Source organism: Pleurodeles waltl, chromosome 6, assembly GCF_031143425.1.
Source record: "Pleurodeles waltl isolate 20211129_DDA chromosome 6, aPleWal1.hap1.20221129, whole genome shotgun sequence".
Taxonomy (NCBI): Eukaryota; Metazoa; Chordata; class Amphibia; order Caudata; family Salamandridae; genus Pleurodeles; species Pleurodeles waltl.
The window spans coordinates 1,673,379,659-1,673,451,747 of record NC_090445.1 but is presented as its reverse complement, the minus strand read 5'-3'; positions in this window follow the sequence as shown (position 1 = coordinate 1,673,451,747).

Genomic DNA, 72,089 nt, shown 5'->3' with positions numbered 1-72,089 from the left:
CGGCCCATATTTGCGAATATTTTACATGTCCCAAATTGCGACTCCTAACTGGAATTCGCAATTTTGGGAAATGCAGAGTCCAGGGTGCTGGGGACCTAAGGCCCCCTCTGCCTCACCCCAATTTTTTTTTTACAACATGTAAGGTGCACACATGCCAAAAGGGCTTGTGTGCTTTACATGTAAATTATAAACATGCATTTTAAATGCATTTTTAAAATTTGCACATGGTTACCACCAAGTCCAACTTGGTGGTAATAGCGATTCCTTAATGCCCAATTCGCATTAAGGAATTGCTTCTTACATGTGCTTTAGAAATCGCAAATAAGGAATCCTTATTTGCGATTTCTTATTTAGAGAGTCGCAATTTGCGACTCTCTAAACAGGGTCGTACTTTTAAGGAATCGCTATTTTAGCGATTCCTTAAAATTGTATTCAGAATGCCTTTGATACATTCTGAAATGGCTTTTTGCATTTGCAAACGGGCATTCGCACCGTTTGCGAATGCAATAAGCTTGGATACATCTGGCCCTAAATGGACTCTCTAAACAGGGTCGTAATTTTAAGGAATCTCTATTTTAGCGATTCCTTAAAATTGCATTCAGGATGCCTTTGATACATTCTGAAATGGCTTTTTGCATTTGCAAACGGGCATTCGCACCGTTTGCGAATGCAAAAAGCTTGGATACATCTGGCCCTAAATGGACTCTCTAAACAGGGTCGTAATTTTAAGGAATCTCTATTTTAGAGATTCCTAAAAATTGCATTCAGAATGCCTTTGATACATTCTGAAATGGCTTTTTGCATTTGCAAATGGGCATTCGCACCGTTTGCGAATGCAAAAAGCTTGGATACATCTGGCCCTAAATGGACTCTCTAAACAGGGTCGTAATTTTAAGGAATCTCTATTTTAGCGATTCCTTAAAATTGCATTCAGAATGCCTTTGATACATTCTGAAATGGCTTTTTGCATTTGCAAACGGGCATTCGCACCGTTTGCGAATGCAAAAAGCTTGGATACATCTGGCCCTAAATGTCTTAGAAAATATGGTGCCCATTTGGCAGGATCCTTGAGCTGGAGATTGACAAGCAATCCAAAGTCATGTTTATTGGGCGTGTTGCCCGTAAAATGAAAGCTTCTCATCAACCCATATTCCTTGCACGGGCCCCCAGATAATTAATCTGGGTTTAGTCATGAGCCGGAAAGGGATGCAACCGTCTTTAAAAAACTTTACCTGTCATATAGGCAAAACTGGGTTAAGATTGAAATGAAAGAAGGTGTCCCGTTGGGTCATCCGACCTAATGTCAGAGAGTTTTAGGATTCTTGGAAGGGAGGGATAAAATATTATTGAAGCGAATGAAATAATACACTTTTCGGCTGTCATGTGTATTTGGAGTAAAAGCAGAATGTGGGACATGTATGGAATCAGCAAAGACATTGTGGTAAGCTCTTGAAACACACTAAAGTGCTTGTTTTGATCATTCACAAACATTTATACATGTTTTCCAAAAACGTTTGAAGTGTGTGTATCCAGGGGTGTTTCTGAAGAACATCTGATAGTGTAATATAGCATTCTACTTTTACAAAGGTTATCCAGTTGAATCTTACTTAAAAACAATGCCATCAACTACGACAATCCCATTTACTACAGCTATAGCACTATTGTATAGACAGGAACAGGTCTTTGAGACCACATGTGCAGGAATATCATTTTTAGGTCTAGCTTACCAGTGCAGCTGACAAAAGACCCAATGTTATTAATGTTTCCAATGTATATAGCGGGTGCTTTGACTCTTGCCAGAGTAGTATTTATAGCCAACCTCATGCTACTGTCAATGTGGTGTATATTTCCACCACTTACAGAATGCGTGCATGCAATACATGAGGGACTATTTTACATCTCAACACTACACTGAATCATCACATTAAATTCATGTCCCTGGGGCTGTACTGCGTGCATAAAGCAATTGTTTATATTTTTCACAGCAGTATGCTAGTAAGGAATTAAAAAGCATGCTAACCCTGTGGCTTTGCCAGTTCTTGTTAGATTTGATTTTAGGTGTGCGATTTAAGCCAATCATATTCCCCCATTCTTCTGGAGATATCAGAGTAACTTACTTCTGAAGTTCACTTTTTTGCTATGCCAATATTGTATGCAATATTTTAATTAGGGCACTGTTAGAAAGAAAATCAGTCTCCGAAGAAATCATGAGAGTCAGCATTGCCTGATTGTTACAAGATTCATCAACGCTCTGACCCTCCCCACTTTCCACTACAACAATTTACTGCAGTGGACGCACTGAAGGCACAGCTGAATCCCGAACAGGCACCATGGGGGTCATTCCGACCCTGGCGGTCAAAGACCGGCAGGGCCGCGAATGACGGAAGCACCGCCAACAGGCTGGCGGTGCTTCCCTGCCCATTCTGACCGCGGCGGTAAAGCCGCGGTCAGAAAACCGGGTCCGGTGGTTTCCCGCCGGATTTCCCCCGGCTGGGCGAATCCGCCATGGGGATTCTGACCCCCTTACCGCCAGCCTGTTTCTGGCGGTTTACACCGCCAGGAAGAGGCTGGCGGTAACGGGTGTCTAGGGGCCCCTGGGGGCCCCTGCACTGCCCATGCCCTGGCATGGGCAGTGCAGGGGCCCCCTAACAGGGCCCCAGCCTGCTTTTCACTGTCTGCGTAGCAGACAGTGAAAAGCGCGACGGGTGCAACTGCACCCGTCGCACACCTGCAACACCGCCGGCTCCGTTCGGAGCTGGCTTCAGTGTTGCAGGCCCCCTTCCCGCTGGGCCGGCGGGCGCTAACAATGTTAGCGCCCGCCGGCCCAGCGGGAAGTTTGGAATGGCTGCAGCGGTCTTTTGACCGCGGAGCGGCCAAATGGCGGTTCCCGCCAGGCGGGCGGCAACCGCCGCCCGCCGGCGTCAGAATGACCCCCCATGTTTTATTCCATTTGCTTGCTATTTTATTTTGCTTTTCAGAATCAAACTCGGTAAGTATGGCGTGTCCCCCCCTGTGGGTTGGGCATCTGTTTGTTTTCCCTGCCTGGGTCCCCTAAGCCTAGTTGGGCAGAGCAAATCAGTGACAGTCAAACCTGTCACCCTCAATCCTGTAGGGGTTGCACCACCAGTTTAAGGGTGTGTAACACTCCTTGCCAAAAACCCAGTAAATTCTGTTCTATAAAATATGTACCATATTTATGACCCGGTTTGAGTCGCTCTTGCAGCATGGTGCAAGAGTGACGCAAACCGTAAGTGAGATTTATGAAGCCACACAAGGCCAACTTGCATTGCCGTGCGTGACTTCATAAATCTCGAGTAATGTAATGTAGCACAAATGACTGTGTTACATTACTTTGTGCCAGGGAGGTGTGTCCATTGTGTAGTGTGCGTGTTCCCATGCAACATACATGGATTTTTGATGTATTCCCAGATTTACAAGAACTTGTAAATCTATTTTTAGGTGGATGTGAACAAAGTACACAGGCTTTGTGTAGGCACTCAAAGTGAAGGAAGATAATGGGTAAAGTGGGCTGACCCATTGCCTCAACTTGTATGCTGTGGTGGGTGGAAGCAAAATGTAAATGATAGTCAAATAAACCAGTGGATGAGCCCTACTGACCGAGAGACCTTGTATGTATGCATAATGTGTGTTAATATTTTGGAAAAACAGTCTGGTGAAACATCTAAAGCTGTGTCAAAGGCCAGACAGCGATAAACAATTTCATAATCTTTGTTTCAGACTAAGGGCCTTATTTAGAGGTGGACATTAAATAGTTATCCGGGTAAATGGATACATGGGGCCCCTTTGGAGAACGTGATAAGAGGCCTCTGAGTCTCCCATATCTCCCATATCTCATAGATATACATTAGCCCTGGTCTAAATGGGGGCCTCCTAAACTTTTTGGGGCCCCTTGAAAGGTGGGACTTCATGGAGCCTGGTCTCCTGTGTGCACTCTTTGAATTGCTGCCTTATTTATAGACATTTCACGGTTGTGTTTTGAGCGGTGACAAACTGAACTTCAGTTGCACACAGCTGCACCAGGCAGGTAGATAGACAGATAGATGGATGGACGGACTGATAGATAGAAAGATAGATAGATAGATAGATAGATAGATAGATAGATAGATAGATAGATAGATAGATAGATAGATAAATAAAACATACTGAGGAAAATCAACACGTTTTCAGTAAATACGACATTGACAAGGAAACATATGGAAAAAGCACTGTATTATAAGCCTGTCTGCACCATGTATCACCCTTACTGATTTCCTGTTAATAACTGTAAATTGGATTGCTGGCAGCTTGGTGACAGAAGCCTGCCTGGTCATCATTTGCCATGCTATATGATTCCCACCGTATTAGTCCCATGGGAAATTATGCACTGCTTAGAGATTAGTGCACTCACTGGCCAATCACACGGCTGTCTCCAAGATGAGCACAACGCAGAGCTCGTCTCTTGCGGGCATCCCTGAATATGCGCAGCAACAAAAAAGAGCATGGGTTGGAGGAATAGCCAGCAGCAGAGGCCGGACTGGCCGTATAAAGCGTTGGGTGTTTCCCCGGGAGGCTGGAAGGGTGGGGGTCCCTTTTGTTACTGGGGTGGGAGGGGGTAGTTTGTAGCAGTGCAGCAGTTTTAAAGGCACTCCAGAGTACCTTGCATGTCCAACAGTACTCAGGCAACAATAGAAGTACCAAGATAGCTCTGGTGATTAATGTACCTACTGGAGAGAGATTGTCTAGTGGCCATTTTGACTCATCTAAGGTAGCGCAGAAGGTTACTATGCCTGCTGCAAAGAATGTGTGCCCTGCAAATCACAGAACAGTATTTTGTGTGCAATGCTCAGTGTGTTACTGCTTTTGTCACAGAGATTCCTTTGTTACTGTGCAATTCAAAAGTTACAATCATAATTTAGCACAGCCAGCTATGACCTACCATCAAAGAGCTGCATGAAAACTGCATGTTTTGTCCCAGTCTTTGCTTATCCTGATTTTTCTGAAAAGGGTTTGTTTGGGTAGAAATAAATTGTTATTAGTAAAGTCAACCATAACCAATGTGTTACTTTCAGAATCCCGAGTGAATGCTACCCCAGACCAAGCACTCTTAAAAAATGTCTACCAGTATGCCAGTATGGATGACATGTGAATCCTACACCTTGTAATCCCCTGCGTCTTATGTAACATTTTCTAAACACTGATTTACATATGTATGAGTCATTCTCTCTGTATGTGTGTGTGATGTAAAGTGCTCCAACACCCTATACTAGTAAGAGAGGCGCTATAACACAAATAAAATGAGGAGGGGCTATGGAGAGATGAGAGGCACTGTTGGAGGGTGATGGTGAGGGAATAATTGAAGAGCCCCAATAAATATCTCAGTACCCTGGTGCACTGTAAGGTAATCATTTACTATGCTGTAAAAACTAATACCATTGAATATATGATTTTTTGCCATTTATTCCCAAAATCTTCTTGGAGGGAAGAACCCCGCCAAGCCCCCATTGTAGTGTTCAGGCACGCTCGCTACGCATCCTATGATTGCTGGTCTGACCAAATTTGCCATGGCTGCTTTGGGTTCCCTATCCGGCCCTAGGAGGGGAATGGTTGGAGGAGTTGCCAGCAGCATTGGGAGGGGGATCACTTTCTGCGTTATCGCTACAGACAGCTTTTGTTCTGGTTCCAGGCAGCAGTGTGTTCTATACTTCGACAGAAACGTTCTCTTTTTCAATTGGCTGGCATCGTGGACACATTGAAATCCTCTGCTTCTGATTTGTTGCTTCTTGGTCTCTTGAGTGCTTGCCTGTCACTCAGAATATTGCCTGTCACCATGTTTGTTTTTGGTTGCAGTGCTGTGTTCCTGCTCAGTTGATATGGGACGAGTGTTAGAGAAGGGAGCGTTGTGTTGTGAATTTGCATATTTAAGATCTTTATGTGTTGCTTTGGGCTATTTTCGTTTGTGTAGATGGTGCTGCTTAGAACGTTTTTCCCTTCTGTTGCTTTGTTTCCTTTGCAGCCAAGCTAAAGTACTAAAAAACATGATGCACCTTACATTTTCATGTAAACAAGTTGTGGATCACAGAAAGCACTTATGTTGTTTTTTAGTTGCTGTTTGTTCGATTTGAAGCAGCACAAGAAGACAAAACGTGTTCTGCATGGGAAAAAACAAACACATAAAGCTAGCCACATAAACTGACACGTTTGAATGTTGGTAAAATGTCAGTTACAATCTATGGCCCATATTTATTCTTTTTTAGTGACACATTTGCGTCATCTTTTGACGCAAAAGCGGCACAAACTTACAAAATGTAGGCCCATATATATACCTTTTTAGTGCCGCATTTGCGTCATTTTTTTATGCAAAAGAGGCGCAAATTTACAAAATACCATTGTATTTTGTAAGTTTGTGCCGCTTTTGCATCAAAAAGCGGTGCAAATGCGGCGTTAAGAAAGTACAGATATAGGCCATAATTGTATTTTGTAAGTTTCCGCTGCTTTTGCGTAACAAAAATGACGCAACAGCGGAGCTAAAAAAGTATAAATATGGGCCTATGTGTATTATTTGATTAGTCCTAAACAGAATGACTTCCTGTTAAGGTATGCTTGACGGTTAAAGACACAAAAGGTGATGGGAGGAATGCCTGCAAATAAACTGACCATTGACAATCGCTTGGGATTGCATTTTAAACCACTGCATTTCTATCCACCACGACAGCTCGGATTAGACCCAGCTATCAGTCTTGTCTTGCTCCCATAGGAAGAGTCCATCCTGAATCTCTAAGCCAGGTCCCCTCTGAACCGGTACACAGCCAACCCAAGACTGTTTTCGGTCTATTTGGACCTCTATCTAGAGCAGTGGTCTCCAAACCTTTTAATGCCGCGCCCCCCATTTGAAAAATAAAAATCATTGGGCCCCCCTCAGAATTTTTCACAAATATTTTATAAAGATGGCAATCTTTAAATATGTCTAGATGTATTTAAACATTGCAGTTAAGTACTGTTACCCCCCCCCCCCCACCCTCCCACGGGATCACTTGAGGCACCTCTCGGGGAGCCCGCTCTCCAGTTTGAAGGCCCCTGGTCTAAAGTGACACAGTAGCCAAAAAACTGTGACTTGGAATGCTTCTCCGACTGATTGCTAGTAGTTTGGATATTTGTAAGCATTCCTCCCATCACATGTTATGTGATTGATTTAACACTCAGGAGCATATTTAGGAGCCCCTTGCAGCACCCGAGCATCACTTTTAGCAACACTCCGGTGGCCTAACGCCTCCTTGTAAATATTGGCCATCCCGATGCAGTTTTCGGCTGTGGTAAATGGGCGTGCATTGGGTGATGCTGTGGGCATAGCCATGCAACACCCATTGCTTTTGGACACAGCCCCAGATGTACAAAGAAACATAAATCTGAGGCAGGGCCAAAAACTAATGCCACCCTACGGGTTCCATTAGAGCTGCATTCTGCAGCACACATAGAAGGAGCAAAACGCCATTAGTGATTGTTTTTGTGCAGGAAAGTGTTCCTTCCTGCACAAAAACAATCACCCCGGCAACGCAGGCACCCTTTCACCATGTCGCAAGGGTGCCTGCATTGGCGCTAGGCAGCTGATTTAGCGCCAGAGTAAGAGAGAACACAGGGATGCGTCATATTCTTGTAAATATGGCACATCCCTGTGTTCTGGAAATTACGCAGCTCGGAGCAGCAAGATTGCTTGCGGCACCGGGCTGCGCCATTTCCTTGTAAATAGGGCCCTTAGTGTCCCAGGGAATGCCGAGACATAGGACCCTATCTCACTGTGCCCTAGGGTCCAAGCTATACCTCACTGACAAGGCCTAACAAGGCCAAATCAGGTTTGTAGTTGCTGGTGTTCCCTTGCCTGGCAGTTTGGGATGGACTGTACCCATGAGGAGCAGGGTCAGTACTGATTTGCATAAGGGGGGCTTCTGCCTAGTTTGACATGGAGGGAAAAACTATGGTTTGGAATGCTATGCCAAGTTGGATTGCTAGTAATTAGACTATTTTCTGATTTCCTGCCATGACCTTTATGTGTGATTAATGTCTGACTGTTAGTCACACATAAACTTATTGGTATCTTTACTTGATTGATGCTGTTACAAGTAAAGCAGTGTCTTGCATCATTGAAGTATCTAAATAATGAACCCACTCACACACAAACATGTTCTTACCTTGGGGGCATGGCCAAGCCGGCGACCAAGATGCCCGCATGCCATTTAAGCTCTGGTGCAACTGGCACTGATCAGCATCAGAATGGGCCCAAAATTGCACCCTCAATAATTCGGGGTGCCCCTCTGCACCTTTCCAGTCATCCTTGACCGGATGAATGCAGATGGGAGGTAGCCATGTGTCGCACAGCTGATCATCTCTGCTATGAGCTGAGTGCCCGGCCTTACTTCCGGTGCCCCCGGGTGACCGAAGGCATGGGTGGGCCTGGGGGCCAAGGCCACCAAGCCTTGCTGGACAGCCTGGTCTGCTCTGACATCTCCAGGCCACCTAGCGCTCCTGGCCATGCAGTGACGGGCCGTGGCTGCCCACTGGGAGTGCCTCGCATCCATGCGGTGCGGGCCGAGTGGCACAGCAGCACTCCCTATGGCTTCCTGGGTGGCCTGGGTCAGGGCCTGTCGCCCATCCGTGCACCCCTCCTGATGACCTGGGGCCCCTCACTGATATGCTATCACCAGGGAAACTGGAGCCATCCCTGTCTGCGCCGTGCTTTACCGGCATTGCCGCTTCCTGCAGCCTGGCCCCTGCTTTGCGGGATCTGCCTGGATTTCTTGGGTCAGCAACTACACCGCATCGGGACCCATGGGGCCTCCCATGCTGCACTGCTCTCAACTGCTGCTACCCCGCACCCCGCACCAACTCTGCCCCACGCACATTAATCTCCTCACTTGCCTTGTGCCCACCCATGGCAAGCTGCGTGGTAGAACTGCTGCACACGCAATGCCTCAGGCTGCTGTGACTCCGCGAGCCCCGCTAATACCCCCCAGAGTCATTGTCATCCTCACCGCGCCTCACCAGTGCTGCCGCAACGCCGATTGACCCAAAGGGGCAGCAAAAAATGGCCGAAACATGTTGACTTAGATACAGAGACTGGGGTGAACAGGTAATGACATCCTGAGATCACCACCAGGTGTCTATTTTTAATACTGTCCAGGCGGTCCTGGAAGTGACCGTGTCCTGAGACAGTTTTACTGTTCTGTTGTTCGTTTTGGTCCCCGTTTTTGTGTTTTATTATTGTTGCGTGACAATTTATGTTTCCCCACCTTTTCTGCTCCACTCCAATTTGGGATTACGTAGGAGAAAGTTAGCAGCGGCCCGATGATAAGGCATGCCACAATTTGTGGGTGAGGGCAGTTTTTTCCACACTGGTGGTCACCCATTTCCTTCAGTGAAAGTGAAGGTACTGAATACTATACCTGACTCAACTCAGAGTGGACGTCCAAGGCAAAGCCCGGTTCTTCAACACCCCCGCAGAAGCCCTGTTTTTCGCATTCAATATACTACAGGCCGCTCCTCCCCTCAGCACACCACTCCCAAGTGCTCCCCACCAGACATACATTCAATTGCGTGCGTGGAACTGTTTCTTTCGGACTGACCCTGTGGCGTGATCTTGGCTGTCCAGTGTAGTCCTTTGAAGTGGCCATTACACCACCATATTCGCCCCTTCACTACTGATCACACTGGTACCCCCATACCGCACTTTATCGACAAAGAACAATATCCCATCCCCCTTCACTCCTACAGTTCCGTTTAGCAGAAAGGGCCAGTCTGCCAAAGCGTTGCCACTCCACAATAGTGCACACACTATGGTGACTTTATACCTTTCTTTATTTTTTGGGTTCTCTTCTTGGGATTCACTGGGCTTGTTGTAGCCTGGGGTGGGAGGGGAGGGGAAGGGAGATTGTTGTTGTTTTTTTCCTATTACTGTTTGTTGATTACCTACATCCTTTCATGGTAGTGCTTAGCGTGCGTACACATTATCGCCATCTATTGCCCATACTACCTAATGGTGCCACAGCAAGGCCATAGGGGGCCGGCAGTAGAATTCACATTTCTATCTTGGAACATCAAGGGCCTCAACAATGCCTGCAAGGGTTAGCTAGTACTGCAGTACCTATCTCGACATGGAACGCAAGTGGCATTCTTGCAGGAAACACACCTTCCCCCTGGGAAATCCCATACATTTGCCTCCACATAGGGCTCATACTGCTACTTCTCATGCTACAGCACATATTCACACTGGGTTTGTATGCTAGTCTACAAAAATCTCCCCTTTCAACCATCTGCCACTTTGTTAGATGAGGGCGGTAGATACGTGTTGGTGACAGGTACCCTAGCGGGACACTGAATACTATTGGCTAATATTTACGCCCCCAATGTTGATACCCCAGAATTATTTTAGACATTTATAATATACATAGGGCACTTGGACTATGACCTCATCATACTAGGGGGTGACCTTAATCTTCTTATTGATCCCCTACTTGATACCACTGCTACCATGCAGAGGGTAAACCACAATCACTTTGAATCCTACGAGACCTCTGTGAGACATACCTGCTCCGAGACCCGTCGCACCTGTGACACACATCTGCACCGGCTTCCATGCATTATTCCACACAACATACTGGACCCTCATTGACTACTGGCTGGTGTCTGCTACTTTGGTCCCATGGTTGGGCACCATCTCACATTTGTCCCGCATACTCTCTGACCACTCCCCAGTTCATATGTCATTGTATATGCCATTTGGCGGTGGTCTAGAGAGACAATGGTGTTTTCACACTATGGCACTACACATCAATCAGTTCCTCTCTGAACTACATTCAGTGGTGGTAGAATATCTTTTGCTTAATGCAAGCTCTGGCACCTCCCAGGTCACTATTTGAGAGGTTATTAAGGCCTATATTCAGGGCATGTGTATCTCTAAACACGCCAGGGTGTTACACGACATAGGCAGAAACCTAGCTCATAACAAAACTGAACTGACAGATCTGGACAGCACAGAGGCCCAAGGCACCACAAGCCACAGTCACACAAACACACCGCCCTACTAGCCGAGTATGAGGACTTAGCTGAGGGCAAGGTGCAATTCTTGAGGAAATATGCCAGAGCCTGTAGATATGGGGAGGGAGAGCGACCTTGCCGCACACTTGCTAGTTTGCTTAGGCCCCCCAGAGGATCCTATTACAGCAATGAACTGCAATTAACTGAAGGGGCATGGGCGACTGATAATGAGGAAGTCTTAGCCGCTCTGTTTCTCTATTACACGCAACTATATACACCCGAATGACAGGTGGCAGTGTTGATCTTGCATTGAACCTAGCAGAGGTGGCCATGGTCTTTCTCACCATCACCCAACAACAATTCCTCAGTGAACCAATTTTGTGCAAGGAAATAGTGCAAGTCATTGACTTTCTAGATGGTTCTAAAGCCCCCAGCCTAGACGTCTTCAATGGGACTTTATATAAGCACTTTAAACAGATCCTCGCTCCTCATCTACTTGCCATGTATGCCGAATCCCTCAAAACCAGAGCATTCTCCCTAACTCTGCACAAAGCAGTGATTCCCCTATTGGTAAAACCCAGAAAGGACCCATGCCAATGCGACTCTTACCAGCCCCTGTCACTATTCAACTTCGACAATAACCTACTCAGCAACTAGCTAAGGTCCTCCTAAACTGCCTATCTCTTCTGATGCATCTAATCATTTCCCATATCCAGTCAGGATTTGTCCCCCATTGATCTATGTCCCTGAACCTATGCACCGCCCTCTCTGTCTTCAGTAGGATTCCGCTCGATGTTACGGCTGCTGCTGTCCTATTGGACACAGAAAAAGCCTTTGATCCTCTAGAACGGCCCTTTTTACAAGCCACACACCTTAAGTTGGATATACTACGTGGCTTCATTGCCTTAACCATGCTTCTATACAAACAACCCATGGCCCAGATCCGGGCCAGCGGCTCATTAACAGCTCCCTTTGCTGTGACGAGGGGGAGTCGACAGAGACGCCCTGTATCGGCATTGCTCTTTATCATAGCCATGGAACTATTGGTGCGGCATCTCCAAGAAAAGCACATGCACCGCGGATTCCAATTTAAACCCCCCCCCTGCTTCCCTCCTTACATGCAGATGATATAATGTTATTTGTGCAACATCCTGAAGATAATTTGCCATGATTCTTCGTGACATATTCTGATTTGGAGGGTTCTCTGGCTTCCACATCAACTGGGCCAGATCCGAGCTGTTTCCCTTTACGGACGCCACTGCGCCATCCAATGCGAATTCCCCCTGGTCTGGTGCGATGGCCCAGTTAAATATCTGGGTATCTTGCTCAACTGAGACAGGGTGCATGTAATCAGACTAAACTATGGTCTAGCCATTGAGAAACTGAGTACTCAGGTGGAATGGTGGATCCATCTTCCTCCTTCAATGGCCAGCCGCATTGTGATAGTAAAAAAGGTAGTCTTCCCCCACTTCTCATATCTTTTTCTAAATATATCCATCCGGCCTACTGTGAAGCCTGCTCCTGAAACTAATCTGGACTGGTCAGCACCCGTGCATCAGTTGGGATACCCTGGTAATCCCAAATGAGCGGAGAGGACTTGGTGTCCCCACTTTCAATTATATTACCTAGCGGCATAATGCCACTTTGCCCACCATTGGTTCCACACCGACACACAACTCCCCTATACCGAACCCAAATTTGATCTAGCTGCTCCGACCCCTCTGGCTTCACGCCCTCCACCAGACCCCAAAGACATTCAAACTTTGTCCCCCACCTGTAACGCATGGAGAAAACTACTTCGACTAGTGGGGGATGAGTTACTATACACCCCGTCATTATTGTTGGCGGACAATACCTGGCTCCCTATTACCCGGGAAAACCTGGTTCAGCGCATGCTCGCACATCATGCATTACACACTTTCGGAGACCTCTTCCCTGCAGGCCATGTTATTACCCTATCTGACAACGTCCATTTCGCTGTCGCCTCCCATTTGGACCGCTTTGTTATGCAACTTATCCACAGTCGCTGCAAACCACTATTACGACAAACCCACTGGCTCCCGATGAATTCCTTCCATCCCTAGTAATCACCAATGATGATGGGAGACGACTGGTCTCCAAACTGTACCATGCAAGTATTGTCATGTTGGTCTCCTGGGATGAGAAGCTTCAAAAGCACCTGGTAGACCAATCTGAGGTGGCCACTAACTGATAACATATGGTCTGCCTGCTGCGTTCAGACACACCTTAATTCACCCAATCACCGCCACAGGCTCATACATAAAAAATTTCTGCATAGATCGTATGTTTTATCTAGCGTCCTGGCACAGCTGAATCCCTCGAAATCCTCTAATTGCCCCAGATGCCATCTTGCTGCGGCCAATTTTGTGCACCTGTCATGTGGAGATACTAAATCCTCCTGGTGCACTGTATTCTGCGTTCTGGCCCAGATGATAGACATTGATCTTACTCCTGACCCATTGTTAGTGTTAGTGGACTATGTGCAAGATATAGGGGCACATTATGAACACAGCGGGATTCCCCGCCGTGTTCAGGCTGGTGGTCTAAACAAAGACCGCCAGCCCGTAGAAGATCCCACCGACCCTATAATATACATTCCACTGGGTTGGCGGGCGGAAACAGTGTTTCTGCCAGCCGGCCAAGCGGAATGCTGGGCCACGACATTGCCGACGGCTCCACATGGAGCCGTTGTCAATGCCGCAGTGCGGCGGGTGCAGCAGCACCTGCGCAACGGGGCTGTGCACAGGGGCCCCTGCACTGCCCATGCCAACTGCATGGGCAGTGCAGGAGCCCCCCTTCTGCCAGCCTTTCCCTGGTGGGGAAAACAGCCAGGGAAAGGCTGGAGGAACAAGGGTTCTCTATCCGGAGGGCAGCGCTGCTTGCAACGGTGCCCTGTCGGATAGAGAAATCCGTCATCGTCAGGCTGCCTGTCGGCGGAAGCCTGGCGGTGGCGGAGGGCCGCCTGTGGCGGTCTTCACTTGTTTATTATATGGGGGTCCAGACCGCCATGCCGGTGGCTGTAATTTCTGCCACTGCCAGCATGGCGGTCTGGACCACCATGTTCACAATGAGGCCCATAATGCCATTTTATTGCCATTACAGTATTAGTCACGTGCGAAATTATACTCAATTGGGGCAGTAGATGTTCAGCAATGACAAAGGCCTGGCTCAACAGCTTAGTATAATGTGACACTACCAGTGAACTGTATGCTTCTTTGCAGCCTCCCACATGCAGGCCAGAAGACATCTGGCAACCCCTGCGAAACTACCTAACGACAACGGTGGGTGCAGGCCTAGACTCTTAACCTTTAGTGCTGTATTAGCATGGATTGTACACATTCTGTAAATCTCTGTCTCTGACTTTTCCTTGATGCAACCTGCTTCCAGGCACCCTACACTGCTTGCCCTAGTTTCATCATCTATAAATGGCATGATTTACCTTTCCTTCTGCACTACCTATTGATTTGTAAAAAATGTTTACGGTGCACTGCTCCTTTGTAAGCGCTGACTTGCTTCCACATATGGTGCAGCAATGCAGCTGTCTTAATTTCTATATCTTGTTAAACTGATGAAAGATTTTCTTTTAAAAAAGCAGGCTCTTGCCTTGCAAGGGGAAGTATTATCCTGTAAGCCTGCCTTTTTAGGGTTTCCACAACTTTATTTAGGTGTTTGTACACGCATGCATCTACACACAAACTTACACGCCCCTTCCGGAGGCAGACCCGCCTATAGGCCCAGCAGGCAGCATTTGATGGACCTTTCTGAGAGGTCAGTGCGTGGGCCTGGATTTTGGCTGTTTGTGAGCCTGTTTTATGGTCTGGTAGGCTGTTTAGGTCGAGCGTGCAAGCGCTCTGGCCTGTTGTAATCTATCTGTGGGCCTTTAACCATGCCCACCGCACGCCCATCACTATCACTCGTTCATGGGCTTGCCTTTCAAAAATCCTTTGTTATCATTGGTAAATGCTTTATGTTTGATTTTCCTTGGGGCAGGTTTGTTACTGCCTTGGCCATCGACCCTGTTACATGGATAATTGCACATTTGTGGATACATTTGACTGAGAGCGAACTTTTTTTCTTTTTGTGTCTCTCCTTCGCGCTCATGCTTATGGTGGCCGTGACGCTTTGAATCAGCTCGCTTATGTCAACTGTTTTAATTTTCATTTTCAATTTATGTGGCAAGAAAAGTCCACTAGCTGTAACTTGAGAAAACATGAGACCCATTGTATTGCAAATGCTTGTTTTACTGTTGATGTCCCTGATGCTGCTGCAAACATTGCCTGCAGCAAACACATGCAGTCTTTGCTGCCTTGCAAAACACCTATACAGTGTGCCTTTACAAGTTCAAAACTACCCCGATTTGCAAATATCGGCCTCTTTTTTAACAATTTGATTCACTAATCTGGGTCACTTTAATGATAGTACTTGGGTCTATTCTCTGCCCTGGTTCGACCCAGGCCCCTTCCCGTGTTCCTTTCCCTCACTGTGGATGCAAATAGGTTGTGCCACCCTCTCCTCACTGGCCTCAACAGTGGAGGGCCCAAGACATGCAAATGACCTATGAAGTGCACGCAGAAGCTCCTCGAGATGCCATGCAGCCAGGACCACTACAAAGGCAGGGTTTCCTTAAAGCCTCTCCTCCCTGACTAATTTTAGGAGCCCTGGAGCACATTTTGTTTGGCTTAATGTTTTACACCCTGCACCGCATCCAGCATCCCTCTTCTTCGTGCGGGGTTAGGGTAGAGGAGGGAAGCAGGAACGATCAGAAAGTACTTCACACACGTGTTTTTGTTTCAGCAGGTGGCCAATAGCATTCAAGCTGCAGAGATCAGACGTAAGGATGGGGGGCCATATTTATACTCCGTTTGCGCCGAAATTGCGTCGTTTTTTTTGACGCAATTTCGACGCAAAACTAACGCCAACTAACGCCATATTTATACTATGGCGTTAGAGGCGAATAGCGCCAAAGTTCCCGGAATGTGCGTCATTTTTTAGCGTGAACCCCTTCCTTGCGTTAATGATATGCAAGGGAGGCGTTCCCGTCTAAAAAATGACTCCCAGGCCTTTACGTGGTATTTATACTCCCGGGCAAAAGAGACGCCCGGGAGTTGGCGTGGCTAAAAACGGCGCATTTGCGCCACTTTTTAACGCCTGCTCAGGGCAGGCGTTAAGGGGCCTGTGGGCTCAAAATGAGCCCACAGGTGCCCTCCCATGCCCCCAGGGACCCCCCCTGCCACCCTTGCCCACCCCAGGAGGACCCCCAAGGATGGAGGGACCCACCCCAGGGACATTCAGGTAAGTTCAGGTAAGTATAATTTTTTATTTTTTATATTTTTTTTTGGTGGCATAGGGGGGCCTTATTTGTGCCCCCCTACATGCCACTATGCCCAATGACCATGCCCAGGGGACAGAAGTCCCCTGGGCATGGCCATTGGGCAAGGGGGCATGACTCCTATCTTTACAATGATAGGAGTCATGTTGATGGGGGATGGGCGTCGTTAAAAAATGGCGCAAGTCGGGTTAAGACGATTTTTTCGACGTAACCTGACTTGCCCCATTTTAAGACGCCCATGCGCCATTTTCCCCCTACGCCGGCGCTGTCTGGTCTACGTGGTTTTTTCCCACGCAAACCAGGCAGCGCCGGTCTGATTGCGCCGTCTAACGCCATTCCATAAATACGGCGCCCGCTTGGCGCTTCAGAATGGCGTTAGACGGCGCAAAACTTTTTGACGCTAAACTGCGTTAGCGCAGTTTAGCGTCAAAAAGTATAAATATGGGCCGGGATGTCCCCACTGAAACTATTAAATGGCCCATGCCTCTGCAGCAGTGGGCTCTCTTGATAGGTGGTGACTGCAAAGGAGCTTCCGAGACCCTGTTTTTTTCCCCTGAAGTTCGCTTGTGGACTTAGCAGGGTTCCACCATTTCATGGTGTGAGGAGATCAGCCCACGTGCTGTGCGTGAGTTTGGGTGCCATGGACGTCATTTAGGGGTAACAGGGGTTGCAGCTGCAACCCCTGGCACTGCCTCTGCGACCCCGGGCCTCAGAGGTGGCAGCAATCATTGCCAGGAGCAAAGGGGCAGCTCCTCCTTGTGGATGTTGCTTGAGAATAAACTTCCTTGTTTTCAATCAGTTTTTTAATTACACTAAAAGTGAATAATGTATTATTATGATTATTATAATAAAACATGCCCAGTTAGCTGGAACATGACCCTCCATGGTAGCTGCGGAAAGTAAAATACACTTTTAAATGTAAGTTGTTTGCATGCTTCAGGTCAGACTGTGCTTATGTAAAAAAGACTGTGTATATGAGTGAATGTGTGTTTGTGTAAGCATCTGTGTGAGTGAAAGATTAAATGGCCTTGATGTCACTTCCGCCACCCTTGGAATTTTGATGAATGGAGGTCCATGAGCACAGTTAGCTGGAATATGACTCTTTTTGGTAGCTTGGGTAAGTAAAAAACACTTAAATGGATGGTGTGTGCATGCTTGCGAGTGAGACTGTGCTTATGTAAAAGAGAGTATTCGCATGAGTGAATGTGTGTCTGTGAAAGCATGAGTGTGAGTAAAGATGAAAGGACGTATGATGTCACTTCCGCTACCCGTGACATTTTGATGAATTGGTCCACGTTGGGTGCTTTGCTAACAAGCACAGAACGTTCAAGAATGTGCGTCCTTCCGGTGGCCCTAACCCCTCCTCCGCCCACCAGGGCGCTGTCCTAGGATGATGGGCAGCGAGGGGGAGTCTCCTAGCGGCACGGAAGTGGGGGCGGGCGAAATGCATGAACTGATTTCAACAGGTCCTTCCAACGTTTGAAAGTTTTCAACGACCGTCTACAAATTCTACTTTCAGCTAAAGCAGGCCTGTTTCTTGTTTCTTCTAGCTCCATGATTTCCGAATACATAGTCGCAAAAATGCATTTTTAAAGCTTAGATGTATAGGCCTTGTCTCCCAAACTCAGAGTTTCTTCAAATTCAATGAATGTTTAGCAAATATTGCCATCAGAAACACGTTTCAATTGCTATGTTCTTGATTCCTTGTACTGCATAGTCTAATTCAATGTTTATACAGTAACATACATTCTCCAACAGCGTTAATAAAAACTTAAAATAAACAACTTAAAAAATTGTCAGCTAGCCTGTCAAACCATTCTTTGCCTTTATAGCCAAGAGAGGGCTGCCACATCACAGCCCACCTGAGAGACCCACATTGGCTCCCCGTCAACAAGAGAATCACCTTCAAACTCCTCACCCATGCTCACAAGGCACTGCACAACACCGGACCAGAATACCTCAACAGACAGCTCTCCTTCTACACCCCAACCCAACAGCTTCATTCCTCCGACCTTGCCCTCGCCACGTCCCACACATCCGCAGAACAACCACCGGTGGCAGATCATTCTCGCACCTCGCCGCCAAGAACGTGGAACACTCTTCCCACCCACCTGCGTCAGACAAAGGACCTCCTTACCTTCAGGAGACTTCTCAAGACTTGGCTGCTCGAGCAGTAACAGCCCCCCCCTCATCGCCTTGAGACCCTCACGGGTGAGTAGTGCGCTTTACAAATTCCCTGATTGATTGATTGACATTGACAATGCTTGTTTGCTTTAGTTACTTATTTGCAAAATCGAGAGTTGGTTTAAACAGCTGCAGTGTGAGGATGGGGCTAGATTCTGAGCTAGCTGGTCCTTAGGTCTGGTCAGTGTTATGTTTCCATTACCCACGTTCGGGGATTGTCGAGGTACATCTGGTAAGCATTTTCCTCGCTACAGAGTCGGAGCGTAGTTTGTTTTTGTCTCTTATTGTGCCTGCTTGACTGCAATGACCAGTGAGCTCTTGCCTGAGAAAGTGAGTGCTCTTTCATTTAGTTTTGCTACATTTGTTCAACTACAAGTTATGAGTTGCTTGCGCTAAGTGTGCTCTGCAACAACTTTTTCCTCCAAGACAATACATTCCGGCTCTAAGTTGGGCCCTCTTGAGTTGATCACAAGAGGGAGGCAGCAATACAAATGGACTTTTACCATATGTGGTTATGAAATGGTCTGAGGATCAATGTGAGATGACTAGAACCATCTCCTGGCCGGAACTTAAGAAAAGTGGCACTGCATCCAATGCAATGCAACTTTTCTTGCACCCCTTAGCACCCCCTTCTGCCACCATGGCACAGGGTAGAGGCAATAGCGTCAAAATTATGATGCTATTGCTGTACTGTGCAGGATTAGTGCCAACATGTTGGTGGTAATCCTGCAGAGTACATAGGGGCCCATTGAAAACATTTGTATGTTCCTTTTAACACTTGCTCTGTGCAGCCATTAAACATAGCCATTGAAAATGGGCCCCTGCACCATTTTTAAAGTCCCCCTAAGGGGGGAATGGCCCCCTTGTATACATTATGCCTGGTGCAGGCATAATGTGGTGCAATGGGTTACAACGTGGTGCAATGCATGCATTGCACCACTTTGTAAAGATGGCATGGCGGATTTGACCTCGTTGGGCCACATTAGCTTCATAAAAAAATTACGTTAATGTGGCCCAACGAGGCACTAGGCCCTTTTAAATCTGGCCCCCTGTTTTTTGCTACATACATTCAGCAGCTTAGACTGCAGGATGCATGTCTGGTGATGGCAAGATTCCATAAAACCAAAGGCTGTAAGTTACCCTGTTCTAAAAGGTGAGGACCCCCATGAGCCTCTCCTCCCCATCTTTCTGAGATTACTAACCAGTTAAAGAGAACAAACCTGAGAGGCAGATCAGATAACTCAAATGCTAACTAGTTATGACAAAAGTTTAATTTAAGTGAACAGGACTAACTATGTATCTAAAAATATCAACAATCTCCCGATAACGTCATTGGCCACAAAACACAAAAATCAGGACACCTGATACCCCACCAAACCCAACCCAAGCACAGTTCATCATCAGCCTTTCACCATGAACCCTGACAATGTTAGTTGACTAGTACCAGTACCCTCAAAAAAGGACTAATTACGCACCCAGTGTCAACACATTCTCAAGATCAACAACATAACTGGGGAAAATGGATGCTATGTACTTGTCATGACAAAGCCTGGTCTTCGATGTTGCCACCATTCCAACTTCTTACAGCATCACCAATCATCAGAGAAAAAAGACTACCGGCAGCAGTGACAAGGGTCAGGGTCTAACACTTATCTATCCTGAGAGATTTACTTGCTTAGAGGTGGTGAGACCATTCTGCTGCCCTTTGAGAATCAAAATCAGTTGCTCATTCTTATATTAGTTGACCACAAACCTGTATACAGCTACACCTTCCTCAAAGGAATCACTGACCTGAAACTGTCCTTCCAAGCCATGTTGCACAATGGTTGGTGACTTCAGCCTCCCGGTGGGCATGCTACAAATTAAAGAGGTGGCAGGTGTAGTGGAAAAAACAGAGCCAACAGGGACCAGCTAGGTGAGGACCACCCTGAGGCTGGATACACCTGAGACCTAAAGTTCAGCGCTACTGCCACAACTGAAAGTAGCCATTCAGCTTAGATTGACGAAGGACCATGTCTTGACAACACTAACAGTGACTGCTGACAGTAAGTGACCACGTTTGAAGAATGAGGGCCTGGAGGTTTGATGCCACATGGATATCGATGAAAACAGATCTGACAATGCATGTAGAGGCCCTTCTTTGAGGAGTACCTAGCACTTACAGTCATTTGCTCATTTTCACCTAAAGACACCAAACCAAGTCACAAAAGTAGCTAATGGGACTTGTTAAGATAAATTAGATGGGAAGGAATTTGGAATTACAGTGGAAAAAGAAGCAGCTCTGCACTACTCTCATCAAGGAGGTATCAAATGAAATAAATATTCTTAAAATGTTGTTATCGCATTCCAATTATGGCTAGCAGCTCTGATCAGTCAAAGAGAGTCTGATTCCCCAGAAGAAGTTTTTAAACAAAGAAAGAGACAGGGCAAAACTATTAGAGTGATGGATCTGCAGTTCTGGAACATCTTCAGTCTAGACTTTTGGAACTGGCCCAGACCTCTGGCCTGACATATAAGATTTTCAAAGTTATTCTATGACTGACAGGTAGTCACTGTATTCCTTGCTTTGTCTCAGTGTGGCGGGCCATATTTTCCCAGTCCTTCAATTACATATAAGGGGCAGTTCTGGATATTTTGAATACAGCATACAAAACATTTTCATTGTAAATCTGGGGGTTTATTGCGGCACCCACTGCCACATGTATCGGCTTTCATTTCAGCAAGATAGTGCCTTGACCATTCTGAGTTTCCTCATCCAATTAAAACGCTTGTCCTCAACTTGTGAGACTATCTTCTTTTGGAAAGTTATTAGTTATTAGTCAAAAATAACTTTTAGGCTTTTCCCATGTCTTGTGGCCTTTATTGGTCCCAATGGCATAGCTACAATTGGTGCAGCAGGTGCAGTGGAACCCAGATGCCTTAGAGGCCCCCTGAGCCCTGATAATTACTGTATTTTGCTACTTTAACAGCAGTCAACAAGACTGTTTTCCCAGCTTGCAGCAGGGGCCATGGCATCCTTGATACGCTACTGATAGGTATCTACGTATAAGCGGAAGCACCTCACTTGAAGGCTGCCCATTCAGTTCTGTCCCAACACAAATGCATACTCAATCCAAGCACAGTTCATCATCAACCTATCACTTTGAACACAGGCAACGTTAGTTAAGTGATAACCGTGCCCATTGGCTAGTTGTGTGGTGCTCTTTCATGAGATGGAAGGCTTCTGATATTGCTAAATGGTATTTTTCTAGGTAGCCCCTAAAAATGCTGTAAAAGTTCCCAATCCAAAACTCTACAAATCCTGGATAAAGGATCCACAGACTCTGGACAACCATGGAAAATAGGAACATGGTAACCTTTGTAACTATGTCTAAGGGTCAGATGTCAATTTGAATGAAGATAGTTTTTATTACTGTTCTTATCCCCATGGAAGAACCAGTGGAGGTTGACTAGTCAAAGACTCATCAAAATGCATTGATGTCAGCATGTACAGAACCTTTGATCAGCTTGGGTCTTAACTATTAATAAACATGAGGTAGTTGGTTTGAAAGTCTCATACTAATTGTATTTCCAATAATAGATATAATAATTGGAAATTACTTTTATTAAAACTACGGTGTTCTCTAACTAAATGGCTATATTTGTTCTTGACCAGCAAAATGTGCATAATGATCCTTCAAATGGAACAATCCACAAGTTGTTCACCAACACTCTTTCATTTAGAAATAATCTACACATTCCTTTCAACATGAATAGGGGGGACTATATTTGTTTTAAGTGTTTCAAAAAGGGCAGGTGAACTGCTTCTCTGAGACCTGAATCAATGCTATCCTGCACAATACTTAGAGAAGTTCAACCATCTATTTAAAATGTTCCAAAACCATGCATTCATAGCACCAACTTCAAGATGGTTTGGCTTTTAGAAGCAGTGGACACATGACAGACCCTGGGTGCATTGTTATTGCGCCTCTCCATTTTTTGCATTCTCACTCTCTTAGATGTGGTTGAAGTTAACATTGGAGGGTCTATAAAAAGGAAACAAAGAGGGGGCCTGCTCAGGTGCTCAGACAGTGAAGTACACACCACGTAAATGTTACTTCACCGTTACCTCAATACGAGTCCGACTACTTAATGTAGGACTATGAAGGCTGCTGCAGAAGTCAACCATAGGCATTCCAGTAGCCAAAGGTTTAAATCTGGGACCTCAGTATCCAAGTACTCGCCACACAGAGTCAATCCCCACTTGGCCTGAAGAGGCGCTCCAGCGTTGCTTGCATATCACTTGGACTCCAAAGTCACTCAGTTTCCTCTAGAGGACAAGAAGGCCTTGGAGAACTTAGATTTGGCACAGATGGCAGTTCCTATCACATCTTATCACTGTTAGTGGTGCCAGATTTTTAATTCTAGGCAGCTAAGGGGTAACATAAATCTTCCACAGTGTGGCTGCTCGGGTCCAACATTTTTTATGTAAATGCACTTCTTCACTAATTGTACATTTGTCAATTAGGTGAGACATCACTTCTTAGTATGACAATTTTACACTTTTACAATATTATTATCAACATTTTCTCCTCAGCTCTGTATTTGAGGAAACATATAGATTTAATCAAATCCCATTTGATCATATGGGGAGCATAGTTCTTCATTTCAAATCAAAGTTCCATGCATAGTTCTGCATGTATGCACATGTGTGTGCTTTATGTGCAGAGAAGCGATTTCAGCACTGACACATGGGTAGACTAGCACTCTGGGCTCTAAAATAAAACGCCTTTAACTACCATCCAAGAGTCCTGCAAAGGCAGCCTGTGGGTACAAGATACCCTCTTCCAAGCATAGCCTCCATGTCTCGTGAGCGTGCCAAAGCGTGCAACAAATGTGCAATTGTGTAGGCAGTTTCTGTTCTTGGGTGGGCAGAAACCACCAAATATATTTCACATACTCCAGCAATCATCTCCCAATGGGAACTATTGACACTGTTGTCAAGGGCTGGCATTGAGCAGGAGTTAAAGGCACCCTTGGCCTTGTAGAATTGTGTAGTCTACAAAGTACCCCATGGATGACTTTGAATCGGAGCACCAATGTCACACGGATGCTAAGATCCCCTTGTCGTTAATTTCTCCCCCCGCCGCTGTTTAATTTGTTACTGTGCGCTCCATGGTGTTTGACAGCTGCCTGCAGCCTCGATAAATCACTCACATAAAGAAACCATCCCTCCTGGCAGGTCTCGCGACGAATGCCAAATCAGGCAATGATTAGGCGACGTCGGAGGTCACCTCGGAGAGTTGGAGACAAGTTCATTTACTTTGGAAATTTGTTGTGAGGAGTCCTCGGACTTTTTATGTCATAGACTTCCCTTCGCAAAGATGGGTTTCTTTGTTCCCTTTTTGGTAAGTGTTGGTTTTCTTTGCAGACGCCTTAAATGTGCAGCTTAGCAGTACTTGGCGACAAATAAGTAAAAACATAGACACATTAGATGATAGATAGCTAGATATATGAATGAATGAATGAATGGACAGCATAGGTCAGAGGTTTCCTTAGGAACCACCAGCGCTGTTAAATGCCAGGCGTATTGAATACCAAGCCTGCCAGGTTTTTGATTTCACCAAGTGATTTTTCCATCTACCACCCAGCTCTTCCTGCCTATTTAACACACTTTTGAATATTGTTTTCCATTACTGCTTTCTCCTTTAGTCACCTTTTTTCTCCGTTTCTCTTCCTCCTTCACTCTCCCTTCCTTGTCTCTCCATTGCTCTTAATAAAATTCTGATGATAAAAAGTAAGCCCGCCTCCCAAAAATGAGTGCTGGCGCCCTCTACGTCGGTGCTTAATTTGTAAAAATACGTAAGTGCCAGGGCCTTCGCCAGGAGGCCACCTAAGGTTGCACCACATATTGTCAGCATCAGCGCTGCCAGTGGCACAAAACTCCTAACCATCACACTGCTACAAGTGTGATAGTTCATATTGTTTGAGGCCCTCAAAGCTGTAAGAATGGCTTGGGTAGTAGGTATTAATTAGTGATCAACTATTGTTCTTGTCTTCTTTAAATTACAAAAACTTCTGCCACCATGTGGCAATAAAGTGCCAGTACCGAGCACCGGAACCCACCGGCTCAAATTAAGCACTGCGCTCTATACAACCACTGGCATAACTTGTACACTGCTGTTGAGTAGTTACTCATGTGCTGTTTCCACAGTTTTGTGGCATTGGTCCCATAGTCTTGGTTTACAGTGATCTACACAGTAGAAAAGATTCAATAGTCACTTAAGATATGACTGGTGGCTTGCTAGCCCACCAGGTCAGTGAGTTCCCTACACCTCTGCCTGTCCCAGCAGAGGGCCACCTGACATATCTATATCTAAAGATTCCTGCCTGCCTGGAAGAGATATCTATGTCAAAAGTGTATCCAACAGCAGAGCTGAATGTTGACCATGTGCCATCTTTTTTTGTGTGATTTCCAAGAGTCCTGATAATCAAAGTGTTCATAATACCTTCTCCATAGTGTTTATTTCGCTGTCTCAGTATTTGGAAACTCACTCTCTCTTAGAGGATGAACAATTTGGTTTCAGACCTGGGCATGGCATAGAGTCAGCGCCTACTCGTTGCTATGGAAAAGAATGGACAGTGGTCAGTCTACAGTCTTGGACATGCTTAACTTGTCGGCTGCCTTTGACAGTCAGCCATAAAATCCTTCTTGCTAGATTAGCCACAATTGAGGTGTGGGGAACAGTGCTGAAGTGGATGGATTCCTGTCTGTTGGATCGGTGTCAGGCTGTTGCCCTGCACCCCATTGTTCTGAATTTAAAAGCCTGTGTCAAGGCGTCCCACAGGGCGTCCCCGCTTAGCCCAGTTCTGTTTAACGCCTATATGAGGCCACTGATTTCTCTGATAAAGGTGCATAACATCAGGATGGTCAACTATGTGGATTAGACACAGCTGATCCTGTCCATCAACAGAGATCTGCGGCCAGGACATAGTGGTGGCCTTACAGAAATGCCTATCAGATATTGTCAACTGGATGAATTTAAATTCCTGCAAACTAAACAGGGATGAAACCAAATTCTTGTACTGTTCGGCAAGTAGAATCCCCATGAAACTTTCCTGTTAACCTCTGGCCCTTTCCAACTGATGAGGAGCTGGGACCATTGAGCGCCGTCTGCAGTTTGGGGTCTCATTGAATGGCAAGCTATCTTTGGTGAGCCATTTCTCTAAAGTTGCAGGCATTGGCTTTGCACTTCTATGTGGCCTCAGGAAGGTGTTACCGTTACTAACCATTCAAGCTAAATTTCTCATTGTGCGCAGTGTCATACTCAGTAGAACAGACTACTGTAATGCCCTATTAATTGAAGCCCTGACTATTGATTAACAGAGTGTATAATATCCAAATGACGGCAGCTAAATTGCTTCAAATAGGCCCCGCAGACCTTTGGCATCCAATGCACTGAGGGATTTGCATTGGTTTCCACTGAGGCACAGGATCATTTTTAAAGCCATGTGCATAGTGTTTCAGACTCTACATGGCAATGGTCCTGTGCCTCTACAACATAGATTGAAAGGATACAATCCCAGGAGATATCTCTCCTTGAGTTCTGCAAATCTTGTCTGCATAAACAAAGTTTATAAGAGCAGACAAGGTGGTCGGGCTTCACAGTTAAGGTGGCCCAGCTGTGGAACACATTGCCACCTAATCATAGTCATTAATGGGACTGTTGCAATTTAGGAATGCTTTAAACACCTGGCTTTTCCTAAGTAATCCGTACCCCATTTATGTGCACGTTTTTATGTCTATATCAGCAGGTTGTGTCTGTATAAGCTCTCAGTGCCAGAATACCAGTTTGGCACTTTATAAATGCAATAAATAAATAAAATGAGAGCAAGCTACTTGTTATGGAGAGACCCATAGGCACCTTTGTAGCTCACAAAAGAGGTATCAATCACAGGCACTGCTAGAAAAAATATGGACCATCATGATGTTCCAACATAGGACTTAAGAGGTGGAAAGCAAACTTAGACAATTTTTTACATTCTCCCAGTTCATCAATTCTGCACCATAAAAGAGGGTAAACAAGCGGTTCGCCGATAGACAAGACCTCGTGAGAAAAAGCTCTGAGATGCTTAAAGGCCACACCATGTTTAACCTTCCCCATAACTAGTTTTCTACATTTCCAACATTTATTGTGCAGCTCATAACTTGAAATGATGTATTTCACAGATGCAATATGCTTCTAATGTCCAAGGATGCACTCAGCAGCTTTCTGTTTAGCAAGTAATCTTCAGCTATCTGGCTGAGTGAAAACTACCTTATTGGTGGAAGCATTTGAATGCAGATTTGGACTTCTGTTCCCAGACGTGATGCCTACCTCCTGCCCCACTTAATATTCAGAAGAGGCTGTTTCAGCAGGACTCCATATTCCAGTGATGTATTAATGGTAAATTATGTGATGTGGCAGATAGGACCTTAAAGAGGTATTTTCTTCTTGATGGATAACTTCTAAGTGCAACACTTTGCACTTACAACATTTTTCTCAAATAAAAGATAATCAAAAGGGAAGCATGGCGGTTGTATTTACCTTTAAGGGTGGAGGGAGAGAGAACTGATGTTGTTGAAGAGCATGTACAGAAAAGGCAATCCTACAACCTGCATCGCTGTGAAGGAGCTGCACTTGAGTTTGCACAAATGCCTTCCATCCTGACTTCCATTTTTCCCACGCCCTGACATCCTGATCTTTGCTTCTATACTGCAAATATTGATGCATCCCATTAGGCCAAGTCTGAAGTTCAATATGGTTGCCATGAGCACTCGCTAATTGGTTAGAGACAAGATATTAAATGTCAGGGTGCTCCAAATAGTGATTCAAGGGATCATTTTATTTGCTGAGAATTAGACTCAGTCAAACGAGTGTGCAAGAGTGCCAAGCATATACCCTCCACCCTGTAATGGTGCGACGGGACACCTTCCTGCACAAAAAGAACCACAATAGGTGTTTTCCTCTTTCTATGTGCACTGCTGAACGCAGCACATTTAGAAAGAAGAAAAATCTGGGAGAAAAAAGATATTTAATGTGCCTCATTCCTGAGGTGGGGTAGGAGTCTGACACATTCCCAGACTTGTAAATCTGGTAATGCATCAGTCTTCTTGGGGTTCCATTGGTGTTGCATGGGAACACCTGAAGCAACACCGATGGAACACCCCTTTCACGCAGTGTAGTGAGTGGAAGGGGTCCATATTTACAGGGCCATGAAAAGCCACGCCAGGTGGCTTTGCGTGGCCTTGTAAATTTGGGCTCATACACTGCTCCGCTGGAGCGTCCAAAAAAATTATGCTCCGTTGGTGCGATGTGCCGCTAGGTCCTCGTACATGAGGCCCTTATTTTGGTACACTATGGCTGCTATATTCTTAACCAACTTGTGTCTTCTAGGACAGTGTTCCCCAACCCCCGGGCCGCGAACCGGTGCCGGTCCGTGGATCAATCGGCACCGGGCCGCCCCACTGTGGCGGGCGGTAAATGTTTGATAATTTTTCCGTGGCCCGCTTGTCACAATGGGACAAGCGGGCCACGGAAAAATGATCAAACATTTACCGGTCCGCAGCGATAAAAAGGTTGGACAACACTGTTCTAGGACACATACAGCATTAATATGCCCAGCTGCTTGAACTTGATAGTTCTGGCTTCTCCAGTTGAGAGTTGTATATGACCCTGGGCCTTTTGCCTAGCAAACAGACTCAACAGATGCCATGCAATGTATTTCTGAGGGAAGAAGCACAAGCTACTAAGGCACTGCAGAGCCAATTTTAGCAAAACCCAAAACCCTCACACTGTACTGAACTTCAATCATCTGTGTCTGCAAATCTCTGCCACACAAAAGTGCTGCCTCCCAAAAGTTCTAAAATGTTTGACAAAAAAACTCTGACTTTGGATTTAAAAATAGATTAGATGCTCCTCTGCAAACCTAAAGAGCTTAAGAGTGACTGGGGGAGCACAGCGAGGAGTAAAGCATACAAATACAATCTGGAAAACACAAGCACACTCATGGAGTGCTTCATGATAAAAGAAATAAAAAGTTCCCAAAGATGAATACTTTTGGAAGAACAGAAGGAGCCAGTCAGAGAAGTGATAAGGAAGCCATGCTCCACCGGAGGGACAAAGAGATGCCGGACGGGATAAAACAAAACCAACAAATAGAAAGCAAGAAACTCTGATTGACAAAAGGCAACACCAATGGTAAACAACATGCAGAATACATTCCTAGACGTGCTTTCAGCATGTCCTCACTATGGCCCTCATTATGTACTTGGCAGTTGAGACCGCCATGCCTGCGGTGGTGAAATTTTCCGCCACTGGCATGGCGGACTTGACCGCCACATAATGTACACAGTGGTGACCGCCACAGGCGGCCTTCCACCATCGCCAGGCTACCGCCGACAGGCAGCCTGACGATGGCGGAATTCTTCTGCCCTCTGGATAAAGCACCCGTGTTTTGCCAGCCATTCCCTGGTGGGTTCACCCACCAGGGAAAGGCTGGCGGAAGGGATGCTCCGGGGCCACCCTGGGGGCCCCTGCACTGCCCATGCATTTGGCATGGGCAGTACAGGGGCCCCCGTGCAGAGCCCCGTCACGCAGGTCACTGCCCGTAAATACTGCAGCATTGACGACGGCTCCATGTGGAGCTGTCGGCAATGTCCCGGCCCAGAGGAATGTTATTTATTCACCCTGCGGTGTCTGAAGGGAGCTGGCAGTCTGCGATAAGACCGCCAGCATGAACACTGCGGGGATTCCTGCCGTGTTCATAATGACCCCACATGTCTTTGCAACCACACAGCTGTACTGTCTGTGAGGCTGCAATCTTTAGAGGAGTACCTGGCCTTTTGGATGTCTGACTGGCATCAGCCCCCCAGCTTTGCCCATTGAAGATTTTCAGTCTCCATTCATTCAAAGATAAACTTTTAACCAAGGTGAATAACTAAATTTTACCTGACCACACTCCTACGCAGTGCATTCCAGCACACTCCATACAATAACACTAAATCTAACTTTTTCTTTGGTTCATATGTAACGTCTTTTGTTTTTGCAAACACTCTTCTTTACTAACAAGGTTTGTACATTTTAAATTCTTTATTTCTTGAATGTATTGTGCATTCACCACATGCAGCTTTCTCTCAGGGAGGCTTTGCTGCTTGTGGTAACTACCAGGGGTGAGTTGCAGTTTTTTTAAAGAAACCAAGTGACTTCATGGGGACCATGTTGCTTCCAGTTTGTGGTAGCTCAGTCATAGTTAACACCTTGAATGTAAGTACTTTTTCCTCAGCTTTACACTGCTTTACCTTATACCAAGATTGAAATAAACTTTCAAATTTCCTTGATACTGGAAGGGAGCAAATAAAGGCAGGAAAAGCAGCAGAAATCCAACTCTTTTTATTATGTGATACTCTAAGTCAGCGGAAGGACAAATGGACAGAACCACAAACCAAAATCTGCACATTGTTCATACCCTTTTTTCCTATTCTTTAGTGTATCAGTGATGCCTAAAGCACTCACAATAATTCACAAATCATGGTGACAAAATATCATCTTACTGAACTGAAGTGATTTGCCTCGTAAAATGTAAGTAAAAGAACCATAAATGATTGTGTGTTCCCCTCCATGTCAGGTCAGGCTTCTCCCAAGCTGATCCCAGCCAGTGCAAAAGATCTTATTTAAATCAACAACGCAAACCCTTTCTTCTGCTAGTTTCTTTGCTACCACTCCTAAAGGTGATTCACTCTTTTGCAGTCAACCTTTTTAAGTTAGGCAGGTGACGCTGCCCATCAACTTAGGAGCATGGAAATATCACATCCTCTCTGCAAGTGATTCATCCCTGCTGGAGGAATGAGAGCTTGAATATCGAACCCTGCAAATACAACCTTTTTAGATCACCTGTCTGACCCAATGCCCCAAAGTTAGGAATGTCTCTGTAATAAGGGGTGCCGAATTGACTTTATCTCCCGAGATATCCAGTGTAGAGGTAGAATTTTTCTGCCTGGGAACACTGATGAAGATCATCTTTCTCCTGAGCTTCCTGCATCCGGTGGAGTTGTTCTTGGCATCAGGGCCATTACTAAGAGGTGGAGGACAGAGGGACCATTAAGTCTGATGCCCTGCACTTTCCAGGTCCCGAATATCCTTCTACAATATTTAATTATTGATATTTAACTGCAAGCAGCTTACTTGGCCAAACCACTAGCTGGATCCAGGAGCCATGTTTTCTCTTTTTATGGGGTCTATATTATTCTTAATAATTAAAAACAGGTGTGTTGCGTTTTCCTCTCCCCCTCCCAGGATTCAAATATCTAATCCCCTTGTGCAAGGATTTAGTTTAATGCACCAATACAAAATAGAAATCCAGTTTGACCGTGACACAGACACAACCCACTGAGCAATATGGCATAGAAAGTGCTTCCTGGTAATGACCAGTCCCACCACATTAGTTCAGGGATATAGTGGAACTCCGAACCCTCTTTTGTTTATGCATCAAACACTCGAGTATCACTAGAAATGCAATATGTATTTTAGGGAATCGATTTGAATGTTCTAAATCTAGTGCACACAATATGGATATCAACATCACAAAAGATAAAAATGAAAGCATTAAATCAGTTCACAAACAGTGTAAAAATAGGAAAAACATTCAATTTTTAGTCCCTAACACCCTCACTGCGAAACCTCTTGGCACAATGATAGCATCAGTAAATAATGAGCATATTCTTTGAGTTGCAGAGGTGGTGTGCATACCTGGTTTGGGACAACAAGGTGCACTGCTGGGATGCATGCCTGCTATTCTGGGCACAAGGGCAAGGACACTTAAGCCCAGATTTACTAAAAATGATGGAGCACAGTGCTGCACCAAATTTGGCAACACCGCGCTCAGTCATTTTCAAAACGCAGGGATGCTCCATATTTAATAGAATAAGGCACACCTTTGTGTTTCCCCTTGCGCTGACGCACAATTTACTGCCGAGCGCCAACGCAGCCACCCTTGCTCCATGGTGCAAGGATGGCTGCGTTGAGGGGAAGATTGTTTTTGTGCCGAAAGGCAAATCTCAACACACAAAATGCACAAAACAATCTTAAATGGTAATTTGCTCTTTCTACGTGTGCTGAAGAATGCAGCACACATAGAAAGTGCAACAAACGAGGAGAAATGAAAACACTCCACCACTTTGTACCAGTATAACTCTAGATTTTGGCTCTGCTTTAGGTTTACGAAAAATCGTAAATCTGAGGCAGCGTCAAAATGCAATGTGTGTAGCTGTGGCACCCCCACAGCAAATTCCATTGCACGCCCCTTCCACGCAAAATGCTGCGTGTGAAGGGGCCGTATTTACAAGGTGGCGTTAAGCGACCTAATGTCACCTTGTAAATACGACGCAGGTCATTGCGCCACCGAAGCTTCACAAAATGTGATGCTCCGGTGGCGATAGGGCCTTGTAAATCTAGCCCTGAGTCTGTTTAAGAACAAACACAGCCCTGCCACCATTTAGTGGAGTGGGAACCTCAGAGGAGTTTTGCTGGAGCATTATTCAGTTAAGATGGAATCTGGCGCTGTGCCCATCCTGATTTTGATCACCCGCATCAAGCCCTCTCCAAAATAAGGGTACATGCCTGAGTTCTAAAGGTATCTAATCGTCAATGCTGCCTTACATTTTGAGAAAAGTGATGGGACTATGCGATACCTAAGCAGCAACAAGACAAAACATCATGGCAGCAAATATGTCAGCTGGATTCCATAACTAAAAACATATTGGCTTACAAAGTGAGCAAACATGATGTCTACGAATGTCTAAAAAAGTCACACTTTCTATGAAAAGAAATAGTAAAGTCGGAAATAAAAATAGCAAGCTCAGAACACATAATATAAAGCAGTGCTTAATTGGTAAATAAAAACCTGCCCAAATCTCTCCTGTGAAACACGCGGGTGCTGCAATTAAATATGCAAACACAGAACATCAAGGCAGCGTAATCCTAAAACCTTCTCGGGCCTCTTTAGCCATTTACAGTCACTCCCTGCCCCTTCAGCTCACTTTTGCAGCTTTCTGCTTTCTCCCTTTGAACGCTTTCTCGAATTTTCACTTCCTCCACCCTTCCCATATGTGTCTTTTGCTTGCAGTAAATGCCTGATGCAAAAAACTAAGCTCCTGCCCTTAAAAGTAAGTGTCGGTGCTCAGCACCTGAAACAACAAGAACTAACTAAGCACTGATATAAAAACAATAAAAAAATAGTAAAAAGGCATTTCTGAGCATGTCACACTTTCTATGAGAGACATAGAAAATACTGGAAAGACAGATCTGATGAAAATGGAAGAGTTGTGAGAGACCAATGATAGAAATAGTTGAATCTGATAAAGAATGGTCATAGTCGTATTTGATATCCCTGGAAATACTCCTAAACTAACTAATAAACAAATTGTGTCCAAGTATTCTCGCAGCTACTCGATAAACATTTCTAAACTGAACAATCATGCAGCTATTTGACTATTATGAATGTGTTTTGCAGAAGTCTGATTATCACAGCTTCATGGCACATTTCCAGAACAGAACAATATTCTAGAAATCTGCATTGGATGGAATTGCAGTTAATCAATTGCTTCTTGTTCATTAACACACGTTTTCACATCAAAACGAAAAAGTCTCTGCACTGAAAAACACGGTGATCATGACAAGTGCTTCTAGCACCTGCCAAAAAGCGAGGGAGTACCGGTAGGGGCCCTGTATTGCATTTTGACCCCATGCCTTACAGGAAAGTCTGCAAAGCCCGCTTTGCTTTTGTTCATTCATCCTTGGACTAAAATTGCCTCATGCCTTTATCTGCCAAAATATAATTACAAATCCCACAGACTGCAGGATCCAAAGTATTGTTGAGGCTGAAGCCTCAGGATCATGTCCCAAGTCATGAGTTTGTTGCATTGGCTTTATCCTTAATAAAGAATCCAATTTAATGTGTGTGCATAATTAAATGGGCCATCAGCCAAAAAGGCCCACTGTTTCTCCACAGTTAATACCAAGGGGCATATTTATGAGAGAGTTGTGCCATGCTTGCACTGTGCAACGTGGTACATGCGTGGCGTAGACCACAAAGTCATATTTTTGAAGCCACGCAAAGTCACTTTGCGTAGCTTCGAATGGCTTCAGAAATATGGAGTAAGGCAAGGCAGCACAAATCACTCTGCTGCCTTACTCTGCACTAGGGAGGTATTCCATGGACGTTGTGCGGGTGTTCCCACACAACTCCCATGGTTTTTGACGCATTTCCAGATTTACCATACCTGTTGAACCTGAAAATGCGCCAAGAAGATAGGCCTCCCGAGGAGAGGCACAATGAGGAGGAATATCTTTGTTACTGTGTCTCCTTCCTACACAAAAACACTCCTGCATGCAACGCAGGCACCCTTGCACCATGGTGCCAAAAGGGAGCCAGCTCGGGGGTAAAGTGCAGGAATGTGCCATATTGGATAAATACGGCGCATTCCTGCCTTTTGCCTGTGATGCAGGACAGCACAGTAAGGTGACTTGAAGTGCTGCGCTGCACCCCAAAACCCATAAATATGGGCCCAAGTGGATGGCTAATCTAGGACTCTCCTCCTGACACACTTGTCCAAGCCTCTCGATCCTGGATGCAAGGGCCTAGAATTTCCTGGCAGTAGATTTGAGCTTAATGGGAGTTTGCAAACATCTGAATATATGAGTATATAACGCTAGCACCTGTCGCTAGCCACAATGTCAAGTTAGCACCCACATGTCAATTGATAATGACAGTTTAACTTCATGAATGTGTATAACAAATTATGGCACGCCATACTAAGCTATCTCATGCCATACCATATCATAACATGACATACCGTAACACACCATACCATAAAATGCCATATCATACCACTCATTACCATACCATACCACACCACAGAACACCACTTCATACTATACCAGATACCATACTATAAAATACCATATCATACCACACCATACCATACCACACCACAGAACACCACTTCATGCTATACCATACCATACTATACATACCATATCATACCACACCATACCATACCACACCACAGAACACCACTTCCTACTATACCATACCATATCATAAAATACCATATCATACCACACCATATGACACCATACCACACCACAGAACACCACTTCATACTATACCATACAATACCATAGATACTATAGCATAACATAGTACACCATCACTTTCTGAAGAATAGAAAGCAAGAGTACTCTCCTTAATATCAACCATCCAGAACTGGGGTTGGTAGATCCTGGGCAGGATCCAAACATTTGAAAATAATACACATCCAGAACAAAACCTACTGCCTAATGCAGCTATTTATTCATTGCATATAATGAATCACTTAACACAATGCAAATTAAAAGGTAAAGTTCATTACATGGCGCTTTGTGCTGGCATTTAGTTTTGCAAGGGTGAGAAATCATGGAGGATTTTCAAGCTGAGGCAGGATCACACAGTAAATTAAGGAGGGGCATACAGGATGGGACTCATAAACTCATTGAGCCACAATGAGCAATTTAGCCATTACAGAAGTATTCAATTAAAATCAGTGAATCAGACACTCATGATAGCTATGGTTGTTCAATAGAAATAACAGGGGTAGATTATCTACCCCGTCATGCCCTTTGGTAGGCCTGGCACTGCCTTTCATACCCCTTCTCTCATAAATCATGAAGACAGTGTCAGAAACATACTCCAAACAGTGCCCAACCGCTTGCCCTTCCTCTGACCCCGTCGGCAGCAATTGGACGGCTGTATGCAGTAACCGTAGGATAACGAGTCACACTTATGATATCAACAGGACGTCACTTCCTCTCATATTAAGGAGAATCAACATCCGTGATGTCAGCTAGGTCACAGAGCTGTCAACATAAATGTCCGCTTCAGTGGCCGCAGGCCAGTGCTTAATTTGAACCAGTGATTTCCAGTGATTGACACCAGCACCGAATTGTCAACACCGGCACCTATGACAGTTTGCCACCTGGTGGCACTGTTTGTCAAATTTAGAGATAAGCACAACAACACTTGCTTAATAATTCAATATACATTCAAATGACAAAAACCTATGCACAAGCTATAGTTATAGAGGTGAGTGGCCTGGAATATTCTGATTTATCACAATTGCACACAAAAGTGTGATGGTTAGTGGTTTCTTGGTACTTTCATTGGCTGCCTGACAGGGGCAATGGGTGGTGCAAGCACAGAGGACTTCTGAAAAGGGCCCTCGCATATATATATATATATATATATATATATATATATATATATATATATATATATTGCAAATTAAGCACTGCTGGAGTGAGATTTGCTTAAACTTCAAACCAGTTGCGGACCTACTTTTTTGCATTCTTTAGAAGTACCAAATGTATATAAATATAAGCCATTCTACCTTTGGCACACGAATGCTATAATCTGAGGGAATAACGATCGCTCAGAGGAACGTGTCAGCTGGCTATTGACTGCATGTCTAAAATATACCAATTGGAGCCATTTCTGTCTGCCTGGTGACATTAGCCAGGTTTTCAGACACATTAGGAGAGATTCCAGTGGGTAACTTTAACGATGCCAGTTTATGAGTTGCTGCCAACTGAGATTTCGCCGATGCTACAGATATATCAATGCTGTTTGGGAGCGTAATTGCTCCAGCTGCTTCTCAGCTGTGAAATCACCTTCCCGGCAGCCTTAGCGGGAGACAGATCACTCCCCTCACCACGGATCTTTGCAGCAGGCCAGAGCAGAGCTCAGTGTGCAGGCCTCTGGCGTTAAATTTGAAGGCAAATGTAACTAGTGCCATATGAAGCATTTATGTGCATAAATTAGTTTTGGGCATAATTCACGTCATCCTGTTTAGCGCAATAACACGGAATTACCTGAGAATTCCACAAGATTATGCTTGAATTATCCAGCAAGAGTAATTCTGCATTTAGCGCTATTTCTCATCACACAAGTGCCCCCTCGCCTCCAAAATGGATGCGAGGATGCATTTTACGCTAAGAAACAGCACTAAGGGCCAGATGTACCAAAGGATTTTACCCATTCTGTATCTAAGGGAAAAAGCTTTCGCACACATGGCCCTAAATGCATCAGAACATGAATAGCAAGCGCAAACCGCTGCTTGTTCTCTCTAACTAAATGTGCTCTCATGCTAGGATTCTTCCTCCCAAATTACTCTTTATTATGCAAGCAGAAGTAATCGCATTATAATCGGTAATTCTGTGTCAAAGAGTAATGCAGAATTACCGAAATAACTCAGATTACTCTGTCATAACCGAATCTCTGCCCAGCCTTAGAATAATGCAAAAACACCAAGGTGATTGACAGTTCCCATGGGGAGCAGGGTCAATACTCATTTGCATATGGCTGGGTCCAAACTGAGGTGGCCTAGTGGGCAAAAAACAATGGATTGGGGTGCAGGCCAAGTGATTGCCAGTGGCTGAGAATAATTCAAGCATTCCATCCAACACCGGCTGGAGACAGACTCTGTGGAGGCGTTCGGTCAGCTTGGTGAATGATGATGTATATCATTGGGGTGAATGTGTCAGCCTTAAAAAAGTGAGAGTTTGATGGACAAGGGGTTGTATAAAATTGATTATGAGACTTCGCAGGCAATCTGCATGCTGTGTACTCAGTAGAGATGTGTGTGGTAGGTGTCTGGTAAAGGAAGTCATCTTGGGAACATTCCTTGAATACAATTGCATATTTGGGCTATGTTGGATATGTGTGCAGAGTTTTGTTTTCATATATTCCATTAAATGAAAGAGTATGGTGTGTGTTGGGGGCCAGTGTTGTTGTAAGTTGGTGACACCCAAGTATATGGCTCATCTTTGCTTAATGTACATTCTTATACACACTCCTTGTATAGAAGTGACTGTCCATTTGGGCGATAGCAACTTGGCTTCTAAATCCAAAGAAATTAGGGAATATATCACCAAGAGCAAGATTTACCACTACAAGCTGCAGTTTTGCCCAACCTCTCCATTGAGGTCAATTTCTTTAATTTTCTCTATTGCCAGGATGGCATTCCTGCCTAGGAGCAAACTACTACCAAGCAGGTAGGACTCAGCCATGGACATCATTTTGGGACCCTATAACAGCAAGTAGGAAGTTGTTGTGATGCTGAGTGGGATAAGGGGTAAACAAATTATGTCATTGGGGGTTGAAGGGTATAATATGTCTCATGCACCACACCTGGTACTTAAATGACTCAAGGTACATGAGCTTACAAGAAAGAAGTCAGGCTGAAAGAGACCATCATATACTTTTATGAAGCAATTCCTTATTGATAACCATAAAAAACAATTCAATTAAATGCTTTATCTCTCTGTCCCATTCCATCTCTGTCTCCCCTGTGTCAACCTCCTCCTTTGTTGGAAATAGCCCTTTTTGTATGGTTATCTCCAAACGTTTTGCCTTTCTCCTCCTATTTTTCTGACCCTCTCTTTGTTGGCTTAGGACTCTGGGCACTTTACCACTGCTAATCAGTGCTAAAATGTATGTGCCCTCTCCCCTGCAACTTGGCATATTTGTCTTGCACCTTTGGCTTAGTTTAATTTAGCTGTAAGTCCCTTGTAAAGTGGTGTAACATATACCCAGGGCCTGTAAATTAAAAGCTACTAGTGGGCCTGCTGCACAGATTGCATCACCCACAGAAGTAGCCTTTGAAACATGTCTCAGCCCCGCCACTGCCTTCGTGCGCAGTTTACTGCCACACTGACTTGGCAAGTCAAACTACTTGCAAAGGCCTAAACTCCCTTTTTGCTACACCTCAGTCACCCCTAAGGTAGGACCTTAGGGGTGACTGAGGGCAGGGTGCTGTGTATGTAAAAGGTAGAACATATGTCTTTATGCACTACATGTTCTAGTAGTGACAAACAGCCTATTTAGTCTCTCACTGCTGTGATTGCTGCCTCTCTCATAGGACTGCCTTGGAAATGCACTGACATCTGTCTAAGTGGTATCTTCTGATCTATGACGAATAGCCTGGGCATGTTTATTATATCTGGAATGGTAGTAAGAAATCCTGCTTATTGGTTTAGGTGGATTTTTAATGACCATTGTAGAAATGCCATTTTAAGAAAGTGAGCACTTCTCTGTGCTTATAACTCTAGTGCTTTTGCAGCCTGACTCCAATCACGTCTGGGGAAGAGTGACAGCTCCACTTGGTGCATACTTTCCAGACAGCCATCACACAGGGGGTGGTGGGTGTGACAGAAGAGGCATCTGCATACTGACAGTCTTCCTGGGCTGGGGAGAGGGAGGGTCGTTCACACCTTCCATGTGAATAGTCTGTGCCCTGCCCTCATACAATGGACTGATTACCCCCACAGGGCTGGGTTGAAAGGGTGTTGTGTTTGACTTGAAAGGAGTCCTTTGAAGTTACCCCCCTGAACAAAGGCTTTTTGAGGTTTTGCTCCTGATGGGGCTCTCTTTTGGAACTGAGACTGATCCTCTTCCAGATGGACCACTGGAGTTCACAAATGACTCATCTGGACTGCTCCTCCCTTGTTGCCCTGCTGCCCGGTGTCTGCCAGGTGGCACAATGAACTCATCTGGATTGCTTTTCTGTATGTTGCCCTGCTGCCAGTGTGCTCTCTGCTCTGGGCTGTCAAGGTTCTGTGGGGTTGCTAGGAGGAACCGCTATCCATTGCCTCTTGTTGGAGAGCTGCCCATATGTGCTGGCCTGCCTACTGCCCCTGAGGACTGCCCAGTGGCTCTCCTAGACTGGGTGGCTTGCTCCCTCTCTGTCTGGCTCACACTCCGTTCCAAGAGTGTGAGAAAAATATCCACCAGCATGCGAGGAATCCTGCTGGAGGCTCCGTGACCCGCTTTGTCCCGATCTAGTACCTAGTGAATGCTTCACTGGGTTGGTGCCCTGGCACAAGGAGGGCAGCCGGGGGTGCTTTCTTTCACAGAGAGAGCATCTTGGGCGGTGGTAGCCCACGTGCTCCCAGCGCTTCGTGACACCCTCCCCCTGGGTAAGAGGGCTGCTCCAGCTGACTGCCTCGCGCCTAAAGGCACCTCTGTGGAAGCACTCTCACAAAAAAGGCATCAATGGTCTATAGTAATGCACACCCTGTTTATCTTCTACAAATTTCAAAGTTTAGGTGCTCACACATTATAACACACCTGTAGCCCTGATATGAACGATCTAGCCAGAAGAAATTCTGCTTAGATTACTGACTCTAACATAAAGTAGTGTAGCACTCTAATTAAAGATGTGCTAGTAATCCAAGGTCAAAAGTATAAGGAAGTATTTTACTGTTCTTTAAATTGACATACACATTGAATAAAAATGGCACAGTATTACAATTCGATAGAAATGCATCAATCTACACAGAATCCAACTTCCTCCTACATTATTTTAACATAAAACATAGTCCTTGAAATAAATAGTCCTCCACGGGAGCTGTGTGAGCCCCTCTCCTCTTATACGAGTGGTTCTCCCCCAAAGGTGGCTTGTTGTGAAGTTGGTGGAGCCAGCAGCCACACCGGGTGGACGCGGAAGGGTTGCCTGGTTTCTTGTCCCTCCGCGTGGGGAGGGGGAGTCGGTCGGAGCCAGATTGTCCAGAGAGGCTGTGCCACATACTCACAGTCCGCAGCCGCCTGTGAAGTGTTACATTGGGAATCCCACGGAGGGCTTCCCCAACTTCTCATACCTCTGGGGGCATCAGAGTATCACTAGCCATATGCGGGATGGGATGGAAACCTTAACGGAGGCTTCCATTCCAGCTAGGTGTGAGAAATTACCTTATCTACCCAAATAGGGGCACAGGGACTCCTGCACTGATCAGGGAAGATCTGCCTCTACCGTATATCTCCTGAAAGAAGCTTCGGTGTGTGATGGTATTCAAGTAGAGGGTGGTGTGGGTGATTACATTGTAACCTACTTTTCATCCCTGTGTTCCTTTTCACCCTTAGTGTTTCTACTTGATTTTCAGACTTGGCTTAGGTTATATGTTGTGCTGCCATGTTTAGGTGACATGCCTATTTCGCAGGATCTGCCTTGTATACAGTGGGAGGGTGGGTAATGGTTTATGGCACGTTTGCTTGGCAAAGTACTGCTAATCTATGTTGTGATGGTCTATGTTTTTATGCAATGCAGTTTATTTTTATATATCTTGTTGTGGTGCATTTATTGTGTCACTGGGTTGTGTGTGTGTGTGTTGTGCAGACGCTTTACACATTGCCTCTGGGATAATCCTGACTGCTCGTGCCAAGCTACCAAGGGGGTGAGCAAGGGTTATCTTGGGTGCGAAACTCCCTTGCCCTGACTAGAGTGGTGGTCTCTGCCTGGCTGAGGTGCCTACCCTTGCTAACCAGAAATCCCATTTCTAACATCCTCCATATCTCTTTCACCCTCCTTCTTATCTGTAAATTCAGAGCAACTTAGTGATCTCTAGCAGTCTAGAAACCTTCCCCTTATTTCTTCCAATTTTGCCAATCGAATATTAAATTTGCTTATGTTTCTCATAGGTTACCATCTCATACACTCTTTCAACAAAACTCTCACTGTTGGCTCCCTTTCTGTTTTCCAACATTTTAGTATTCTAAGGGGCATATTTAAGAGCCCCTACTGCTACCTTATTCCACATTAGCGTCATTTGTTTTACGTGAATTTGGCAAATCGCAGCGCCATATTTACAAAGTGGTGCAATGCATGCATTACACCACTTTGTAACCCCTTTCACTACATTATGCCTGCATGAGGCATAATATATGCAAGAGGGGCATTCCCCCGCTAGGGGGACCAAAAGCATGGCTCAAAGAAATCCAAAAGATTTCTTTGCGCCATTTTTTTCAGTATTTTTATCTCCTGCTCAGAGCAGGTGTTAAAAGGGGGCATGCCATTGTTTTCAATGGGCCCCTATGTACTGTTCAGGGTTAGCGCCAATGTTTTGGTGCTAATTCTGAACAGTACATCCATAGCGTCAGAAATTCTGATGCTATTTCCTCCTACCTTGCGCATTGGTGTGCCGTATTTTAAATATGGTGCCCACATGGTGGCGGTAGTGGGGCACTAAGGGGCACAAGGAAAGTGGTGCTGCACTTTTCTTAAATCTGCCCCTGAGTATTTTGCTTGGCCGAAGATGTTGCAAACCACTTCAGTCTTTTGGGGAGCTTGGTAGTGACATGAAGTGGTGCTACTGATACTGTTAGTAGAACCATACATCCCACCTCTTCCATTATCATGTTCCACACTTGTGTCCTGTATTGTTTGAGTTTATAACAATCCCATAGTATGTGTACTATGCCACAATTTTGTGCTTTATATCTTCAGACAATTGACAGGCGACCAGTGCCTTCTGTGTAAAATCTTGGATTATTTTAGGCCCGATTTACTGTGTGGTATAGAGGGTACTCTTGCAAATGCAATGGAGCACCACATCCTCAAACCCACTGTCTGCCTTCGCTCATTCAGACATGGGTGCCCCGTCAACAGAATACTTCTTCCAACATCCCAACGGAGTAAGGGCCTTGGAGGAAGGATATTACATAGTCCACTTGTAGGAAATTGAATTATTGGTTGAAGGGGTGAGAACCCACTTCAAATAATGATCATCATCCTTGTTAAGGTGAACGACAAATGTCAGTAGATAAACCTGTGTTTTACTCTCTGAAAACTTGGCACACATGCAGTCAGACTTAACATAAAAGCACCCAAACACTAATAAAGTGAAAAAAGCACAAGAAAAAAATCTCTAAACTATTTAGAAACATAGAGTATATTTTAATATATAAAATGACACCAACACAACAAAATTCAATCAGTAGAACCAGAGTTATGAGTTTTTAAAAAAACATTTAGTTAAAAATAGCACCAAAAAGCACAAAGCTCCAACTGCAGGTACCTGGTTGTGCCAGATAGAATAAATTCACAAGCTCAGGGCAAACCGTGATGAAGCGCTCGTCAGATACAAGACCAGGTTCAGCCTGATGGAAGTTTATCTTTTGGCTTCCATGCAAGGATTGTGTGGTGAAGCTCTGTGGAGATTTGCATTAGTCTCCTTTCAATCCACTGAAGCTTTCAGTCAGGTGTTGCATGTCTCTGTCGTGCTCGGTGTCACTCTTCATCAAACCCGGTGAAACCTTCAGTTAGATCAGAAGTGCACTCTGACTTTAACCAAAGGTCCAGGAATGTGGGGACAATACTTGGGGGTCAGTACTCACTCCCATAGAGACCAGCAGAGGTAGCCATCTCATATCCAGTTGGATCTAGTCAGGAGGAAAGCAGGAGAGGCCTGTGGAACATGATGCATTCCTTTAGTTCAGAAAAGAGGTCAGCCATCTGTCCCTTTGGGGAAGTTTTGGGACAAGGAGGTACAATCTTCCTCCAAGTTTCACATAACAGGGCATTCCTTCTTCTGAGTCTTAACAGGCCCAAGAGTGTTCTTATTTCAGGTTCTGGGGATGCCACTTTTATGCCCAGTGCCAGCCAGTTGGTGGGAGGCACCTCTAAACCTAAACCTGGTCCTGGTCACCTTGTCCCTTTCCCTTGGATTTGGCTCTGGCCTGGCTAGTGACACAAAGTGCAGACAGGCTAAAAGAAGATGAATTTGTCAGTGATGGCTTAGGCTACTTTTGAAGTCAGGAAGTGCTAGGTACAGCCCTACCTCCAGGCTAATCTTTGAAGTGCAATCAGGGCAGGACACAGCTACTCCCAAGATATCCTGTCAGGAAGGTGCACATCTATCCACACCCAGGTTCTCTGTCCACTGTCTGAAAGGAATACACATCTCACCACAGGAGAGCCATTAACAGTCAGGTGACCTTGGACAGTGCCAGAAAGGCACATTTGGTTGAGACAAGAAGATTCCAACTTTCAAAAAGTGACATTTTTGAAGTAGAAATGTAAAATCTGACTTGACAGTTAGGTTGGATTTTGAATTGCTAGTTCAATAAGTCCTTCAATCATTTTTTTAGAAGTCCCAAATGGAAATAATGCATTATATGGAGTTATAATGTAATCAAGTGCTTTTGTTAGAGGAGAGCCAGCCTTGCCTCAGTGAAAAATGATTTTGGAGGTTTTTCACTACCAGGACATGTAAAAACGTAAGAACACATATCCTAATTTTTAAATACCATGCACCCTGCCATATGGCCTTTCAGGTCTTCCCTAGGGGTGACTTGTAAGTATTAAGAAGGAAGGTTTATGCCTGGCAAATGCCAGTTGCAAATTACACTGCTGGCTACAATGGCAGGTCTAAGACGGTTTTCAGTGATACTTCAATGGGTGGCACAATGCGTGCTGCAGCCCACTTATAGCATTTAATTTATAGGCCCTAGATATATGGAGTACCATATGCTAGGGGCTTTTAAGTACATTGAATGTGCCAATAAGATGAATGCCAATATTACCATGCTTAAAAGGGGGAGCTCAAGCACTTTACTGCTGGTTAGAAGGGACAAAGTGCACAGACCCCCAAACCCAACAAAAACAGGTTCAGCTACAGAAAGTAAAAATCTAAGCTATAACCATGAAACAGATGGTCATTTCCAACACCTCTCTTTGGAGTGTGGTTGGTGTAATGTCTTTTTTTCCTCTCAAATCTCTTGTATCACTGTTTTAGGTGACAATGATGAAAGCGATGCTTGCAAATAAGTATCAGAGGACTTGTGTGCACTCTGAAGAATGTACTGTTATGACTGTGGTCATCTAATCCTATATTAATGTGGTGGTCTAATCTGTTTTTAATTTGTGCTTGGGGTCACTGGCAATTCAGGTTGGGTATCTATTGATTGCTAAGCCTTCTAAGTGACAGCAGTATCAGCAAAAGGCTTTTGAAGTGTTTTACTCAGGTGTATGGTCTCACTTAATTCTTTCCAAACCATTCAGCACTCTCATTGATTAGGAAGTGTTTATAATGGTGTGGAGCTTTAATGGACGCCACTCTCATGAACATTAAGCTTTGACTATTGACTTCAGCTCTTTGTTCATTCATCATATATGTATTATAATGCTTAATTGAAAGTATGCTTTAATTAGTGAAGGTTTGAAAGCAGGTGTAGTATGTGTAGCACAACATGTTAGTTTCATATATTTAAATGTAAAAAACATTCACAACCGTATTATTACACTAGTAATGGTATTCAGTTGTAAGCTCTATAGGGTACTCTTTCATAGCATAGTTAATTTGGTTCACAGTATCTACAAAGAAATTACCATGAGTGCAGGTGCTTCCTTTTTTGTTCTATTTTATGCCAAAGGGAAAGTTGGCACATAAATGTTGTCTATTTTGTTGAGAGAAGCTGATTGGTTATTAAACCTTTAAGGGCATACTTTTTCTATTTGCTCAAGGAAAAATCATTATTTCTTACAAGATTGTCAGAATAATTTTCTACCTTGAAAATAGTAGGTCAATAGATCTTACTAGAATGATATTTTGAAAGTGAAAAATCCGTAGGTCTAACAACACTGTAAAAATAATTCCTTTTATTATAGGGGAAGTGGAAGAGTATATGAAGGCCATGATTTCTGTCATGGTAGCGAAGACAGAGATGCAGAGAAACAGAGGCAAAGAATGGGAGAGGGAACAACCTATAGGATGAGAAATGAAAGACTAATTAGTAGCAAATACAGTATAGAGAAGTCTGAATGAAGAGTTCAGAGAAATGTCATGCATAGAACTCTGCATCATAAAAATTCTAAATAAGAACATTGATGGGCTGCACAGAACCAAGCATCCTTCATCACTATCATGGCAACCATTTGTGACTTAGAGAAGTTTGCTGTTTCTATACATAGTGTTGTGGAACAACTAATATCGCTCTTACAACAACTCCCAAGTTTCACTTCATCTTCAGATTGTGAGAATAAGGGAAGATTTCTTTACATAGGCTTCATAAGGCTCTCAGTAGAAAATTAAAAACAAAATAATAGTAACAAGTAAGAGGAATGCTAGGCCCAAAATTGCCTTTGCTTTCACGGTTTAAAAAGCATGCTCTGAACTTTACATAACCCTTTGCAGCTTGAATTGCAAACTCGCTCGGCTGGCACATTTCTATAATTAAGGCCCGTATTTATACTCCGTTTGCGCCGAATTTGCGTCGTTTTTAACTAACGCCAACTAACGCCATATTTATACTATGGCGTTAGAGGCGTCTAGCGCCAAAGTTCCCGGAATGTGCGTCATTTTTTAGCGTGAACCCCTTCCTTGCGTTAATGATATGCAAGGGAGGCGTTCCCGTCTTAAAAAATGACTCCCAGGCCTTTACGTGGTATTTATACTCCCGGGCAAAAGAGACGCCCGGGAGTGGGCGTGGCTAAAAACGGCGCATTTGCGCCGCTTTTTAACGCCTGGGTCAGGCATGGCGTTAAGGGACAAGTGGGCTAAAAATGAGCCCAGAGTGCCCTCCCCTGCCCCCAGGGACCCCCCCTGCCACCCTTGCCCACCCCAGGAGGACACCCAAGGCTGGAGGGACCCACCCCAGGGACATTCAGGTAAGTTCAGGTAAGTATTTATTTTTTTTTTTTAAATAATTTTTTTTGGCATAGGGGGGCCTGATTTGTGCCCCCCTACATGCCACTATGCCCAATGACCATGCCCAGGGGACAGAAGTCCCCTGGGCATGGCCATTGGGCAAGGGGGCATGACTCCTATCTTTACAATGATAGGAGTCATGTTGATGGGGGATGGGCGTCGTTAAAAAATGGCGCAAGTCGGGTTAAGACGATTTTTTTGCCTCAACCTGACTTGCCCCATTTTAAGACGCCCTAACGTCATTTTTGCCTAACGCCGGCGCTGCCTGGTCTACGTGGTTTTTTTCCAGGCACACCAGGCAGCGCCGGTCTGCTTGCGCCGGCTAACGCCATTCCATAAATACGGCGCCCGCATGGCGCTTCAGAATGGCGTTAGACGGCGCAAAATTTGTTGACGCTAAACTGCGTTAGCGCAGTTTAGCGTCAAAAAGTATAAATATGGGCCTAAATGTTTCCTTCATAACCCCTATTTGACTTACAAGATGCTACCATACTTGTCTTAAAAATGGATTCAGTATTAACTATATCCTTTTCCACTTACTAACCTTCTTTGGAATGTGCCGATGTGTATAGAAAATAACCAAATCTCTGATGATTTGACATTGTGTGAATAGTGGGAATTGAGTTGGCATTATACTTATGCATATAAAATCTGTTCTTGCAGAAGTAAAAGAATGCTTGGGAACAGAAGTACATGTAACCAACCCTTACTGTTGGAAGATAGATATTGTTTTGTTCGGCAACATCTAAAAAAAATAATTCACAATTGTTATTAAATGTAGCAAACAATGAATGAATCAAAAAGTGTCCTAGGGAAAGGAGCGGTGGGCAGCAGATGACCAGAGAGCATCACAGCTGAGCCATAGAGTGAGTTGGCTATTGCAGAACCGGTGAAGAATTTCGATGAGTGTGAGCATTAATAGGTTGATGCTTCGATATATGTATAAATTGAGATGGATTCCTTTCTTTCTGAATCTATAAATTGTATTGAAGAAGTACAGAGGTTATCGGACTAAGAAGTAGTCTATGATCCTGGGATAAATAAATACGATAAATAGAGAATTGTCTGCTAAGGTGAAGCGTAAATCACGATACATTGTCGATTACACAAGAATAGGGAATTAATAAAACCTTTGTGTCATTGTACTAATGGAAATTGGTGAATGAGGAACCTGATGCGCAAAGGTGACTTGCCGCTATTTGGGTGATTTCCCACAGGTTGTGAACTCACCAGAATGAAGAGTGGATTTGGAAATTGGAAGGTTCGTGAAAAGCCTTATTCTGATAGACTGAGAGACTATCTTTGATTGTGTTAGGAGAAGCAGACACGATTTAATAAGCTTTTGCATTTTTGCTGTTTTTCTGTTGAGATGAATAAAATTGTGAAGGAGGAGGAGCTGCTGCAAAGAGTAAGTTGTGACATAATAGAGTGCTGCGCTGTTATTGGTTGATTGATGCAAAGGTCGCTCTATAATGGATTGAAGCTCAGCAAAGAGACGCTTGGTTCGTTATCATTGTAGTTGACTACGTTCTTGATAATAATGAAGGTTTTTAAGGCAATTAGAAGATTAGTGAGAAGGGATGTGGATGATTCAAATTAGAGAAGGTGTGAAGGCTCCTCCGGAGGAAACACCAGCTTACCATATGATGATTGAACGAGGATTACACACATGTATTTGACTTTGAGAATGGAACAGAATTACTGAAAAGGAGAGTGATTTGAGTTTTCCACAATGGTGAATGTTTCATTTGGCAATTCTTAGACAATTGAGAGAGAAGTTGTATGATTTAAAACCACCCGCTAGACCCACACGATTTGAGGCACTGTGTGAATGGGAGTGAATGACTTTAAGGAATAATAAAGCGAGATTCAAGAGAAGAACTAAGAGAGCAGTAAGGAATAATAAAGATGCAATTTGGGATAACAAAGCACAAGTGTGGAGGAAAGGTATAGCTGAAGGAACGAGGTTGTTTCATATGTGTGCAAAGGAAGAACACAAAAGCCCTAAGGACAGCAGAAAACCACATAGAAAGAAATTTAAGGGTGAAGGTGGGGCAGAGGAAGAATCAAAAACTTCTACTGATTCAGAATCAGTAGACAATATATTAGGAGAAAAGTTATCCACACGTCCACCACCTTATGTAGAACCTACCGTGATCACTAGCCAAATGCAAGCAAGGCCTGTAAATGTGCTTCCTATAGTGACACAACCGATTCCACCACAAGTAGTAATTACCCAACTGATGTCTGCACAGCCTGTTATCATGCAACCTTTGTTGCAGCTTGAGGTTATTAGAACACTTGCCCAAACTGGACATTTTCAATTGATACCTCCAGTCGAGGTACCAGTTGGTCACAAAACTCACAAATTGTTGTTTGGACACCATCGCAAAATGTTATGGCTTTTGGAGAAGTAACTCAGTTTGTCTTTACAACACAAGCTGCACAGATGGAAGGGACAGCAACTGAAGGACAGGACCCAGAAAGGATACAAGAAGTCATTAGAAAATGTGGGAAGGTGGAAGAAGTAGAAAAACAGAGTATCAGCACTAGTGTAGCCATTGGGAAAACTAGCTCGGAAAACCAAAGGGAAAGACCAATGAAGTGCCACAATTAAAAGTAGAATTAGTGGAGATCCTAAAGTGTTGCCTAAATCTTGAGCACATTGAACAATATCAGCAAAAATAATTTGTCTATTTATGTAAAGAAATTACCAGGAAAGCAGCAATGACCAGTTAACTGAATTTGTAAATAAATACAATGTAGATATTTAAAAAATCGTACCCCAGCAGAGAAGTTTCAGAGAATAGTTAGATGATAAATCAATTGAAATCCTACGCTCACCAGGATCACAAATACGTCTTACTGAATTAGTGAAATGTGTTTCCAAATGGAGTGAGATGGAAAAATACAGGATTAAATGGTCGCAAAAGCAAAACAAGAAAAGGAAGCTAGCTGACGAAGTACAGCAGAAAAAGAAAAGGAAAGAGAAATCAGAAAAGAAGGAAACTACTGCAGCATATCCCTTAAAACAGTGGTTCCCAACCTGCGGGCTGGGTACCACTAGGGGGTCCCTGAAGCCCCCGGAGTGGGTCCGTGACTTCTTATAAAATTTAAGAATATGAACAGATTAGGTCCTCATCTTTATGTAATGACTCAGTAGAGGGGTTCCCGGATTCCAGTAATGATTCAGTAGGGGTTCTTGGGTTTCAGTAATGATAAAATGGGGGTCCACACAAGTCAAAAGTTTGGGAACCACTGCCTTAAAAGAAACACCAAGCGGAACATATATTCATGAACCATGGAGCAGAGGAGATCTTTAATGTTTCACCAGCAATTTCCCTTAAATAAGGAAACAGTCCATGCAATGGTATACCCAGGTTGAAAGATTTATAAAGCTGTCAAATATATTGTGAGTTGATTTAGACACTTTTTCGACATTGTGGTTCTGAGTGATTTGTGGGCTGAATGTAAAGCAGCGGTTCAATAGCCAACCTCAGAGCCCCAAAAGGAAGCAGGTACGAATGCACCATCCCCTATGGTAAAGACTAAATGTAATGAAACAATTGCATTCCTGAAGAGAGGAATACCCCTAAAGATTTAATTTTTTTTAAATTAAACAGAATGCAGCAAGAAGTTAAGAAGACAGCACATGAGTTTTAGAAACAATTGATGAAGGCTTTCCAGCAGCATACAGGGCAGACACACTTGGATCCAGGAGACATGCATGGGTTTCTTTATTATGACTTTTGTGCTTGGATTGAGACCTGGGATTTGCCAGCACACACAACAGAATGCGATTTGTTGGCAGACAAATTCTTTAGATGAAATTTTAAAATATGCGCAGCATTGTAGCAACAAACAGGAAATGAAACAGTGGAGGATTAAGGAAATATTCAAGTTAGCCCAGACTAAGTTTGCACAACGGGGCTTTCAAAATCCTTCGGGCTTGAGAATGTGGTAGCTATTCAGGGTATGAGAGGAGTGATGTCAAGTGGAATGCAGGCAGCAATTCATACTTTACCAGAATGTGGACGGAGGTTCCTGTTGATTCACATAGAGGTGTTGATGTTGCAACGTTGAAGAAAATAGCTGCTTGGCATGTGTGTAATAAGGTGAAACATTGGAAATGAAAATGTTGATTTAATCCAAATAAGAATCAAAATATTCAGATGAAGGATATGAACCAAGTTCAAATGTTAAAGGTTCCGATGAGACAAATACAAGCCCCTTTACTGAACCAGAAACAAAATATGCCTTGGCCTTAAGCACCTGTAATTCAGCTTGTTGTGAATGAAGCCCGGTTTAATCAAAATCAGTTGCCTAGGATGACTCGAAATGTGGTGTAAAGTCCTGAGTTGATACAACAGTTCCCAATGTTTGACGAAAGTGAAACTTTGAATTTTGGCACGTCACAATTGACGGTGCCCGAGAGGGAAGGCAGATTACATGCTTGGTGCAATCTTGGCGGTAGACCAGAGTGGACCATTTCTAGATGGAAATAGACACAAGAGCTACCCGTTTTACTGTGAGAACAGTGGAAATGCCAGACCTACCCATCTCAGGAAAAATAATCGAAGTAGTGGATGTTGCAAGTAAGCTACTTACCAATCCAATTTCGGAAGAGGTTCCTGCAAAGATAGGATCCTTCGAAGATAAGCACCAGTTTGTAGGTAGTGATGCAAGTCCCACTAACCTGTTAGGAAGAGGTTTTAGGATGGAGTTGAGTTTCAAATGCATGATGATGAGGATGTTGGATTCAGACCTGGCTTGCGAGAAACTGCAGAATTTTCCCTATTTTGGTGTTAAATCATTTACCCAAAGAACTGACTGAAAAAGTAAAAACAGAAGTGTGAGATGTAACAGGAATGGATATTGGATTAACTAAAGGAGTTGAACCAGTACGAGTTAATTTTAAACCAGAAGCAATTTTCCTAAGAACACCTCCCTATCCAATGACACCAGAAATAATAGCAGGAATTACACCTTTAATCAATGAAATGCTAATAAAGGGAATTTTGAGAGAGTTGATTGGGAGTCCATGCAATTTACCAATCATGGGATTACGCAAACCAAATGGCAAATACAGAATAATTCAGGAAATGAGAAAACTTAATGCAATCGTAATCCCATGTTGTCCTGTGGTACAGAATCCAGCCTCCATATTTTATAAGATTCCATGCTCAGCTCAATGTTTCACTGTGATTGACCTCTGCCATGCGTTCTTTTCCAAACACTTACATGAGGACTGTCAGTTCTTATTTTCCTTTGTGTCCAAGAGAAGGTAATCAAGGGGTTTACAAGGGTAAATGGAAAGTACGGCCCTTTTGAATCAGATTTTAAAGAAGAATTTGGAACCTTTGACATTTGTGGGAAATTCAGTTCCGATCCAGTACACTGATGATCTACTGATTGCTTCAAGTACTGAGGAAAACTGTCAGATAGATTCCTTAGCATTGCTGAATCGCCGAGCTGAAAATGAACACAATTCGTCACCACAGAAACTACAATACCGTCAGAAAGAAAACCGTACTTGGGACACATAACTGAAAAGGGAGTAAGCAAAGTGTCCAAAGACAGGGTTGGAAAGATTCTAAAAATAAACATTCTGAAACACATAAAGAGGTCAGAATGTTTCTTGGAATGGTAGACTACTGTAGACAGTGGATACCTAACTTTTCCTTGGTGGCAAGACTCTACTGAGGATGACTCACAAAGATATAACTGATCCGATTTCATGGGACAACGAATGCATGAATTCATTTCTGAAGTTGAGAGGAAGTCTTTGCCATGCACCTGCATCGGGAATGCCAGATTATACTAAATAGTATTTTGTTTTGCTGTGAAAAAGGGTGCACTCTCTCAGTGCTAACTCAAATTCGGGGGGTTTACAAAAGACCAATTGCATACTTCTCTGTAACTCTTGATCCTGTAGTGGGTGCTTTGCCTGGGTGTCTAAAAGCAGTAGCTGCAGTAAATCTACTAAAACTCTCATTATTGTCTCTAGAAGTTGACTTTGCTAACAAAATGTTATCTCGGAAACAATTCTATGCAGCCTAGTTAATACCGGACATCCAATCTTAGAGAAATATCCATACTGAGGGTACAGATAAAGGAGTAAGTGGTAGCAGGGAAAAGAGTAATTCTTTACTAAAACTGTGACTGTTTTTGTAATCTGTAGTGCACCCAGCAGGCTCATGAGAGGTAAGAGCCACCCGTTTTCCTTATTTTAGAGTCCCATTCGCTGGACGATGTTCATGTTTTTAACTCCTAGAGATTGAGAGATATGTCTGCCTTAGAGGCTGATTTGTTAATTACTCCTTTAAGAGTTTTATTTCTCCAGGTAATACTGACAAAGAAGGGGGGAGTTTGAAGACACAAGCATATTTTGAGACCTTCTTCTACCTTTGGGCCCTCAAAGTTAAGTCATTGTGGATGTCTTGGAAGACTCCTGCTTTCATTCTTATGTTATTCACCCACCTTTCTATATATTTTGAATGGTCGCTTTTCACCTTATTTGTTGTGTAAGCTAGGACTCTGGTCTAGGTCTACAAGGTTTGGCTTTCCTACCCGAGGGTGCCTAAACTGAGTTCAATGCACCATTGTTTGAGCGTGGAAGTCCAGGTTATTGCAGCCACATTCAACATGACTGAGTGACTATACCTGCTGGTGTGTTGCATGTGCTTTCTGGGTTACATAATAGACCTGTAACTGGGGCGCAGTGGTTATTTAAACCCAATTTTGTTTTTTCGTTCTTTGAAATACACTCAAGTACTGCACTAAGAAAATACACTATGGCCCACATTTTGAGGAATTGGTGTAGGCCAGCACCACAAGTCTTCTTGCTGTACTGCCCTATGCCAATGTGAAAGGGCAGGAATGCACAATGTATTTATTAAATACTGTGCATTCCTCTCCTTTGCCCCTGCACTGGCGCCCAATTGGCTGCATAGCGCCAACACAGGCACCCTTGCACCAAGGGACACCTTCATGCACAAAAGAATCCAAAGAGACGTTTTCCTCTTGAATGAATCACACACTGAAAGAGGTAAAAACGAGAAGTAATGAAAATATTTCTCCTCCCTATGCCTGCTTTGGGGAGGAGTAAAGTTTTGGCACTGTCCCAGGTCTACGTGATTAAGAAAATCTTGAGCAGCCACAAAATCCTTGAGTGTTGCATGGAAAAACCCACCACAATGCCCATGGAATGCCTCTCTGGCGCAGAATAAAGCGACTTGAGCTGCTTTGTCTTACTCCTTATCTATGAGGCCAGGCAAAGTGGCTTTGTGTGGCGTCATAGATATGGTTGAGAGGCTTGCGCCAACGGAGCGTAAGAAAAAACTGACATTCTAGCAGCGCAAGTTTCTCATAAATATGCACCCACATATTTTGGTTATATTTTGGAGCGTGAGAATGTTTACACTGTGGAGTTTAATACACTCTGGAGCCACTAGACACGGGTGAACTCTTGCCAGAGAGAGCACATCTCCATGATTACATTCTCCTTCTGAGACTTGTGTTGAGAGAGTAACGTATGTGTATGTCTGGCATGTACACCACAGATTTGGTTAGTGGTGGTATGCGCTATCTCATAAGTATCAACGGTTGTATCTAATGATGCTTCATTTTGGTATTTTTACAATATCAATTATCTTCGGAAACACAGTAACTACTTGTACAAAGTTGTGTCTGACAAGTACAGAGATAGCATTCTCTTGTGTATATAACAGGTCACGGTGGCATGAATTCTTTATAATGAGTTATGACTGCACTCATGCAATGGCATTTCACCTTGGCATCAATTACCTTTGTAACATACGAGTAACTTTTCCAAAGTTGTGTTCGATAACTCCACAGACAATAAGTTGTACTAAAAAGCATCCACGTGAATATTTCTGTTTGTTTTAGCATCACATTTTTTGTCTGGTGAATATTCAATTTTTTTATACTCACCTTCCAATAACTGATTACATACAGTTTCATGTTTTTTGTTTGTAAGGGCCTCATTATGATTGTGGTGGTCTCCAGACCGCTACACTCGCAGTGGGGGTCAGGACCGCCGATGTTGCAGCGATCCAACCGCCACATTAAAACCATGGCGGTCAGACTGCCAAGGAGCCGCCAGCGATGCCAGGATCCATGATCCCGGCGGCCTGGCGGTGGCAGAGACCATAATCCACCAGGGCAACGCTGCATGCAGTGCTGCCCTGCGGATTACGACCTTGTTGCTGTAGCCTGTTTCCTGCATGGCTGGTAAGCGGAAACTGAGGTTTCCACCCGCCGATCTACCGGGAAACTCCTAATAACTCTAGTGGGGTGTGCCCGTTAGGGGGGCAGAAAAAATGGCACAAAGAAATGTGAGCGATTTCTTTGCACCATTGTTTTCAGCATTTTTAACACCTGACCAGAGCAGGTGTTAAATTGAGGCTCCCATTGTTTTCAATGGGACTCTATGTGCTTTGCAGGATTAGCGTCAAACTTTTTATGCTAATCAGGGAAAGCACCAAACTCACGTCAACATTTTTTATGCTAGTTCCCTAACTACCATCATGGTGCGCCGTATGCTAAACACTAATATTAGGGGGGTGCTAAGGGGCTCAAGGAAAGTGGCGCTGCACTCGGTGCAGCCTTTTTTTTTTTTTAAATATGCCTCTACGTCCGAAATACAATGGGAACCAATTTGCTAGAGGAATGAATTAATCATTTCATTGTTGGTAGAAATAGTCGACGACATTTGAATACTAAACACTATGGTTTAATTTGAATGATAAAAGTTTTGAAGAAAAAGATTTGCAGACTCAACCTTTGCCACAAGCAGGCTGTATTCTTCATCAGCCATCCATAGCCCACCAAAACCTTTCAATGTAATTTGATTATATTAGTGCACAGATAAAGTACCACATAGCACTAATGTCCAGTATATACTTCCCCTTAAAGTGTAGGCCTGACTTTATATGTATTTGCATAAGTATATATATTTAAGTGTTTTGTAATCAGCATAGCTATAGTCCAATTGAATCCATGTTTACCTTAAAGTCTTTTGTATAATAAATCATCAAAGTAAATTGGATACCTCACTTCTTTAATGTGGCTCACAATTACTTTGTCACACACAATGCCTTATTCTTTAATTTATATATAACATATCAAATGAGTTTGTTTTACTGTCATCTGATTATGATTACTGAATCACTCTTTAAATTGCCTTGCATTGTGTCACAGAGAGCCAGTGATAACATATAAACGTCTTGGTAATGCACAGATGTGGTGACAGGTTGTTGACCTAAGGCCACTCCACACTTGAGATCTGAAATACCATGAGGGTCTTTTGATGCAGGATTGAGAACTGAATACTATCCACCATATCCAGGCCTTGACCATCACAGCCACATTCTATGGCCTGCAGCTCTCCCACTGCACACAATGTAATATATTAGATTATGTAGGGATATTATTTTTGACCATGACTTTGCATTTTCAACAAATGTTTCCTAATAAGAGCATATATGTCATACTGCATAATGCAAACAATATGTGCTCTGACGTCTTTCAAGTCCTGTGAGATTTAGATAGCAGGACAGACATCTTAAAGAATAAAGGTTGGAGGGGATCTATGATCAGAAACCAATCCTAAAGATAATATAATCATTCTGACTTGTACACAATTAAATATTAATGTTGCTCTTTCCAGTGCAAATTGCTTTGCATTCATTCATTATTTAAATGAAGAGCCTTTTGCATGCTGATCGACATTAACATTTTAGAAGTTCCATTTTATTTTTTCTTTGCTGACGCTTGCGCGGGTGCATGGAGTTATCAATATTTGTGGACAGGGCAAGAGGTGATGTGCGTCGCCACTCTCACCTGCAATATGGATTGTGCACAAATGAAGTGCATTTAACAGAGTGTAGCCAACCTTGCTGTGTTTCATGAAGCAGTGCTTCGCTTGTGCCGGTGGTCGCTAGTGGGCCCCACCCACTCTAAGGGCCTCATTTACCAGGTTGCACATAGAAAAAGAAAAAAGGAATTCTTCTCATTGCGCCACCCTTACGTCTCCCCTGGGGAGGTGTAGGCTTTGACGCATTCCCTGGTTTACAAAATCTTGTAAATCTGGGAATGTGCCAAATGCCATGGGTGTTACATGGGAACACCGACCGCAACGCACATTGCATGCCTCCGTATCGCAGGGTGAGGAAAAGCAGCCGCGTTGTCTCAATCCATATCTTCAAGGCCTTGAAAAGCCAAGCAGATTGTAGATATTACCCCGCAGTTTGGGCCAACAGACCATCACTAAAAATGACATTCTGGAGGCACACAGAGGCTTGGAACTTAGGGACAGAAGTACTAAGCCTTTTGCATGTCACAAACTGCGAAAAACGCAGTTTGCGGCATGCAAAAGGACGAACGCGATGCACATCCACAAATTGCGAGTCGGTACCGACTCGCAATTTGGGAATGCGACTCGCAAATAGGAAGGGGTGCTCCCTTCCTATTTGCGACCACATCGCCATTCAGAGTAGCTTTGTGACCGCGAATGCGGTCGCAAACCAACTCGCAGTTACCACCAGTGTCACACTGGTGGTAACTCATTCGCAAAAGGGAAGGGGTCCCCATGGGACCCCTTCCCCTTTGTGAATGCCGAAAAAAATATTTTTTCAGAGCAGGCAGTGGTCCTAAGGACCACTGCCTACTCTGAAAAAAACGAAACCAAATGGTTTTGGTTTAGTTTTCATTTTGCAGCTCGTTTTCCTTTAAGGAAAACGGGCTGCAAAATAAAAAAAAAAACTGCTTTATTGACAAAGCAGTCACAGACATGGAGGTCTGCTGACTACAGCAGTCCACCATCCCTGTGAGTGCAAGGACTCGCTATGGGGTCGCAAACTGCGACCCACCTCATGAATATTGATGAGGTGGGTCTTTGCGACCCCATAGCGAGTCGCAGAAGGTGTCTGAGACACCTTTCTGCATCCACTTTTGCGAGTTGCAAATTGCGAGTCGGTCAGACTCTCAATTTGCAACTCACAAAATTGGAGTTTACTATATCTGGCCCTAAGCCCCTTAGTTTTGGGGACATTGACTCTTGCCGTGTCTAGTGGCTCCGGGGACTAATACATCCACTCCAGTAATATCCAGACACGTGCAGAGAGTTACTATTTCCCCTTTCTAATTGGCTTCCTGTCTGTGTTAAACTGGCCAGGCAGTGCTACCAAGACGAGGGGCAGCCCGAGAGGAGCACCAGGGCTCCAAACCCAGCAGTATTTTAGTAGACGGGCTGCTGAGAGGTCACCAAAACATGGGTTCAGTTTGGGGACAGAGCCAAAAGCAGAGAGTCTAGCTTTTCATCTGAATTCATAACACTTTTAGTTGCTGCTGTTACTGCTACACAGCATGAACACAGGTGGTGTGGAGGTATAGGTGATGCTATGACATAAAGCTGATGTCCCAAAGGAGGCGGGGTCTCACCTTGCTTGGCATTCAAGTTTTTAGCCAGCTCTATCATTTTAAAGGAGGATTAATGCCTACCAATTTAGTGATTCACCAATACATTGATTAAAGTTTTATTGCTCCCAAGAATAAAGGACAAACGTCACAAACTGAAACCTTTTTCTTAATGTTTACATAATCACAAAGTTGCTCATTGTTTTGTTTAACACCTTCAGATTGATTGGGCTTTTCAGTCACCACAATGCTTAATTCTGGAACTTTTAGTGTCTTTTTAATTTCAAATTGGAAACTGGGGCTAAAAATCCCAAAATACAAAGGGATTTATTTTCAAGAAACTGATGCATCGTCACCGATGCGTCAGATTTCTTGAGTCTGCCTCACATCCCTAACGATGCCAGGAATGTGCTGTATTTACAATAGAGCTCCATGGTGCATGCTTTCACAGATGCGTCAGAAATTCTGATCCATCTGTTGGCTCTAAAGTGACGCACTGCTGGAGTTGAGTCGTTAAACTGATGCAACTCCAGCAGCTTGAGGAAAGTCACTATGAAAAAAGCCCTACATCAATTTTACACCTGATCTGGGCAGGCAGTAAAATTTTGATGCAGTGAAGTCGTAGAGTGACGCAGTGAAATGTTGTAAATTTCACTGCATCAGTTCTATGTGGCTTTTTCCACAGGAACGCAATACATTATAACTTGCGCAGGTATAATGTGACACAGGGCTTTACAAACTGATGCATTGGGCTCAATGCATCAGTTTGTAAATATGAAGCAATGTAGAGTACTGCTAGCAGCGAACTGCGTAAAAAAAAAGGACGCAGCGCTGGCGCGAGGTGCTTATAAATGAGGTCCAAAGTGTGTTTTCCCAAAAACAGGGGCATGCCTGAGGGTGTCGCAGGTGACATAGGATCACTTGGATGCTGCGGGGCTTATTTACAAGCCGGTGTGTCACTTTTATATGGGAAAAAGTGATGCATATGTGGCGCAAGGGGCTTATAAAAAAACACCCATTACTTTTAAATATCACAAAGTGTTCTAGATTTCCAATACAATTGCTACTTGTTCACATATAAAACCAAACTTAAATCTATTTTGTGGAAGTGAACTATTTAATTCCCATCTCGCATGAAAACAGTCATTGCTAAAGTCATGTTTTTTTACTTTTGATTATCATATAGAAAATGTTGTACCAAAATTCAATATCAGGCAAAACATGTATAGAAGAGGCAGCACCATTGCAAACTTTTCTAACATAGGCATATTGTAACAAGCTTTGGCATAGTCAATAGGTCTCGCGTATGCAGGCGCTATTGGCTTTGTCAATGTATTTTAGTCATGTTATGCAGCAGCAAAGCTGCTGTGCAGCATCACTGAAAGTTAGAAAAAAGGCACTCTGACATGGCCAGTACTGACCACAAGATGCAGTGATCTGTTTTCTTAGAATGGGATTATTCTCTGCTTTCACAAAAAAGACATTTTCATGAACAAATGACAATAACACATTTTCAGCAAACGTAAACCAACAAGATATGAAAATACACATTTATGCATCAATCAATTTTAAATGGAGGCAGGAAATGGGAGCCAAAGTTTGACAGTGCTAGACAAAACACAATTTAAGGAATAATAACAAAATTAAAGAATAGCTGCCCTCCATAAATGGGTGAGGGGGCTGCAATCTACTTAAAGCGGATGGAAGTTGTAAAGAGCGAAAAGGATCATGGCATGGCTGCAATGTCTGAAACTCACAAATACAGAAAATATATTCAAGGTACTGAAAAACTCCCTCATTTAATTATCTTACCTCTTAGCTGGATTTCATCATGCATGAAGGCAGTGTCAAAAAGGCCATGCAAAGCAAGGTGCACATCAGTGCCGATTATGTTGTTTACATTATTGTAGCATCTTTAAACCCATTGGTATGACTTTGGGTGGCTATTTTTTCTGGCGGGACAAGAGGGGGCAAGCAAGGAATGTCGGAAGGTGGTGGACAAGGCAACCAACAACAGGGGATTTAGCGTGGCAGAACAGACAAGCAACAGTGTGGGAGTGATTGAGGGAGTGAGGAATAGGGTGCAAATGAAAGGAAAAGCATACCTCTGAAAGTGGTGAGCTGTGGAAGGACAATGGGCAAAGCAAGCAGTACTTGGGCCATGCTCCATTGTAGGTAGAAGAACAGAGTAAGTGAAGCCAGCACTCACTAACCAAAGAGAAGCAAAGAAATGAGAGTAGTGATGAAGCCAACCAATGGTAAGCAATGGGTGGACTCTATCCCCCACGGGTAAAAAACAATGTCTTGCAAGTAACAGCACATGCGCTGTCTCTGGCGAGCCTTGAAGTATAGGGCGTGGGTGGGGAGAGAAGAGGGCAAACCAAGAAAGGGGTGAAAGTGACCACCAAACATTCCGAAGGGGATAAAATACCCAATAGTACCCGTAGAGCATTTAGGGATGCTATGGTGAAGATAGGAGAGAGCTTAAAGAGGAGATGGGAATGTGTCCTGCTGGGGGGGGGGGGGGGGGAACAGCCTTTACCATGCTGTCTTTACCACTTAGGACCTGTACCATGCAGTCTTTACCACAAAGGTAATTATTTATTCCTTTATCACACAGTATTTTACCACGCATGTAGGTATTTTTTAAATAACATACTTTCTACGTTGTTTACCAAAATTATTTTAGGAATTAGAGATAGTTAGAGGTAGAGGGAGATAAGGGTGATTTTATTGTTCAGGAGTGGATGCAGTTAAAGGAAGGTTCTGAAAATAAAACCACTTGTAATCAGGCTGCAGTGAGTTCCTCAAACCTCTGGTCCGTGGTGCCACTGCACGTGCTGCACTGTTGATATCTGTTGCCTCGGCATGTATTGCACCCTGTTCACTTGCACTGATGGAGGAGAGTTGCTGATTGAGGACAGCTGACCTTGTGGTGCTTGATGAAAATGCAAGCCTGTTATTCATCTGCCATAAAATGTGCTTTTGCAGAGAGTAACCCATAACTTCTTCCTCTGTTCTGATGCTCATGAGTGACACTACACTGCGCTGAAAGGCACTGCACGAGGCTTCAGTAGACTGTCCTGCACAGTCTGCCCCTTCCTTTGCAATCCTTTATTGTCCATGCACTATAGAATGCTACCCTATTCCTAACCTGCAACACGGGCAGACCTCTTTTTACTGCACCTCGCTTGCTTCACCGCTAACAAAGTGAGGGACCCTGCCTCTTGGTGAGGGGCAGATATTTTCTATCAGGAAGGTAAAGGTGTTTACTGTACATCTTGGCAACAACCTGCGGCCTCCTTTGTTCCACTCCACTGTGGGGCTCTGCTGTCCAGTACTGAAAGAACCCTCAAACAATGTCTGTGGCTAGAGCCCTCAAACAGTGTCTGTGGCCAGAGCCCTCAAACAATGTCTGTGGCTACAGCCCTCAAACAGTGTCTGTGGCCAGAGCCCTCAAACAATGTCTGTGGCTACAGCCCTCAAACAGTGTCTGTGGCTACAGCCCTCAAACAGTGTCTGTGGCCAGAGCCCTCAAACAATGTCTGTGGCTAGAGCCCTCAAACAGTGTCTGTGGCTAGCAGGGGGCCAGGTTCCAATAGCTTTTCTAATAATAAACTGTAAGGCTCAGAGCCTGCATTAGATCTTGGCCCAAAATGAACTGTTGCAATAGTGACAGGGATCCCTCCCAGCTGAGACTATGGTCTGCTCACATGATTTAAATGCAGGTGGGCCACAGTTTGACGTTGGTGGAGACTACTCTGCCTCCTTCATGGTAAAACTTCTCTAACGGTCCTTACTCCATCGTGCTCTTGGATGTTTGCCTACGTGTTCACCCAGCTAATTTAGATGGTGGACATATAGCCATTTCTCGGTGCCTGTCACTGCCAGGAAAAACATGGCAGTAAGGGATATTGAAAATTGCTCAGTGCCCCCCCCGTCATTGGAGGGCACCCCCATGGTGAGGGGGGAATTGTGTTTTTTAATATTCAAAAAGAAAATCCCACTTTTGGGTTTTCTTTTTGAAAATAAATGAACCCTTGGTAAGTTTGCTGTACAACTCTGCCATGTTGAGGTAGCCATAAGGCAAAATTACAATGCATTGACAGAAATTGCTAGGATGGCAGTTCCTGGCAATGCTATATATAGATAGATCACTTAAAACACTTAGGGCCAGATGTAGCAAAGGATTTGCGCGTCGCAAACTGCGATAATCGCCGTTTGCGAGGCGCAAATGCCTCTTTGCCATGCAGAAATGCATATTGCGAGTCGGGACCGACTCGCAATATGCATTTCAGAATCGCAAATAGGAAGGGGTGTTCCCTTCCTATTTGCGATTCGGAGTGGTATGCAATACCATTTGCGACCGCATATGCGGTCGCAAATGGTGTCGCAGTTACCATCCACTTTAAGTGGATGGTAACCCACTCGCAAATTGGAAGGGGTCCCCATGGGACCCCTTCCCCTTTGTGAATGGACCACAAATTATTTTTTCAGGGTAGGTAGTGGTCCAAGGGACCACTACCTGCCCTGAAAAAATACCGAAACTAAAGGTTTCGGTTTTTATTTTTAAGTGCAGCTCGTTTTCCTTTAAGGAAAACATGCTACACTTAAAAAAAAAAACTGCTTTATTGAAAAGCAGTCACGAACATGGAGGTCTGCTGACTACAGCAGGCCTCCATGTTAGCGAGTGCCTATAGTCGCTATGGGGCCGCAATTTGCGACCCACCTCATTAATATTAATGAGGTGGGTCTTTGCGACCCCATAGCGACTCGCAGACGGTGTCTGAGACACCGTTCTGCATTGGAAATTGCGACTTGCAATTTGCGAGTCGCTCCGACTCGCAAATTGCAAGTCGCAATTTCCAACTTTGCTACATCTGGCCCTTAGGCCCATATTTATACTCTTTTAGTGTTGCATTTGTGTAATTTTTTGGCGCAAAAGCGGCGCAAACGTGCAAAATACAATTGTATTTTGTATGTTTGCACTGTTTTTGCGTCAAAAAGTGGCGCAAACGCGGTGCTAAAAAAGTATAAATATAGGTCTTAATGTATACCTGCACTTACCTGCAAAACCATTACCATGCATATACCTTTACCATTCATGCATCTACAAAATTAAAAAATAATACTTACTTTTGAAACCTTTACCACGCATTTGCCTTTACCATTCATGCCTTTTGAACTAAATTCATTGCAAGGCACGCATGGTAAAGGTATATTCTTAGTAAAGGCATGTGTGGTAAAGACATGCGTGGTAGAGGCATTTGCGTTGCAATGGCTTCGTGATAACTGTCATGCATGGTAATGACCGCGTTGTAATGGCTGTTTCCCAGTGGAAAATTCCCCAAGGCCAGCCTTATCAGGCTCCCACATTAAAAGGGTAAGAATGTGATACCAAAAAGAATCTTTTTAATCCGACAGCTGGGCAGGCCCGATCTGTAGAGCCCTAACTCTTGCATTGCCAGGGAGTTTTGGGAATTAAATTAAACAAATAATCTTTCATCTCTCTCCTTACTTGAACTCACCTCTTCTTCCTCAGACCTCTTGCTTTGCCTCAGTCTTTCCTTATCTCTATATGTCTATGTACCAACACCCTCTAGCTCTACATTATCTGTGTAGCTACCCCATCTCCCTATACCTCAACTCTCGCTACCTCACCCCTCTCTCAGTACATCCCGTTACCCTACCATACTTTCTCTCACACTATCACGTCTTGCACTAACCCTAAATTTGTCTAGCTGAACATCTCTATCCCTCTACCTCAACTCTCTCTGCTGATGCCTATGAGTACACCACACTCACCTTCCTACATCTTCCCCGACCACTTTACCTTTCTCTCAAACTCATCTCTTTCTTTAACTCACCTCTCTACTACTCTATCCTTCACTATATACCTCAGGTATGTTCACCTCTCTCCTCCATCCTTCTATCTGACCAAGCTTCCTCCCTCACCTCTCCACGCATTGATCTCTGCAGCTCACATCTTTTACTACCTCTATGTCCCAATACCTCATTTCTATATAGCAGACACCCCCTCACCATCCAATGTCTTTTTTCTATTCCTTTTACCTTGCTTAGCATCTTACCTTCCACACTCCTCTCTTGTGCTCTCTTGTGACCTCCTTTTCTATTTCAACTCCCCTTACAATCTCAACTCTTTCTACCTCTATTCTCTATTTTTATACATCTCTTTATTTCACCTCGCTGATGATCTCTCTTGCATCCTCACAACTCTTACAATACCTCTGTACAAACCTCATCTCCGTCTCTCTACTTCACACCTTTGCTTTCAACTCCTCAAGGAAGACTTACTACGTTTTGGCACAACACAGCACAACAATCAAGGTGAGAGAGGAACAGTGCTGTATGTAGGAAGATGTTGTGCTGCTTTTCTGTACTTAGGCTGGCTTATACCAGGGCACACATCCTTGCACCATAGCCCTACCCCACATTTCCTCTCTCTTCCCCTCACTCTAAAACCCTATCTCTTTACCTCTTTTTATCTATCCACTTTTTTCAATTTCAATCTCTCTGTATCTTTCTGGTTCCCTACCTTTCTCCCTTCACCTTACATCATTGACAACCTCCCCTACCTCTCCACCTCGCCTGCCTCAGTCCCCCTTCTGCTTGATGTCTCTCACTATAGTTTTTTCATCACCCCTCTAGCCTTCTCCTTTATGATTGCACAAATGGGAAAGAGCAGAAATGCTCCATATTTACAAAGACATGGAGCACTCCTGCTCTCTCCTTAGGCTGGTGCACTAAGTACTGGCTGGCCCCACACAGGCACATCTGAAGCATCATCCACTGAGGAGGCAAAGCTGGTTCCAGAAGCCACGTGGGAGGAAAGCGAAGAATTGAAGATGGAACAGGAGCTAAGGGTTCAGAACAGGAATTAGGTGAGCAGACAGATTTTCAGGTTCTTCCAGAAAGAAAGAGGATGCAATCATACTAAAGATGACAAGCATTGTCAAAGCCAGCAGATCTTCTGCAAAGGATTAGTCAGTTTTGTAATTGTATGAGACACTTACTTCTCAGTGCCCTTGGGGGATAGGGAATAAATGTCCACATCTGAGAAATAGAGGAAAGGGCTTGTTATTGCTTTAGCTTTCTCTTGTGTGTGGTTAGTTTCTTCTTGGCACTTTGCCCATCAAAGATCTTTCTCTGTTCTGTAGTAAACCTCTGATTGAACCTGAGAATATAGTTTCTCCTTGTTATCCTAAACCAAATGTTCAGTATGGTAGCAGTAACATCTGGCTTCGGTTTTGACTAGTTTGACTCCTCCAGAGGTTGCTTGGATAGTGTAATCCTTTGACAAATTGAGTTATCAAGTGTACTTTGGTTCTTCTTTCTCCTCAAATGAGTTAACCACACAGTGAGCTTAAGTTTATTTCTCCTTTAATGCCAGCCACACCTTGGACACTGTCTCACATGGAGCTACAGATTCCCTGTAGAGTGAATTAAAGCCTATAGGAAGTGCCAGAAAGCATAATTCAACCACCCTCATCTGGTGGTTGCAGTGGCCAGCTCCTTGGTTTATAGTGTAGCACGGAGGGATCTAAAGATGCAGTACACACTTGTGTGCCCCCTGATTTTAGAAATCTCTGAGCAGGTGTAGCTCGACGGAGGGAAAAGAGGCAGGGCGGCGCGTGGCGGGGAGGGTGGGGGGACTCCAAAAAAAGAAGAAAAATAAAACGTACCTTTTTACAGTGCCACACCGCTCCATCCGCTCTACTCCGCTCTGTCACACAGGCAAAGGCTCCCAGCCTTCCCTGCAGCCAGTCCTGATGCTGCTCAGAGCGGTGTCAGGATTGGCTGGGAGCCTGTGCATCCTCTCTCCAGCCCAGCAACTGTGTTGTTGGGCTGGAGATAGCCTATTGCCCATGTGTGTTTGGCCAGCGGAGACGGCTGGCCAAACATAAATGCTCACTAAGGGGGAGTGCTGTGCACTCCCCGTCACCCCTGTGGCCCGCCCACTTTTATAGTAAAAACAGAATAAACTGAGTTTACTATTTTTTTACTATAAAGGTTTTGCAGCTGCTGCTGCAGGCGTGGGGGCAACGCTTCTCCGCCCTTGCGGAGGAGTCACCCAGTGTCTGAGTAGTATATCCAGAACAGGTCTGGGGTGTTTAGAACACAGATGATTCAGTGTCATCACTTGCCAGTGAAGGGTGAGGCAGTACAGTTCTTGTGGTACTAGGCAATTTGGATAATCTGACTTTCGAGATCAGAAATACAGAAACAAATATTTTTTTTCTGTCTTTCTAAACTATCAATAATAGTCCAAGTCCATGTATTGATGGCTATATGTTGAGACAAGGAAAGACAAGAAAAACTGATCATGAGGTTTGATGATTTTTAACTCAAAATGTGGAGGAGTCTAGTTGTTTTTCAAAAAATGAAACACTAAAGAATATACTCTGTGTAGAATTCAAGTAACTTGCCTATATTTGAGTTCAGAACTCACCTTATTGAGTACCTATTGGAATGAAGAAGATACAGGGCTAGATTCATAAAGGGAATTGTAAACTTGCATTGTAGAAGCGCTATTTCTCATGGTTACAGGTTTACAAAAACATTTTTCTCCCTACAGTAACTTCTTCCGTAACCCCCTACCACCTTTGGGGTTGGTCCACACTACTTCCCACCATGGAAGGGGAGCAAATCCAGTCCTTCGCTGCAGTTAATCCCTCATTTTATCCAGGGTCAAGAGGGGTCAACTAGGAGTTTGTGAATATATGTACAAACTTACAAGTTTGGGGGGAGTTCACAAATGTTACAAGGTAAATCATGCCTAGTTACCTTCACTCATCACCTTTGGGGTTTACCAGTGCTTGATTCTATGCTTCTAATATTTCGAGAATTAAGAAGTAGTCTGGCTGGTATCTTTCTATAGATGGCAGTCAGAGGTTAAAGGAGACATTCACAGTCATAAATGTTTGGTTTATGGCATTAACAGCTTTGTGAAATGGGAATAAAGAAGATTACTGGAATTTAAGTGATATGCAAATCTCTCAAATCAGATAAACTCCGTATGTACCTTTGTTTTGTTGAAACTATCTAAGACTCCTTTGAACACATGATCCAGTGAAAAGCAGGGAGATCAGTACACCTTTATGGCTAACAGAGGCACGCGTGTAACAAATTTGGCAAAAATGTATCCACAGGTTTTATGTCTACAAATGGAAGTCTCAGACTTTTGCTAATAAAAAGCTTTCTTTGAGGTACCACATCTTGAACTATTTCCAGGAACACCTCTGTTTTTTCAGATATAATTCACAAACACACTAGTTTGGCTTTTTATTTTTCACTGATCTTAATTGATTTATGAATTTCCCTTCTGTGTTGAAAACCTCTGCTTTATGAGTAACCAGCAGCCACCTTGCCCTCAAAACCACGGTTCCCCCACTCGGTTTAGAGTTGGGAGAACCACTGAGTCACCATTGATGGAGCCTACACTGGTACCACTGGCAGAAGCCCCTCAACCAGTAGTCCCTCCGCCACAGGAACCGGGGTTCCAAAGGATGGTGATCCTTCCCTATTGCGGGTGGGACTCCCATCACTCATTTTCCCTGCCCATTTTCTTCACGTGGGACATGGTGGAAATGGACAGGGAACATTTTCAATAGCTCCCGTACTGCGGAAGAAGCTCTGTGTACATCAGGGCCTTTTACTTTTTGTTCTGAGAAAAGAAACTACTGCTTTAGGTATTTGTCTTCTATTGAACTAAAAGATTTCCGAACAGTTGCTTTGAACATGGGCCCTGCTCAGTTGGTTTGGAGCTTACTGTCTTTATATTTGTAACTTTGATTCTATTTGAATTGTTGATCATTCCCTCCGTAGCACCTTCCCAAGAAGAGCATGGGCCTAATTTGGAGAACTGGAGGATGGTTGCTAAGCAAAAAGTACTTCCACAGTAGATAATCTTTTAATTAAACTTCTTAATTCAGACTCTGCACCACAAAATGGCAGTGCTGTGGACCAGTCTACATTAGAGGCTTGGTTAAGAAAAACATGAAATCAATATGTGCTGACCATTTTCTCCAAGCGTGTGGGAGAGATTCATGTTTTTTTTCCTGCAAGGAACTACAGTGCTAATCCTCAGCAGGAAAAGGCATTGCCTAAACAAAGTTTGAAGATCTGTTTAGGGAACACCTTCCATCACAATTTCCATCAGAATCTGGCAGAGTGGGTGGCGTTATGGTATTGTTATACGAACAACAGCAATTTCTTTACCTGTAAATGAGTTTGGGAACCCCTTAATACCGCTGAGGGCCAGGCATCCTATATAAATGTCAAAATGTGTGTCACTGTATTTTAGAATGAAATACATCCTCACATCCATTTTCAATGTGAGGATGCATTTTGTGCTATTGTTCCTGTGGATTCCAAAAAAGCACCATGTGTGGTAGAATTTTAACATGAACAGCACATAATTACAGTTACATGGTGTAATAGCTTAATTTCTGGAATTTTGTTAAACAAGAGCAATGCGTGAAACAAAATGACGCAAATTACGCAGGTTTAAAGCAAAATTCCCCCGGGCGTAGGTTTACCAGACAAAGGGGGTCATTACAACCTCGGTGGTCTTTTAAAAAGACCACCGAGGCTGCAGGAGTCAGAATACCGCCATTGACGGCGGTATTCCTGGCTCCCTATTATGACTTTTCCACTGGGCCAGCAGATGGTAACAGTGTTACCGTCCGCTGGCCCAGCGGAAAAGTCACATCAACATTGCTGCTGGCTCGTAATAGAGCCGACGGCAATGCTGATGTGCAGCGGGTGCAGTAGCACCCGTCGCGCATTTCACTGCCCGAAATTCGGGCAGTGAAATGCGCGACAGGGCTATGCCTGGGGGACCCTGCACTGCCCATGCCAAGTGCATGGGCAGTGCAGGGGCCCCCAGGGGCACCCCAAGTCCCCTTTCCGCCAGCCTTTCAATGGCGGTGTTTACCGCCACAGACAGGCTGGCGGTCGGGGACTCATAATCCCCAGGGCAGCGGTGCGTGCACCGCTGCCCTGGGGATTATGACCGCCAGGCGTAAGCCTGGGGTATAGTGGAGGGGCCGGCGGTATGGCCGTGGCTATTGCGCCACGGTCATAATAGCTGGCGGAACACCGCCAGCCTGTTGGCGGTGTTACCGCCAACTTACCACCGGCCGCCAGGGTCGTAATGACCCCCAAAATCTTTCAGGGGAATGCACCAGTAGCATTTATCAGAAGTCCAACCCCTGCACAAACCTTTGTTCAGTGATCTGCATTCCCTGGCAGAATAGGGGAGTATAGGCCCGTATGAAAATCTAATGTTCCTCAATCAGCCTGCCACGTAGAATAGAGAGGATCATCAGGGGTCGTTCCAGCTCTGACAGACACTGGAATGGATCAAAGGTTTCAACTCCAGCTGGAGATTACACTTCACAGTCAGCTCAACCCCCTCCATTTCTGGCATGGGGAATCCCACTGGGTCCTTCCTGTCAGCATCACTATTCAGCATAAAAATATATTCCAAATGGCAGTGCACTGAAAAGTACCACTCAGGAACTGGTAACTAGAGAACACTATTTGCTAATATCTCAGCAGTGATAGAGTGACCCTGTCATTTTAACTGTGGCCTGCCTTACACTTGCACTTTTTAATGAAACAACAGACCAACTTCCACCAGAGACATCAAGGGGCAGACTTATCAACTTTTTATGCTGGGGCAAAGTCAGAGAAAGTAGTGCAAAAAGGTATTTAATTTCCAGTGCAAAACATGTTGTACTGCAAAGGAGCCCTAAACTAACACAGTTAGTGATTTGTACTACTTGGTGTTACTTGCATCTAGTAAATAGCATTCATGTACATACAATACAGGCCACTTTTCTCACAAAATCCCGCTTTCCCTGCCAGGTTGCAGTCACGGCTGCTGCCAGTAATGCTTGGTGGGGCAGTGCATTTTGCAGGGGCGGGAGGGAGGAATGGGGGAAATAATTTGTAACAAAAGACTCACCTGCTGCCTCGGTGTTCCTTTGCTCCCGCGGCTCCCCCCGCCTCGGTGCTTCTGTGTTTGCTCCCCTCCCCACCCAATCCAGATACTTCTCTCATGCTGTTAACCAGCATTATAGAAGCACTGGGATTGGTCTGAGCAGGCCGAAATACAACTCAGTTAGGGACTAGGAGCCTTTGCTGGTTCTCCACCCGGCTATACAACACAGCTCGGGTGGATAGTTAAGACAGTCAGTCAAACCGACATGCGCACTTAGAGTGCACTGACTACTCCTCCTCCCCCTGCTGATGCAGAGGATGGCCCCGTCCCGCCCTACACTCTGCAGACTGGCTGAGGAAGCGAAAAATAAAATGATAATAAAACAATTTTATTATCATTTTATTTTTTTGCTTTCTGCTACCTTTCAGCAGTGGGGTGACGCTCCTCCGCCATAACAGAGGTGCTGGCCCTGCCAGGTTGGAAAACAAGGCAGTTTTATTGGCAATAGTGCAAGGTACAACACATAACACTATGGCTTCTGGACCTACTAAGGCCATGAAGGTTTTGCAAGTGTTTCAAGATCACGCAATGCTTCAAGCTGATATACTAAAACATCCATTTATGATTAATACTTGACAAATTCAGGATTACTTATGTGGATGTTAACATCGCACTCCATATGAGTTAATAAACTTCATACAAACAGATTTTAAGTTTGTTTCCAAAGAAACAACTTTGAGCTGCGTTGCACTTTAAATTATTAAATCTCCCTCAAGTGTTCTGACAGTTCCCACTCCACCGTTTGATGAAAACTTGGAGTAGAGCGATTACTAAACAACTGCTGATCCACTTGACAAAACTCTCTTTAAAGTAATATTATATGAAATATAAATAATTACATTGATTAAGTAATTATTTTAATAATGGGCAGATGCCATAAAACAAATATAATAAAACCCAGGGAGATTAAAAAAAACATTTCAAGTGAACCACCTCATACAAAAAAGGCACACCAATGTGACCAGCCCTGACTATAAAAAAGTAATCAAATTCAAAAACATCAACTCAGTCTATTGATCAAGTATACATAATCTCTTAAAGGCTCTCAAAAGGATTGAAAACTGTTTTATTCATAATTGTCCAAGGCTGAAAAAGATGCCTGCAGGATCTTTCTAAGACTAGTGTACAAAGTGCATAATTAATAAATTATAACCAGCAGTATCTGGCCTGGGAGATAAAGTGAGGAAGAGAGCTGTATCAAGCAAAGTTGCAACAACAGTCCCATAAGCGCCTTATCCATAATCTTCTATAGAGGAATACACAAAGTTCGTTCTCTGGAAATACATAAGTATATGACTAAATAAATATATAAACCATGGATAATAGATGCTGGCCTCCGTGCTGCATTTGAATGAAGTTCTGCCATTCTAGTTAAATCTGCCCTCTTATTTGGACCACAGAATGGAGCAGGTACACGACTGAGGTCAGAGCAGATAAAGTAGATGTTGGACGTGCCCTTTCTGCAGTACCTGCAGGGTCATCCCCAGTCTTTTTGCCTTTGCCCTCCTGTTTTCTGTACCTGTTTTCCTTGGCTTTTAGAACTCTGCACTCTTTACCACTTCTATCTAATGATAACATGTTTGTGCTCCCTCCTCTAAACATGGTAAAATTGGCTTATGCTCAATTGGCATACTTAATTTACTTGTAAGTCATTAGTATAGTGGCACTACCTGTTTCCATGGCCCATAAATGATATGGTACTAGTGGGCCTATAACACTGGTTGTGCCACCAACCTATGTAGCACTTTAAACAGGTCTCAGGCCTGCCATTGCAATCTGTGTGTGCAGTTTTAAATTGCCATTTTGACCAGGCAAAATAAATCTTATACCGGGCCCAAATCTTCCTTTTTAATACATATAACTCACCCCGAGGGTAAGACCTGGACAGTCCATAAGGCAGGGTACAATGTATTTAAGAGGTGGGACATATACTATTTAGTCTTGCATGCCCTGGTAGTGAAAAACTCTTACATTTGTTTTTCACTACTGCAAGGTTTACCTTGGACAAAGGATAACTTTGAAGTTACAGTATTACATTTAATAAGCTATAACTTCCATTTGGGACCAGGTAGACAGGTCGAGTTTGGTGCCTAATGAATTGTACTTAAAAACCTTCTTTAGTGGTAAAGTCGGATTTTTTATCACAATTCTGAAAATGTAACTTTTAGAAAGTTGGCATTTTTCTGCTTTAGCCATGTGGTGCGTGCAGCCAAGCCTGAGTCACATGGCTGGGTGCAATTGATAGGCTATGTTTATTCCTCCTAAACAGCAACACACAATGGGGAGCTTAGGTGTGATTGGATAGGCCATTGCTGGCAGGATGGGAGGGAGTAACTGGGCTTAGCCCCACTTACACTTGAACAGGCTGCATAGCTCTTGTAGTTAGTCTGGGGCCAGGTCTAGGAAGGCAAGGCATCTGTGCACTTCAAAGGCATGTCCTGCTGTGGTGTCCTACTGCCCTCTTGCCTGGGTGAGAAGGACTGTGCCTGCATTGCTTGAGCCCAGAGTGACTCCAATGGCTAGGTGGCTC